General features: G+C 43.6%; 2 protein-coding genes across 2 annotated transcripts in view; both read right to left on the bottom strand.

Annotated features, from left to right (window-relative positions):
• LOC147333710 (CST complex subunit CTC1-like) overlaps positions 1–1,441 on the bottom strand; it is a 3,183-nt gene extending 1,742 nt beyond the window's left edge. The window contains exons 1-6 of the mRNA XM_086285835.1: positions 1,369–1,441; positions 1,189–1,297; positions 844–912; positions 608–770; positions 350–405; positions 87–243 (exon numbers count right to left, since the gene is read on the bottom strand). Coding sequence (XP_086141961.1) covers positions 87–243; positions 350–405; positions 608–770; positions 844–912; positions 1,189–1,297; positions 1,369–1,441 — 627 coding nt within the window. The remainder of the gene's footprint in view (positions 1–86; positions 244–349; positions 406–607; positions 771–843; positions 913–1,188; positions 1,298–1,368) is intronic.
• Positions 1,442–11,064: 9,623 nt separating this feature from the next.
• Positions 11,065–38,117, bottom strand: LOC147333711 (muscle M-line assembly protein unc-89-like). Its single transcript, XM_086285836.1, has 10 exons — positions 37,760–38,117; positions 34,973–35,080; positions 29,081–29,413; positions 28,604–28,951; positions 27,208–27,549; positions 23,103–23,435; positions 20,402–20,725; positions 19,554–19,895; positions 12,039–12,108; positions 11,065–11,679 (listed from the first exon to the last, which is right to left on the bottom strand). The coding sequence occupies exons 1-10, from the start codon at positions 38,115–38,117 to the stop codon at positions 11,631–11,633; spliced, it is 2,607 nt and encodes an 868-aa protein (XP_086141962.1). The 3' UTR covers positions 11,065–11,630.
• Between the last annotated feature and the right edge of the window lie 15,097 nt (positions 38,118–53,214).

Below are 53,214 nucleotides of genomic sequence, written 5' to 3' on the forward strand. Positions count from 1 at the left end.
AAAGACAAAATAAAGTTTAAAGACGACGATGAGCACGTGACTCACCTGTGACAGGTAAACATATACACCTGACAGGTGCTACTGACCTGGCTCTGCCCACGAGGGAAGACTCTGATGTGACCTCTGACCCTGAGAGCTCTCTGAAGCCCCTCCCACTGAGCATCAGCCAATCCCAGCAGAGCACGAACCAGAGCAGCTGAGAACCAGACGTGAGCCTCACCTGTCCCGTCATCGATCACCAGCCTGATCGAAGAGCAGAGCGACATGGTTTGATCATGTGACTGTCACCTGACTCATCCAGGTGATTAACACGTATCAGCAGGTGAGCTCAACAGGAAGCTGCTCTTACTTTGCTTTGGACTGAAACACTGACGAGGTCGAGTGACACTGAGAGCTGCTGCAGCCCTGAGAGAGAGAGAGCAACAGGTAAACACACACACCTGAAATCGTGAGCAGTTTCCTCCAAAACGACACTTTACTTACTGCACCAACACTAACACGCCACCAACACGCTAACAACACATGAAGCACTCTGAGTACTTTCACTGCACCTGAGAAACTGCAACTAAACACATCCTGTACACACTGTGTGTATTTTATGCAGTACCTGTGTGTACACGCTGCCACACAGCGAGCAGCTCCACTGCAGTTGCAGGAACAGGAAACACACCACGTGACCTTTGACCTGTCCCACAGCGCACCTCTGCTTGCTGCTCAGAGCCCACTCACCCAGGTGCATGATGGGAGCAGGAGGAGGAGGCTGGGCCGAGCTGATAGAAACCAAACAAACAAATAAACAACAGCACGACAAACACGTGAACCAGACTTTACCTGTAAACTTACCTGGTGTCTCCCAGGGAGACCACAGTTATTGAGCTGACAGGTAAGTACGTGCAGTACACACTTCCTGTCCTGAAACACACACACAGGTAAACCGCACAGGTACGTAACCATGGGCGTGACTTTGTATTGAACATTGGGGGGTCAAGATCTCTGTCTAAATAAATAAATCTGGGTACATTTCCAGATGATTAAACAACTATTTTGCTGGTAACACCTGAAACCAGTAAAGAAAACCAGCAGCCTATTGATGCAAGATGATCCATAACTTTATTGGGGCTGACATTGTTGGAAATGAGTCCAAATAAAGAGTCCAAACTTTTATAAGCCTGTCTATGTGTGTCTCACCTGGACAGCCTCCTCTGGAAACCAGACAACAGCAGAGTGTTACCCGGCAACAGGCCAGGTGGGTAGGGGGTGTGGCTTAAGTCCAGGTACACCTGCAGACTCCTCCCAGCTTAGTCACAAAGAGTGAGACGCACACCTGCACACACACATTCAGCTAACAGTCAGACCTGAGACTCAGACCTGAAGCACTGATGCCTGCAGTTCCTCTAGTGTCCAGCAGAGGCAGCAGTGAGTCGCCCCCATAGACCCCCATGTTAAAACTTCACAGCAGAAAAAGCCTGATACACAAACCACCTGTGTGTTTGTACTAGAGATGGCACGATACCACTTTTTTAAGTCCGATACCGATATCATAAATTTCGATATCTCCCTATACCGATATGAATCCGATATAGTGTGTGTGTGTTTTTTTTTTATCAATAAAACTGTTTTTTTAGGAGCACCGAATGGAGTAGACGTGTTTCTGTGGAGCTCCTCATACTCTCTTCACATTTTGGACTTTATTGTCTTATCCCTCACAATTCCTGGTTTCACTGAAGAATACTTGTTTCCTAACTCCAATAGGATGCCCAAATCAAAACCTGAAAAAGCTAAAAAGCAGGAGAAGCCTCCGAACGGGACCGACACCGCTCTCCTTGAACCAGTCGACGAAGCTGAGCTAACCTCGGAGCCTGCTAAAGACGCGGAGAATGGTGATAACATTTTTTCAAGGTTCTTTCTGAAATTCAGAAAATAAATATCACGATGACTGAAAGGTTTTGAAGCGTCTCTGGCTACAGCACAGGCATCTTTGACGAGTATCTGCGGTCGGCTACAGGAGCTTGAAAACGCTAGCTCTGATCACGACCATCATCTTTCTCTGGTTGAGAAAACATGTTTAAAATTGCAAGCGGATAACGAGGTGCTTCGCCTAGATCTGGAGGGTTGGTCCAGACAGCAGAATATTAAAATTGTTGGTCTGCCCGAAAAAATTGAGAATGGACGCATGGTGGAATTTTTGTCTAAGTTTCTCCCGAAACTTTTAGGCGCGGACAAGTTTGACAAGCCTTTGGACATTGACCGAGCACACCGCTTGGGCGGTCATACCCCCGGGGAAAGAGATCATCCCCGGGTAACTACACTCAACAAAAATATAAACGCAACACCTTTGTTACTGCTCCCATTCCCCATGGGATGGACGTAGAGACCTAAAATTCATTCCAGATACACAATATAACCATCCCTCCCAAACAGTGGTCACAAATCGGTCCAAATGTGTGGTAGTGGGCACATCTGCTATATTGAGATAATCCATCCCACCTCACAGGTGTGCCACATCAGGATGCTGATCTGACATCATGAGTAGTGCACAGGTGTACCTCAGACTGCCCACAACAAAAGGCCACCCTGGAATGTGCAGTTTTTGGCCTTTACAGCTTTATTTGAAAGGGTACTGTAATAGAATCACAGCAGACTCGACAATGTTTCCATTCTTTTCAGCATACTCTTTATTACCACACAGGTGCTGTACAAACACTGTTGGGTTGGCTGCAGCTTTCCAGCTAAGGCGCACATATCACTACAACCAACAACAACCCAGGCACAGTCCAGACTTTTTATGCGGACGAGGTGTGATTGCAGATGCCGTGCAGGTGCCTCCATCATCTCCCCTGCAGCAGCACCGCCTATCACACCCCGCCACAGATACACTAATGAGTTATTGGAAAGCAGAGGAAGAGGAGGCCGGGGGGGCATGTGGCAAAGGGCCGCAGGTCAGATTCGAATCCAGGCCGACCGTTCTTAGCTATGCGCCATGTAGTCTGCTCATCCAACTCAGCTACAGGGGCACCCCGAGTGCAGGATAAGATTTAATCAAATTACACATTTTTATGTTAAAGCTTACATGGTTTGTATTTTAAAGCAGTTTTTTTGACTTTTACAAATTTTGTAAAGAATTTTTTTATTCCGTGTAATCCTCTATTACATTTAGGTTGTTGCGGCTCATCGGTACAGTACAAATCTTTAATGAACAATTATTAAAACATGACATGGTGGCCGAATGTTATTGAATTGGCTCTTTTCTCATCCTGATCTTTAAGATAAACATCACTGTCCACACTGACTCAAATTAAGATTTTTTGCTCAACTGGATTCAAATGTAGGGTCATCTCTTTTTTTCTGTTACCATGGTGAATTGTGATGTCAGCGCTCAAATTATAATGGTCTTCTTTTTCTACTGACATGCATGTGTAACTCAGGTGAACATACTCCAACCTGATTGCTCTCCCCCCGCTTCAGGACACCTACACCAGGAGATGCCGGACTAGAGCAGCGCAGATACTGAAGGACCCGTCCCATCCTGGCAACAAACTGTTCCAACTTCTGCAATCTGGTAGAAGGTTCCGCATCTTCCGGGCAAGGACAGAGAGACTCAAGAGGAGCTTCTATCCCCAAGCCATCCGTGCCCTAAACACACACACCCGCCCTCTCACATCATCTATAATTGACTGAGACAGGACTCTCTTCCAGACACTAAACCAAGGCACAATGTACATTCCAAACTCCTTTAATTTTAAATATGTTTATATTGTCTATCCTGTAAAATAGTCAGATGTCTATTCATATTAATGTACAGAATTCACCTGCTTGCTGCTACTACTGCACATTCACCCAGTATATATATATATATATATATATATATATATATATATATATATATATATATATATATATATATATATATATATAATGTTCTTCCTCTACACCCCCCCCCCCCCCCCCCCCCAAATTTTTGCACATGTCGAGGAGCGTGTCAGGCTACATTTCACTGTGTGTTATACTTGTATAACTATGCATGTGACAAATAAAGAACCTTGAACCTTGAACCTTGATTGACAAAAATTTGATCAGCCTTTCTGAAGCTGCAAACTCAGTGTCAGTCTCAGAGTTGAGCACGAAGGGATGAGTACAAATGTACTCATCGTGTTTTGTTTTAACGACTGGCAGCAGCCTCAGAAGAGACTTCTCTGATGCAGAGTATTTCTTCAGGTCAAGCACATCCAGATCTTTTTCTGATGACAGAGCTGACCACTGAGCAGGAGGTCCAGGTGTCCATTTGGACTCTGTAAGGCCTTGTCCACAGCACTCTGGTGGAAGTTTTTCTCTGTAGATTCTTTTGTTTCAGACTTCTAGGAGGTTGTTTGTTGTTCTAGTAGATTGACTCCGGAGTTGATGAAGGTCAGATGGACATGAAGAGCAGCCAGAAACTCCTGAACACTCAGATGGATGAAGCAGAACATCTTGTCCTGGTACAGTCCTCTCTCCTCTTTAAAGATCTGTGTGAACACTCCTGAGTACACTGAGGCTGCTCTGATATCGATGCCACACTCTGTCAGGTCTGATTCATAGAAGATCAGGTTTCCTTTCTGCAGCTGTTCAAAAGCCAGTTTTCCCAGAGACTCCATCATCTTCCTGCTCTCTGGACTCCAGTGTGGATCTGTCTCAGCTCCTCCGTCATACTTGACCTTCTTCACTTTGGCCTGAACCACCAGGAAGTGGATGTACATCTCAGTCAGGGTCTTGGGCAGCTGCCCTCCCCCTCTGGTGTCCAGCACATCCTCCAGAACTGTAGCAGTGATCCAGCAGAAGACTGGGATGTGGCACATGATGTGGAGGCTTCGTGATGTCTTGATGTGGGAGATGATCCTGCTGGCCTCCTCCTCATCTCTGAATCTCTTCCTGAAGTACTCCTCCTTCTGTGGGTCAGTGAACCCTCTGACCTCTGTCACCATGTCAACACAATCAGGAGGGATCTGATTGGTTCATCTCTTCCAGGTGAGGTTTTAAAGATGTCTTCTTGTCTGATTGTTGTTTCTGGTCTGTCTGGTTTCCTGGATGCTGTTTCAATCTGTCTGACCTCATGTTCATCATTGACTTCTGCGGTCCCTCCGCTCTGAATGTAGCGTGACCTGCTAGCACAACTTCAGTGTCTGGGGTAAAAGACTCCACCCAAGTCTCTGTTATGATCATTGCACAGTAATCCAAACAGCGTGAGGTGATCCACAGTTGTAGCCCATCCATCTTGTTGTTTAGTGACCGTGAGTTGGTAAGAAAGAGCACTTAGTTTAGTCCCCAGCCCAACTCTCTTTGCCCTGTTTCTGTTTCCTGTGCCTCTGTCGCCTACACCACTTCAGTGATTGTATGGTGAGGTATGAGTCCATGTTCCTTTGGATCTCAGAGAGGATTGAGTCTCAGTCATTGTTGGCGAAAGTGTGCAGGCCCCTCTTCTGCGGAACCAGCTTCCAGTTTGGATTCAGGAGACAGACACTATCTCTACTTTTAAGATTAGGCTTCAAACTTTCCTTTTTGCTAAAGCATATAGTTAGGGCTGGACCAGGTGACCCTGAATCCTCCCTTACTTATGCTGCAATAAGTGTAGGCTGCCGGGGGATTCCCATGATGCACTGGATGTTTCTTCTTCACTCACTATGTATTAATAGACCTCTCTGCATTGAATCATATCTGTTATTAATCTCTGGCTCTCTTCCACAGCATGTCTTCATCCTGTCTTCTTTCTCTCACCCCAACTATACACAGCAGATGGCCCCGCCCTTTAGGTTTTTCTCTGTATGTATTATTGTAGGGTCTACCTTACAATATAAAATGTCTTCAGACGACTGTTGTTGTGATTTGGAACTGTATAAATAAAATTGAATTCAACTGAATTCAATTTTATTCAAACACCAATCAAGTTCCACTGTGATGGGTCTGACATGTTTGGTTAACAATATTCACACCAGTGTCTTGCTGGAGGTCATATTTATAGTGGTCTGGCAGTGCTCATCCTGTTCCTCCTTGCACAAAGGAGCAGACACCAGTGCTGCTGATGGGTTAAAGGCCTTCTAAGGCCCTGTCCAGCTCTCCTCGAGTAACTGTCCGTCTCCTGGAATCTCCTCCCCTAACCCTAACACCTCCTGCCAATGGTACATATTGTCTCTGTCCCAATCCAGCAACCGCACGCTTCGGAGTACGTGCAGTCCACATACTAGCTACGGCACGTACTGGGAAGTACGAGAAGTGCGGAAGTGAGAGGCTTGTGAAATGGGACGGTCTAGCCTTCGTCGCACTGCTCAGTTTGCCTAGCAACCATGGATCTAACCGTGAGAAACATGTCATACAACTTTGTTTGACAGAAATGAAGGAGAAAAATGTCTTTTTGTTCATTCATTTTTTTTATGACATCACTTTGATTAGTTGAGTATCTGAGGCTGAGACCACGGGACTGTAAAACATGATAGTTGGGCTCCCCCAGCATGCAACAGCATAGAGGATCGCACTGGCCACAACAGACTCATAGAAAATCCTCAGCATTTTCTGGCAGATGTTGAAGGACCTCAGTCGCCTCAAAAAACAGAGACGACTCTGGCCCTTCCTGTAAAGTGCTGTGGTGTTTTTAGCCCAGTCCAGTTTATTGTCAATGTGAACTCCAAGGTATTTATAGTCCTCCACAATGTCAACACTGACCCCCTCGTCCCTCACTGAGTTGCCCCCTGTGGCCATCTGGGGGGTTAAATGCAGCAATATATTAAAAAAACAGGGTTTTTTTTTGTTTTTTTGTTGTTTTTTTTAAGTATGTTTATTGAGATTTTTTGATATAAGGAAAAAAAGAGACAAAAAAAAGAAAACAGACAACACAACAGCAAGGGCTAAAACACACAAATAACACAAAAGATTACACTGCAACGACAAAAATACTATTTCAACACTGGCAATAAACAGAAATAAAACACTAAGGTGCGACCGTGGCTCAGGGGGTTGGAAATCGCATCTGTAACCGGAAGGTCGCCGGTTCGATCCCCGGGCTCTCTGTCCTGGTCGTTGTGTCCTTGGGCAAGACACTTTACCCTACTTGCCTACTGGTGTTGGCCAGAGGGGCCGATGGCGCGATATGGCAGCCTCGCTTCTGTCAGTCTGCCCCAGGGCAGCTGTGGCTACAACTGTAGCTGCCTCCACCAGTGTGTGAATGTGAGAGTGAATGAATAGTGGTATTGTAAAGCGCTATATAAATCCAATCCATTATTATTAAGGTGGTAGGCTGAGTTATTGGTGATCGATCAAACACGACTTTGTTTTAATACATGGTCTAAAAATGGCTGCCACACATCAAAGAAATTACTAAGTTTGTCCGCTAATGTGTACCTAATTCTCTCCATATGCAGTAGAGCAGTCAGTTCTGTTAGCCACATTTTGAATTGAGGTACAATATCCGACTTCCAGAGAGTCAAGATAATTTTGTTAGCAATTACCATTCCGAACAAAACTGTAGTTTGTGCAGCAGGGCTGAGGAGTAAAAGGGAAGAGGAAGATCCAAACAATGCAGTTATTGGGTCCGGCTCTAATGTGCAATTATAGATACCAGAAAAACATTTAAAAATGTCCAAGTAATAGTTGTGCAATTTGGGACAAGTCCAAAATAAATGAGTGAGACAGCCTTCTCCAAGTTTACAACAATCACATATCGGACTAATAGAAGGAAAAATCCTGTGCAGTTTAGTTTTTGAATAATGAAGTCTGTGAAGCACTTTGAATTGAAGTAACTGATGCCTTGCATTTAAAGACCAAGAATGGATCCTATACAGACTCCTCTCCCACACCTCATCTCCTATTTCAGGGCTCTACAGTGCGACCAATTTGGTCGCAAATGCGACCAAATCTTTCAGTGGTGCGACTAAAAAAAAATATTTGGTTGCACCTGTGCGACCAACTGTTCGGGTAGCAAAAAAAAAAAAAAATCTGCAACCTTCCCTGCAGACACACATTTTGCCCCTATCGTGGACTAAACCAATCAGAGATAGTAAGGGGCGGGACCTCTCTGATTGGCCGTGGTCCAGTTGAAAGTGCAGGTGGAAGTGGGAGGTGAGTAGCTTGAATAAAGCGATATCAATTCATTAAATCCTGAATCGACTTTTAAATATAACTGTGTTTTGCCAGAAACGCCAGATTCTCAGATTAAAGCTCACAAAACCATTTCAACAACAACCAAACAGCAGATGAGAGCAGGTACACGGACTCCACACAAAGACGTAAACACAGACCCGACGCATCAGAATCAGCTTTTTCTTTCTCGGCTTTCTCACCCGACGGCCCGCAGACGGACACGCTGTCGGAGCTTAGCAAATCCGATGCGTCCGGTCCGCTGTGATTACGTCTTTTTGCGGTGATTCTGAGCTGCAGGTTTTGTCTCTCCAGCCAAAATTCACCGAGCTGAATTTTGCTGTTTTGCTTCCACGACTATTAAAATCACACTTCATGCACAGCTAGCTCTCTCTCTCTCTCTCTGTACTTCAAGAACAGTTTCCCGTCTCCAATCTCTGTTTTCTGTATTATTCATTCGCTTATTACCCACCAGTCTACCGTTGTTTACAGCGCTGTGGCTGCTGTCTTTTTCTTTTCTTTTTTTCACTTAAATGACCTCGGACAAGAAAGCCTATTTTTTCTGTTGTTCAATACTGAAGAAATTTAAACTTTATATGCAGAACATTGTAGAATATTTTTAAGGTTATCTGCTATAAAAAGCCAGACCAGGAAAATCTCCTTCATGTTTTTCTGTGTTTTATTCTCAGTTACTTTCACACAAAGGCATCTGCTGTGATGTTCACAATGCTGATGAAGTCAGTACTGATAAATGATCAGAATTATAATATTTCTGACTGTCTGAGGCTAAGTTGATTCGAATCGGGACTTTGAAAACCGGAGTCGAATGGATTATAGAAATCAGTGATGATACCCAGCCCTAGTGAGCAGCCTAGGCCCGACAGAAGTGGATGTAGCTGTAATAGGAAAAGAACTATTGCTAACTTTTCTGTTAAGTTAAGGCCTGATCCTTCTGAAATTCATAGCCAGTGCTCTGACACGGTGTCATCAGTCTTTGAATGCTGAAAAAGCACAGTGTATCCAGAAAAACACATTATATTATATCAATTATTATAAAATTTGTGTGCGCCTAACTTTTTGCCGGTACGCCCATGGCAAAAAGTTAGTCTAGAGCCCTGTATTTGCAAACCAAGCTCCTCCTCCCATGCCATCTTCAAAAAGTCAGATTCAAAATGTAAATACTCAGAAAAAGCTTTCACAAAACCAGAAACCAACTCTTTAGAATCCGGGGAACTCAGAAGGAGTGTAAAAATTGACCCCTCTTCCGGAAGAGATGGAAAATTTAGGATACTCTGACGAACACAGTTTCTTATCTGTAAATAATGAAAGAAATGTGATGCGGGGAGAGAGAACTTGTTCTGCAACTGAGTAAATGATGCAAACTGCCTGTCAATATATAAATCTTTGAGAGTAATAATACCTTTCTGTGTCCAGACCTCAAAAGAGGCGTCTAAACATGAGGGTGGAAATGCATGATTACAATATATTGGAGTATGGATCGAAGTGTCTGGTAGAGCACAACCTTTTTTGTTCTGACTAAAGATTTTAACGCAGTTCGAAACTATAAAATTATTGACCTTGGTTCATGGATTAGAGGACGAAAAAGAAGAGCAGGGAGGGAACTATTCTCAACCCCACCACTCTCTATGACCACCCAAGGTGGGGTATCGGGTAAAGGCCAAAAAAATGAAAATCTTACCCTGCACTCGTTATGGCTCTCTGCATCCATAGTAAAAATAGTTTACTGACTTACTGTAAATAGTCAGAGTGCAGTAATAGTATCGGGTTCACTGTTTGCTCAAAAAATGTGGGGAAGCTTTCCAAATCTTTAACTAATGTCAAGATTTATCCATAAAAAAAAAAAAGCTGCCAAAATGAATTAAATAAATAAATCATTAAATAATTAATTAAATGTGTCATTAATTAATTAAATGTGTCGTAAATATTTATTTAATTAATTATTTCCCATTTTAATTAATTATTTCCAATTTTAATTAATTATTGCCATATTTAATTAAATATTTAATGGTGTATTTAATTAATTCATTATGGCAGTCCTGGCGTTCCATATTACTGAACCCTGTGGAACTCTAATTAACCTTTGCGAGTCTGTTAGATAGATACTGCAGCGCAGTACCTGTAATACCTACAGCATGCTCTAATCGCTGTAATAGAAAATTATGGTCAACAGTATAGAACGCTGCACTGAGGTCTAGAAAATCTGTGTGTCATATACTGATTAAACACAGTGGTACATCTAGACAACTTGCAGGGAAATCAACCACTAAATCCTCTGAAATATCATTTCCTTCCTCTCTATGACTAATTCTTTCAGCCACACATACAGTTTAATTCAATTCCATTTTATTTATTATTTATATAGCACCAAATTACAAACCCCCCAGCTGCCTCAAGACAAAGACTGTACAGTATTACAAAGAAAACAGAAAAAAACAGCAATTATATGACTCCCCCCCCCCCTGAGCAAGCACTTTGGCAACAATGAGAAGGAAAAACTCCTTTAGAAGCAGAAACAGACATGCTGTGGAAGAGAGCCAGAGAGAAGACCCTGAAAACCTGTTTGACCACCTGCTGAAAAAAAGCTGAAGGAAAATGAAAACAACACAACAGGGAAACCACGCAACCAACATAAGCATTAGTAGCAGGAAATAATAAATATTATATGTCAGCATATAGAAGTATGTTTAGAGGCAGCAGCCAACTAAGATAGTGTGTTTCTTTGAGTACCTCTTTGCACACCTGTGTGTTTGACTGCGCTTGTATTCAAAAGGTTTCTCCATCTAAGTGTCTAATCGTATTTGTGGGGAGCCATAGCCCCATCCCCCCAGAACATGAAGCAGGCAAGGAGATCCATGCCCCAGACATCTAGAGGGCCCCAGAGCACGTGAGCCCAAGGAGAGCCAACGGAGGGGCAGCTGCTCCACCCTTCTAGAAAAGAGTGCTGCCTCTTTGGTCTTTGCAGTGTATAAACAGACTACGCCTCCACGTTAACTGTGCACTGTCACCAACACTGCTGCTGTTGTGTTATCAGTGTGTGTATTTAAAACTGGAGGCTGTGATCTTAATATGGTCACACTTTTTATAAATAAGGCTTATCTTGCAGGTCTTTTTTAAGTCACAAATTTGGGTGACGCGTTTTGCGTTTCCATGGTGACAATGGAGTGCTACAGATCTGTGCTTTAAATGAAGAATTGAACCAAAGAATCTGTGTCGAGGATTTTTGAAATTAATCAAATGGCTCGATGAATCTGTGCAGCCCTAATTATAACAAAAGGAAGCAGCACAGAGGCAGTGAGGATAAGCACACCCTCGATCATCGTTATTTTGAGCTAATAATGTTAGAGAAACAGCTGCAGAACATCTGGCAGAAGTTAGCTGTTAACTGTTAGCAAAAAAGGCCAAAGCAAAGCTGCATCTTCATCTTCGCCAGGGGTGAATACACAAGAAATAGCTAGCATATACACAACATGCTGACACAGAGACTGCTCTTCATCACCAGCTCCTCCTCCTCAGACTCTTGATTCAGCAATCAGAGGTTGCTGTTCTTGGTTCCTGTTCCTGAGGAGACAGCGGACAGTCACTCACTTGGGTTCATGGGTTTGATGCATGACAGTTTCCCAGCTGTTGGAGAGTGATTAGTATCCTCCAAACAGGTTCATTAGTTGTCTGATTGGTGATTGGTCAGTTGGAATTCCATCGCTTTAATTCATACCTGCACAGGCTGAGTGCAGGTTAGGTTCTGTGACCATGTGACCCTACATGTCCTCATTCACTGAGCTCTGAGCTCCTCGTTCCACTTGTCAGTGGTAAAGTCTTGCTCAGTACACTCACATTTAAACTGGACCAGCTGAACTTACCGTGGTGATCTAACAGGTAAACACAGATACCTCTGTGACCCTGAAAACTCGTGAACTTACCCCAGTTCCTCTGGTGCCCTCCTCCTCCTGGGACGTGGAAGCATGTCTACCATGGCTCCCGCCAAGGTTGCTGCAGAGGAGAAAACATTAGTGATCCAAACAAGATGCAGAAACACCTCCACCTTCTCAGAGCCCCAGCTAATTTCAGATTCAGATTCCAAACACACAACGTTAGCATCATTCGAGCTTCTTGTCTCTTTGAAGATTCAAACTTTATAAAATTATCTGTTTCATTTGTCCATGATCCTGCGTGTTTGTATTTCCTTCACTGTCTAAATTCTCAGGACTTCCTGTGTTTGCAGATTTCAGCACCATGGACAGGTCTGCCAATGCAGACTGTGAGATGGTATATATATATATATATATATATATATATATATATATATAGCCAACTGGTAATAAAATACATCTGGTTTTTAGGAATATGCTTATTCAATCCGTGAATGAGATAAGGGTGCTAATGAACCGATTAATGTTCCGATTCACTGGTTTCAGTTGTTTGGTGTTGACTTCATCATGTGATAGCAGAGCTGATGCAACATGGAGGAAGCAGTTTGATGCATCATTGATTCCATTTGTGTGTTTGCTGAAGGTTTTTACTAAAGTGCAGAAATTAAACATGATTTCACTCCAGCTGTTTCCAGTCAGTAACTGGCTGAAAGAGATGGGACAGTAAATAAGGGATTGTGAGTCCAATGGGTTTGTTATTTTTTTGCACTCAAATGTTAAATGACCACAGTGTTTTAGCCTAACATACAAAATACTGTTGGCTGAAGTTACTCAGAGTTTAAAGGTGAAGCTGCTCAAATAACCTTTCATGTTTCTGCCTTCTTTTTTTAAGAAGAAAAACTCAATGTTATGTTGAAATTTTTATAATTATTACTTGAAGACAATAGCATTTTAAAAGTGTACTTAAAGTACTTAAATTAACACTTTATTTCTAAGCGGGGATGTTTTTTTCTCTGTTTTGCATTGATATGCAGTTTAAATGTTTGTTTTTTCCCCCCAGAAATTAAAAGAGCTTGAGTTTACAATATTCATATCCATGTCTATGATTTGCCTCTGTTGCCCACTAAAACTGTTTAAAAAAACAAAAAACAAAAAAACATTTGCATTTTGGGGCAAATTTTCAGAAAAGCCTCTAGTTAATTAGATTAAGTTTTTTAATCGCGTCCCACCCCAATACAAATATAATAAATATGACCTGCAAGCGTATAAAAAGGACTGTAGAGAATGTACTTTTTTTTTTACCAAAAAAAAAAAAAAATCTTTGTAATGTTTGTTTGATTTTATCCCATCACTGAAACCAGCCAGCTGATGTACACCATTTACAACAGCGCCATGAAGTGCAAAATGAAAAGTGTGTGAAACTGTGTGCTGTATCCCAGACCACACAGTCTCCCAGCCTCCTGCCCCGAAACAAACCACCTTACAAAACTCATATGCCATATTTTTCGAACTTACACTGAAATCCTTTAATTTTCTGCAAAATCGACAGTGCGTCACGGTACTGGGTCATGTGACCCAGTATGTGGGTTGTTATTGTGTCATTTTGTATTCGTGTTCTGGTTCAGTTTAGCTCATCCAGTCCATTTCAAGGTTGGGGTTTCTTCATTTCTTTGTGTCATCTTCCCCCGTGTTAGAGTTCCCCTTGTTGTTTATTGTGTGTTATTGGTCATGTGTCTTGCCGGCCTGGTTAATGTTGTCAAGTTCGTGTCATGCCTTCGTCTTATCATGTTTTCCTGTTTATTTAGAAAGTTCAGTTTCCATGTCTTTGTGCTTTGGTTTACATTTCCTGTGCATCATTATGTTCATCTTAGTCAGCTGTTTCCTCGTGTGTCTTCACTTCCCCTGATCACCATATGTGTATATTTAAGTCCTTTGTCTCTTACCGTCTTTGTCAGGTCGTCTGTTATCCTCACCACTGGTTTCATAGGTTTGTCTCATGGTTTCACTGTGTTTCCTAGTTTACTCAGTGTTCATAGTTTTTCATAGTTTTTTCACCCGAGTGCCATAGCCTTTTGTTAACACAGTGTTCATAGTCTCCTTATTTTCCTTGGTTTCATGTTTTTCTCGTGCCATCAGCCACAATAAAGGCTCACTTTGTTTTTGAAACTTCGTTTTGTCTCCACCGTGTCTGCATCTGGGTCTACCTCGTTTCCGCACCGGCACACCCCGCCGTGACAAGTGTGCCTGAATTCTATACGAATTATAAGAGTTCTGGTTGTGCTTGCTGACCTGAAACGGATTTCATGTGGTACACAATACTCAAAAACAAGTCAAAAATGTTTGAGTACGACTTTGGTGAGCAATGAAGCCGCACGGCTTGAAACATTTTCAGAAAATTACAGCTAGGAGCCTCACGGAGTAATACGTACTGTGCTTCAACATAATATTACCATATTGTGTGTGTATAAGGTCCATAAATGACTCCTGTTAAGAGACATGCTCACGATTTCAAACTCCAGGCTGTCAGTCACACAGCAGAACTTGGGAACAGAGCAGCTGTGAAATCTGTCTTTGTTATTATGCTCAGCATCTGTTAGTTTACATTTTGACTGCACAATTGTGAGCTCGTATGCACAAAAACAACATAGTTTTCTTTTATTTATGGACCATGATTATTTAATAAATGCTGATAATTTATTTCTGAGTAATTTTTTCTTGTACGCTGTATGTTAATAAAAGTGCCTGTGTGACATCTGGGACACAGCTTTGACTAAGAACTCTGTTTGTTCTTACTTTATGGCTTTAAAAAAAAAAATAGCGAGATATATATCTTATATCACCATCCAGCTAAAGAATATCGAGATATGAATTTTGTGCCATATCGCCCAGCTCTAGTTGGTTACAAGATGAACAGCCACAAGGAGCAGTGCCCTCCATGGAGAAGGAGACTAGAGGCCAAGATCAAGGTAGCACAGAGGGAAGTTAGCCAACTATAGGATCTGCAGAAAGGTGTGATGAAGAAAGGGGTGGCTAAGAAGTACAGCAAGCTATCCATACTGGAGGCCTTGGAAACTGGCATGCAAAGATTTATAGCCTTGGCTAATCAGTTACCAAGCAGGGCATACATAAAACGCCATAACCAAGTGGCCGGCTTAATTTACAGAAACATCTGTGCTGACTATGGCCTGGAAGTCCCGAGGTCAAAATAGGAGACGCCCCCAAGGGTGGAGGAGAATGAGCGAGCTAAGATCCTGTGGGCTTTCCAGATACAGATGGACATGATGGCAAACCAACCAGATAGAGACCTCTACAGGTGGTACATCCATGTTCAGATAAGGTTTTGATGACCCAAGTAAGTTATTGAACTGAAAGGAAATGTGGTTTGATGATGGTTGATATGTTTTCCAAATGGTTTTTCCTTCTAGTAGAGGAGGTGTCCCAGATTATAGTACAATTATATGAATAACTCCCTCTCCAGCTCCGGTAACCAACCTTCCCTAATACTCACTCAACGTCTTTCATGCAGCACAACCAAAACAGTAACATTGTAACAGAGATCCTGAACACATCACAATAAAATATCATACGATATAATCACACACACACACACACACACACACACACACACACACACACACACACACACACACACACTTTAAACCTGCACTGAAGCATGTAACCTATGTAGTTATAAGATTATATATTATGAGATTGTGCCACTTGCTGTGTGAGATTTAGTAATTAGGATTAATGTGTGATGTTTGACTATGTCATGACCTATTGTGATAAGCCAGAGCAAGGGGTAGTCAGAGTCCTGACTGGCCTTTGGCCAAGACCCTGGCCTGTACCTGACCCCTGCAGCTGTATTTGGACTGGAGGGAAAGTTACCCAGGAGCAGGGGGTGGGTATACTGGTCCCGATATATAAGGGGACCAGAGGACACCCCCAGCTCTTTTCCTCCTGCTGCTGCCTCCTGTCCGTCTCTGTGTTGCTCTGCTGTCTGTGCTTAAGGCTGTACACCCCGGGGTTTTGCTTTGCTTGTTTTCTGCTTTGTAATTTTCTTGCTAAATGTCTGTACGTATTTTTCCTGCTGTTCATATGATTCAGTGCATTAAACTCTGTTCCAAGAATTTTACTCTTTTCCACAGCATCTTTTTGAGTGTCTTGATTTTAATTGGATCTAAAGAGGTTGGATCTCCACATCGTTGGTGGGAGAAGGTTATCAGGATGGCTTCAACATTTGCGACCACAGTTCACTTGGGGTGTTTGTAGGTTATTTAAAATTTCCACAACAAGAACAAAAACTTCTTCTCCTTCATAATGGGACTGTGTTTTGACTCTCTGCCCCTATCCTTTAAGGACACACATGTCAGCTGAGGACTGCTGACTTTTGCCAAACCGGGTCAAAGGACACTCTTTCTCAAGTTGAACTGGTCTCCCAGTTAGGAGCCCAGTTCGAGTAGAGTTCTTTTTTTATTCCTGTTGTCCCTGATGTGTGTCTGCCATAGAGGGGTGGGGAGTCAAATGTGGAAGGAATTTGACTGGAAGTGTCATGAATCGCTGTGTGGCAGGCAAGCAGGAGTGGTGGACCCAAAATGCAGAACTCAGACACGGAAGTGAAACTTAAAGCGCAGCTTTATTGCTGGGAAAAACCTCGTACAAACTAAACTCACCAAAAGAAAACCAAAAGTCAGAACAGAGGAACCAAGGACTGAAACGCTGGAAAGAAACACTAAACTGGAGCAGGAGACTAAACACTAGGAACATAGAAGCAGAACACACAGCTAGTTGAGGGTACGACGCGACACAGAGAAACACAGGGCTTAAATACACAGATGGCAGTAATCAAGGGATGAGAAACAGGAGGGGAACACACCTGGGAGAAATCACAGCTGACGAGACAGGGGAAGCGTAAACTGAGCACACTCACATACGACACAAACCTTCACAATAAAACAGGAAACTCAGACACATGGAACCAGACAAGACGTTGAACTAAACAGACAGATTCACAAACAGATGGGGTGACACCATAGACAGACAGATACACAGACTCAAAGGCAGACCAAATATAACACACAGAACTCAAACAATAATAATAATCATCATAATAAACTAGAAAATGATAACTAAAAGTGCTGGGTCACCGACCCAGGACCATGACAGGAAGGTTAAATTAAGATTTTTTTAGAACACCACTGAAAACCTTTCTATCCAAAAGTAGTGTCAGTGATTAATGTTGGAGAGGGTGTGGGTCTGTGGGGGACCAGACGCATATTTTTTGGGACTGTGTTTACATACAACAGTACTGGATGGATGTCCAGAACATTATACAAAACATATTGTCAGTCAACCTCCCAATGGATCCTCTGATCTTTTTGTTGGATATCTTTCCTGATGGTTTCTCCTATGAGCAGCACTTTCTCCTGCATCTCCTCCTCATGACTGCAAGAAAAATGATAGCAATTCACTGGCTCAAACCAGAAACACCCACAGTTGCCCAGTGGCTTCTGAAAACTAGACATGTCTATACGATGGAACGGATAACAGCTCAACTACAACTAAAAGTGCCAACCTTTGAGAAAAAATGGAGACCAATTATAAAATATCTTGAAAGGACACTCAAGTCTTATCATTGTTACATTTGTGCTTAGGTATGTAAGTATTGGTATGTATGTATGTTTTTCCTTTTAAATTAAGTTTTTGAATAACCCTCACCATTATATACTGCAGATTTGGTCTCAGGTCATGTTGTTGTTGTGAACTGCCTTGTTATTTTTGGCAATAAAAGTTAAAAAGTTATTTGGGTGGATGACTGGATGTGTAAAGTGCTTTGGCGTCCTTAGGGACTAGTAAAGCGCTATACAAATACAGGCCATTTACCTTTTTTTTTTTTTTTTTTTTTTTAAATAGTGTTATTTTAAGTACGTTAAATACATTTTCAAAATTGTCTTTAAATAATAATAATGAAAATTTCAACATAAGCTTTTCTTCTTAAAATAAATAAGACAGAAAGATAAAAGGTTAATTGACCAGCTTCACCTTTTAACTCTGAGTAACCAAAGGCTGTAACAACAAGGAAGTGTCCAACTACCTGTCTGATCAGGGCTGTGTATGGCTGTTCAACCCTCCCCACTCTTCACCCATGGGGGGAAGCTGGGAGAGGATGTCACACGTCGGATCCTTGACGCAATGTTCCTCAAGCTCAAACAATTCACTGAAGAGTAGGGATGGGTACCGGTGTCCGGTGCGTTCTGACATAAACGGTAGTAACCAGACTGAAAAGCAGCGCACATTTCGGTGCTTTATTTCGGTGCTTTTTTTTCTTGAGCTGTGATACACTTCTAGCCAATCATTTTACGTTTCCGAGGATAGTAGGCGGGTCCAGGTACATACGTTCTTTTAGAGCAGAGCTACAGATTAAAAATGCCCAAGGCGAAGCGGTCAAAAGTCTGGCTGTACTTCACAGCAAAAGATGCAAACTCAGCAGCCTGCAACAAGTGCTTTAAGCTGATACTGTGATACTGTCAAAGGAGGTAACACCTCAAATCCGATGAAACACCTGGCGACGCATAGTGGGTTTTTTTTAAAAGCCGAGAAATGCGCCGTATTTGATGGCAGCAGCAGCCGTTCTTCTCTGCGTGAGTAGCTTAATGTTGTTCACGTGTAATTTACGTTGAGTAGGCTAACCACGTTATTACATTAATGCATGTAAGGTGAACTAGCAAACACCATCATAGCTACATGCGGCTGTCTTCTTGTTTGATGGCAGATACTCCCTTCACCCTGGCCAAAAAGGCTAAAATGACCAAAGAAAAAGTGGAAAACAGTTAAACATGAGAGGTTTTTGGACAAAGTTTGTGTTTTTTCCATTGTTTAATCACTGCTTCCAGCCAAGAGTGATACCATATATGCCCCATAGCTGCAGAAAAGGCTAACATTGTTATCTTTTTACAAAAAAAGCAGCTGAACATGAGAGGTTTTTGGACCAATTTTGTGTTCTCCATTCTTTAAGCACCGGTTTGAGCACCGGCACCGTTTCAAAAGTATCGATTTGGCACCGGTATCGGATCAAACCTAAACGATACCCATCCCTACTGAAGAGACATGACTGGCCCACAGGACTGATCACAGGGACTTTTCCAAGTGATGATGGAAAGCTCAGAAAGGTCAAGGTGAAAGTTGTCAGAGACAGTGTTCCAAAACTTTACGCAAAGCCAGTGTCGGAAGTTATACTCCTGTTGCAAAGAAACTCTGTCAAGTGATGTGCAGTTTGCAATCCTAGGGATGCCAGGTGGGGATTATGCTGGCATTAGGTACTTTCTGTTCCGCTGCTAAACCCAAGAACCCAGATGCAGCACCGCGCTCACTGGTGGTCAGATTCTGGGACTCCTCTGTGAAAGAGACCGTTCTATGACAAGCCTGGGATCAGAAATGTGTCTTATATAAAGGGCACGCAGATATATTTTGACCATGATTTTTCCCCGGAACTGCAAGAGAGGAGGGCAATGGTACGAGATGCAGTAAAGCAATTAAAGCTGACAAACATCAGAGCCTTACACTCACCTCTGACTCTGAGAGTCACTGATTTCTGTGTCAGCATGTGTCCATCCTTGTTGTAGACGGTGCAGGTGTAGAATCCACTGTCAGTCAGGCGGAGGTCTTTCAGGGTCAGACTTAGGTCTCCATTTTCTAGTGGCTCTTTATTCATCTCTGTGCGACCTCTGTAAATCTGGTTGTGTTTGTCTGGCTGATCGTTTCCACACGTATACATGTGGACCACCATATACTTGGGTTCAGTGAGCCTCCACTCCACTGTGACATCCTGAGAAAGGACAGATGTGGTTTCAAAGGGCAGCTGGACAGACCTCAACCCCTGTTTCACCTCCACTACCTCTGGCTGACTCTCTGAAAAGAGATCGGACAAACATCAGTGAGGTTGATCCTCCATCATGTCCTCTGCTTTGTAACCAGCAGCTCCTGTTTTCAGCATTTGTCTGACTTGGAGCTGAACTGATGTGTGTTGATGTGTGAGGCTGCACAAACAGCTGTGCAACTTTCTGCTGCTTTTTTTAGTCTCACACAGCTGACCAAGAACACAATGTTTTTTCTTTAGACAGTGATGTGGACAAAGAGCGTGTTGTTAATGGTTTAATGTATGAACAGTTCAGAGACCAGTGTCAGTGAACGCAATGAGCTCTTTATTAACAGTGGTCCACCATGTCAGAGTGATGAAGGAGCTCAGCGAAAAGCGCACTCATCGCTTCATTTTTTCTGACTTGATCCAACAGTTTTGAAAGCTCTAAATCTGTTGTATGTCCCCCATTTAGATTCTTTTCAGTCAGTTTGTTTGTCATATCAGGTTATCACAGATCCACATTCAGTCACTGTGGACAAACAGCTGTTACACTCACCTCTGACTCTGAGAGTCACTGATTTCTGTAGCAGCATGAGTCCGTCCTTGTTGTAGACGGTGCAGGTGTAGACTCCACTGTCAGTGAGGTGGAGGTCTTTCAGGGTCAGACTGAGGTCTCCAGTTCTCAGTGCGTCTTCCTTCATCTCTGTGCGACCTCTGTCATCCACATGCTGTGAGTCAACATTTACATCCGTGTACTTGTAGACTTCCACATTGTTGTGTCTCCACTCCACTGTGGTACCCTGAGGAAGGTCACGTGGTATTTTGAAGGGAAGCATTACAAACTTTAGCCCTTGTGTAGACACCATCTCCATCCCAACATCTGAAAGCAGAATATCAGTGTACAGACAGACAGACATCAGTGAATTTGATCCCCCATCACTCTTCACTCTTGTTTTTAGTCACTGTGGACAAACAGCTGTTACACTCATAGGGGTGGAGCCAAACCCAAATACGGTATTCGGAAAGGCACAAATATCGTGTTTTATACAAATACTTATTTCGCACAAATACTTTTAAAAATATTTGTATTCAGGAACAAGAAAAACTTCATATCAAAAAGCTGAGGTTCCTTATGAGACCGCAGTGCATAACCGGATGAGTGAGGGACGTGTGAAAGAGGTGACTGACACGGGCTGCTCCACACAGCAACAGAGAGGCTCTGCTGCAAAAAAAGACTGAACTGGATCACTATTTTTGGTGAATAGCTTGTTTTGTATCTTTTGTATCTTAACTGGGTTCTGGAGGCTGTTTATATGTTTATAACTTTCGCAAAGATCGGGAGATTATTCCACTGACGTCTGCAGTCGGGTCTGTCGTGTTCGCTCTGTTAGCTCGCTCATTTAGACAACAGGCTGTTGACAGAGTAACTTTAACCTTTGGTTTAAAAGGTTAAAACAATGCTTGTGTAGTTGTGTCGAATTGTATGCACTTGTTGGAGTTATGTGGTACATTTAAGTTACTCTGTCTTTTGCAGACAGCAAGATATAGGCTAGTTAACCTTAGCATAGCTTCCCATTACTCATTAACTGAAACTCCCCACATGGATTTGGGCAACCAAATAAAAAAAAGAGTGTGGCTGCTGCTGAGCCACCTCTTGGTCCTCCAGCAGCCAAAAAAAACTTGATCAAATTCTGTGTGGAAGCATTTTACACTCAGTGCTGCACATGAAACCAAAGTGTTATGTAATGTGTGCAAAAGTCAAGTCAACAGAGGCAGCGATATCAAACATGTCAACATTTGCTATGCATAATCACTTAAAGCATCCTCTCCTGGTACTGTCTGCCAACCCCCTCCCCCAGCACCAATTCATCATCACAGCCATGTTCTGCCCCTGCAAGTCAGTTGATGAGATGAGTTTGTCAATTACAAACAAGATGACAGACCTTGCCGACCGTACATACAAAACACAAACATCACATTGGGGAGACAGGTCAGGCTAGGTAGCAAGAAAAAAAACATCGAAATGTGCAACACAGAAGGATAATCCAGGAATGCACAGATATCAACACACCATAGCACAATAAACACAGACAAGCAACATGGGAGAGTATTCCAGTGTGTACAGCTGATCTGGGACCACTGCAATCTTCGATTGTGCCTCCAACTGATCCGGTGTCCACATTGGATGGGAGGAGGCGTTGTTGTCAGGACAAAGAGTTCTGACAACAATCCTGTTATCATGGGAAGAATTTGTTGTCCCAGTCAGCTTCGACCTTGGCAGGCCTTCAGCTTGTGCAAGTGGGATAGCTGCATGAGTGAAGATGGTGACTGTTTGGGTTTAGTGCGAACAACTGCATCCAATTTTGTTTCCTGTTCTCATGCTGTCCTCCCATAGGTGCCCAGCATGAGTAGAGGTCTCTTTTTTCCTCTTGTACTTTCCCCATTGTTGTGTACTTTTTCAGTGTTTTTTTCTGTAACGCTGCCGATCTGTCAGCCAGCCTTATGGAATTTTGAACAGCTGTAGCCACTTCTTGTTCTTCGATAAGCCAGCTCCAAGCCAGCTCCAAGCCAGCTCCAAGCCAGCTCCAAACAACCAGAACTTTTTCACGGTTTCGCAGTTTCAAATTGGTAGATGTTATTCAATGTCGTCCATCGAGAGTGTTGCCAGACACACAATGCAACCGACCATCGAGTATCCGGCAGCAAAAGTCTCCGCAGGACAATCGCGCTCTCCCAAGCCTAGCAGGGTGTAAATTCCGACCAGCTGATCAAATCCATAATTCTTTAGGTTTTAGAGAACAAGAGTGAGAAACCCTTTGAGGGTTAGAGTTAGAGGAGACTAGACAAACACACAGAAGCAGCAGCAGGGAAGATGAGGGAGGGAGAGAGGGAAAGATGCGTCCGCCTGCTCCGAGAGCTGTCTGTTCAGTGTCCTCCAACAAGGTCGGGTGGTAGTGAGGTTCATAATGTTCACAATGGTATTTTATAAGTTGTTGGTTTAACCATGGATGAGGCAATGGCTGATATGTTATTTTCTTTTCAATTACATTCCTTGTTACATGTTCATTGCAGGATTTATGGAAAAAGATCAACTAATAATGCATATCCATAATTATTATAATATATATATAATTAAAAAAACAGTTACACTGTAACGTTAATTAGAAGTGGAATGCAAAAAAAATTGATTTTTACGCCTATTTTGAATTTTACTCGAATACAAATACCGACTGCTTTACACATCTCTATACACTCACCTCTCACACTGAGAGTCACTGTTTTCTGTAGCAGCATGTCTCCATCCTCGTTGTAGACGGTGCAGGTGTAGACTCCACTGTCAGTGAGGCGGAGATCTTTCAGGGTCAGACTGAAGTCTTTAGTGTTCAGTGGTTCTTCTGTCATCTCTGTGCGACCTTTGAAATCTTGGTGCTGTTTGTCTGGCTGACTGTTACCATTCTCATACACATGGACATTCTTGGAATTGGGCCCAGTGAGTGTCCACTCCACTTTAATGTCCCGAGGAAGGTCGGATGTGGTTTGAAAGGGCAGCTGGCCAGACTTTGCAACCTCCACAATCTCTGGCTGAGGAACTGAGAAAAAAACAAAACAAAAGGACAACATGAGGCAGACATAAGACATACACGTGTATATATATATATATGCACACACATCTATACACATGTGTATATATGTGTATATATACACACACACACACACACACACATATATATATATATATATATATATATATATATATATATATATATATATATATATATATATATATATATACACACATATATATATATATATATATATATACACATATACATATATATACATATACAGTTGTGGTCAAAAGTTTACATACACTTGTAAACAATATAACATAATGGCTCTACTGAGTGTCCCGTTACTTCTAAAACTCTGATTTTCCTCTGATAGAGTGATTAGAACAGATACTTCTTTGTCACAAAAAACATTCATGAAGTTTGGTTCTTTAATGACTTTATTATGGGTTAACAGAAAAAAGTGATCACATCTGCTGGGTCAAAAATATACATACAGCAACATGAATTAGCAATTTTGGTGACTTAGAAAGTTGTCAGTGAACTGAGCTTCATAGCATGGCCTCTTAACTTCTTGTGAGTGATTATGAGTGACGACAGCTGGTGACTTCTCTTAGACCAGTTAAATAGGGCTCATTGGATACAAACGCCCACAAATGCTACAATGGGAAAGTCAAAGGACCTCAGCATGGATCTGAAAAAGTGAATTATTCACTTGAACAAGTCAGGAAAGTCACTTGGGGCCATTTCAAAGCAGCTGCATGTCCCAAGAGCAACAGTGCAAACAATTGTTTGTAAGTATAAAGTGCATGGCACTGTTTCGTCACTGCCAAGATCAGGTAGAGAACGCAAGCTATCACCTGCTGCTGAGAGAAAATTGGTCAGGAGGGTAAAGAGTCAACCAAGAATCACCAAAAGGCAGATCTGCCAAGAATTAGAAGGTGCTGGAACACAGGTGTCATTGTCCACAGTTAAACGTGTTTTGCGTCTCCATGGACTGAGAGGCTGCCGTGCAAGAAGGAAGCCCTTGCTCCAAAAGCGGCACCTTAAGGCTCGACTGAAGTTTGCTGCTGATCACATGGACAAAGATAAGACCTTCTGGAGGAAAGTTCTGTGGTCAGACTAAACAAAAATCGAGCTTTTTGGCCACAATGCCCAGCGATATGTTTGGAGGAGAAAAGGTGAGGCCTTTGACCCCAAGAACACCATGCCTACAATAAAGCATGTTGGTGGGAGTATTATGCTGTGGGGCTGTTTTGCTGCCAATGGAACTGGTGCTTTACAGAGAGTAAATGGGACAATGAAGAAGGAGGATTACCTTCACATTCTTTAACATAGCCTAAAATCATCAGCATGAAGGTTGGGTCTTGGGCGCAGTTGGGTGTTCCAACAGGACAATGACCCCAAACACACGTCAAAAATGGTAAAGGAATGGCTAAATCAGGCTAGAATAAAGGTTTTAGAATGGCCTTCCCAAAGTCCTGACTTAAACCCCATTGAAAACACGTGGACAATGCTGAAGAAACAAGTCCATGTCAGAAAGCCATCAAATTTAACTGAACTGCACCAATTCTGTCAAGAGGAGTGGTCAAAGATTCAACCAGAAGCTTGTGGATGGCTACCAAAAGCGCCTAATTGAAGTGAAAATGGCTAAGGGACATGTAACCAAATATTAGCACTGCTGTATGTATATTTTTGACCCAGCAGATGTGATCACTTTTTTCTGTTAACCCATAATAAAGTCATTAAAGAACCAAACTTCATGAATGTTTTTTGTGACAAAGAAGTATCTGTTCCAATCACTCTATCAGAGAAAAATCAGAGTTTTAGAAATAACGGGACACTCGGTAGAGCCATTATATTATATTCTTTACAAGTGTATGTAAACTTTTGACCACAACTGTACATACATACATATATACACATATACATATATATACACACATATACATATACATACATATACACATATACATATATATACATATACACATATATATACATATACACATATACATACATATACACATATACACATATATATATATATATATATACACACACACATACACACACACATATATATACATATATATATGGTGGTCTGAGCTTTGTGATTTTTGTGTGACAGGTTTACGTGTTAAATACAGGGACTTCCACAGCCTTTTCAACAGCGCTGTGGACCTCGGGGGGGGCAGTGTTTTGAAAATGACAGTCTTCATTACAAAGCTTTCTTCGTTATGAATTAGCATACATGTTTTTATTGAACATTTGAAGAACTAGCAAAAAAAACCCCACAAACTCTTGTAGAGGACATAAAGTCAGAGATAGAAACGACAAGGAGCTGGTGCATCTAGTACAGGTAGAGCTGCTGCAAAAACAGAGCCCAGCAGCCAGCGCAACAAATTCTGGATCCTTGGCTTTTAGTTAGCAGTTAGCATTAGCAGCACATCCTGCGTCCGATGTGAAAGGACCTTTATGCTGCGCACTGTGACTCACAGCAATGGTCCTGGGTCAGCCCTGACGTTGTGTTAAACTAATCCTAAAGTAATAATGGTATTTCTAACCACTGACATACCACAACTTTATCCTTTCAGCTGCTGAAAATTAGGGGACCTAGCTGCTATCGGATATTTATATAGAGATCATCCAGCTTCAAACTGTATGACCCTTCAAGGACCTGCAGTTCAAAGAAAGCGCCCCTCCGACAGCCAAACCCATCTGTTCTCTGATTGGATTGTTACATTTGTGATTGACATGACATTGACCAATCAGATGAAAGGAAGAAAAATGGGGTCAAAATTTGTAGTTGTAACTTGAAACTTGAGGGCAGAGTTTCACACGTATTTTTTGGCTAAGTACACACAAATCTTGTTTTATGCACACACAAATTCGTTTAACATACACATATCCTGATTTACTAGTACAAAATAATTATGACCACAATTTGAGCCCATATTAGCAGGTGTGAGTACAAGAAAATAATTATTAGAATGTAATGTGTTAAATTTGTTTAGATCACAGGAATAGGAAAGGATTTGTCTCTGTGTTTCAGTTTGGCTTAGCTGTAGCCTGAGAGCGTGTGTAATTGTGTAGAGAGAAAGGAATTTATGGTCTGGTGTCATAAAAAGAGTCAGGAAGCTACAGTTGGGGGGTTGCTGATGCTTGTACCTTTAATAAAAACTCATAATTGCCATAACTTAGAAGCAGGTTTGCAGGAGACTCTCCACCTGATCTGTAAATGTAAGATAACAAGAGGCCAATGGCCCAGTGGATGCAGAGTGGGAGTCTCAGTGTTTGCAGTTTGTTAACTCTGTTTTGTATGTTGTCTAGAAGAATTTGGTGTAGCTTGGGTGAGGAGATTACTTTTATGACCGGCAGGAAGTCACGTGCACAGAGACACACACACATAGTGCTTTGACTGTTATGATGCACCTACATGCACACTCACTCACGTGCACACACATACGCACAGGTACGCGCATACACTCACTCACGTGCTTGTGCATACACAGACACAGAGTTTGCAGCACACCGTGGGGGTTTTATGATGCGGTCACTTCTATAAAGCTGTCTTTCACAGACAAAGCAGTGAAGATCTGCAGAGGGACACCGGCCTGGCACCTCTTCCCTTCTAGAAGAATGCAGGCCTAAATAAAGATGAATAAAGGTTTTGTGAAATAACTACTGAGTCCGGTGCCGTCTCTGGATGCCCGAGGAATAAAAAAAGAACCGGGGTAAAGCTCTTCACTCCTGTTTTCATTTAACTTGGACAAACAGCTGTTACACTCACCTCTCACACTGAGAGTCACTGATTTCTGTGTCACCTTGTGTCCATCCTTGTCGTAGATGGTGCAGGTGTAGACTCCACTGTCAGTGAGGCGGAGGTCTTTCAGGGTCAGACTGAGGTCTCCAGTTCTCAGTGGATCTTCATTCGTCTCTGTGCGACCTCTGTATTCCTCGTCCTGTTTGTTTGGCTGATTGCTTCCACTCTCATACGCATGGACCATCATGTGTTTGGGTTCAGTGAGTCTCCACTTCACGGTGATGTCCTGAGGAAGGGCAGCTGTAGTTTTAAAGGGCAGCAGGACAGACTCCTTCCCCTGTGTCACCTCCACCATCTCCACCTGGTACTCTGAAGAGAAAACAGAGAAGAACATAGATAGACAGACAATATCATTTACATCTAGAGGACTCGTTGTAGAGGATAAGGTCTGAACTTCCTGGAGCCAGGAGATTTTCTGACGGAGGGCCAGACATATAAAACTGTCAGTAAGGTGAAAGACTTTCTCTGTAATCCTGGTCTTGTTTGTCTGGCTGATATTTTCCACTCTTATACACATGGACCATCTTCCCTTCAGGTTCAGTGAGTCTCCACTCCACTGAGGAAGAGATCTTCACACAGTAGAAAAAAGTTATTATTCATGTTTTTTAATTGAGTCTGAATTGCAAACCAAATACTGATTCGGTCTTTGATGTTGGTGTGCTGTATCATTCCAGACATTGTTTTACACACAAAGTTTGAGATGTTTTCAGAGATCATTCTACCAATGATGGAACAAACCAACTCTTTGTATTAAAACAGGGCTGGGCAACTCCAGGCCTGGATCAACACACCTCAATCGAATGATTAGTTCATTACCAGGCTTCTGGAGAACTTCAAGACATGTTGAGAAGGTAATTTATCCATTTAAATTAGCTGTGTTGAATCAAGGACACATCTAAGACCTGCAGCACACCGGCCCTTGAGGCCTGGAGTTGGACACCCCTGTATTAGAATATCTCGGAATTGCTCGAAATATTTTCTGTAATGGACTGTAGATTGTTCGTAGAGCACATCAGTGCACAGTGTGTGGAAGACTCACTGTGTTGTGTTATATATGATGTTGTGTGCTCTTTAACACTTGCTGTAAGAACGTGTGTTTGCAGTGAAAACCCCTCCCTGTGGTTATCCAGATAAAAGACATTGATCTTACCTCCATGAAGAGTTTGTGGTTTTTATTAGAGCAAAGATAGGCAGCAGGAGCCACCGTCTCTCTGCTGCACTACATGGATCAAACTCGCAAACACCAAACCTTTGTATGGACTCTGGAGTGCACTACGCAACATCTCCGTGATGCATCACAGGCTGTTTGATTGGATCTTATTCATGGACGATTTGTAATTGGACAAACAGCTGTTACACTCACCTCTGACTCTGAGAGTCACTGATTTCTGTAGCAGCATGAGTCCGTCCTTGTTGTAGATGGTGCAGGTGTAGACTCCACTGTCAGTGAGTTGGAGGTCTTTCAGGGTCAGACTGAAGTCTCCAGTTCTCAGTGAGTCTTCCTTCATCTCTGTGCGACCTCTGTAAACCTGGTCCTGGTCCAGATTGTCTGGTTGATCTCTTCCACTCTCATACGCGTGGACCTTCATGTGTTTGTATGCAGTGAGTCTCCATTCCACTGTGATGTACTCAGGAAGGTTGGGTGTGGTTTTAAAGGGCAGCAGGACAGACTCCTTCCCCTGTGTCACGCCCACCACCTCTGGCTGGAGAGCTGAGAGCAGAACATGTACAGACAGACGTCAGTGAGTGAGTGTGAGCCCCCACCATCTCCTCTGCTGTGTAACCAGCAGCTCTTCACTCCAGTTTTCATTTATTCTGAACAAACAGCTGTTACACTCACCTCTGACACTGAGAATTATTACTTTCTGTAGCAGGATGTCTCCACCCTTGTTGTAGACGGTGCAGGTGTAAACTCCACTGTTAGTGAGGTGGAGGTCTTTCAGGGTCAGACTGAAGTCTTTAGTTTTCAGCGGGTCATTGTTCATCTCTGTGCGACCTTTGTAAACCTGGTCTTGTTTATCTGGCTGATTGTTTCCACTCTCATACACGTGGACCTTCATGTAGTTGTGTGTCCACTCCACCCTCACCTCCTGAGGAAGGTCAGCTGTGATTTTAAAGGGCAGCAGGACAGACTCCTTCCCCTGTGACACCTCCACCACCCCTGGCTGGAGAACTGAGAGCAGAACATATACAGACAGACGTCAGTGAGTGTGAGCCTCCATCATCTCCTCTGCTGTGTAACCAGCACCTCTTCACTGTTTTGTTTTGGTGCCTGAGGTGCTCTGAATAGACTACATTTGAGTTGGTGAAATTTATTCAGCTCATCTGAGAGCTTTGCTGAAAAAGTGATGATGTCATCAGCACCTGTTCAGGTAAAGTGTGTGGAACTGTTCTACAGTAATCTTCCAGCTTTTCAATCCGGTTGTTCAGTGATGACGTGACGAACCCTACTTCCGGGTCTAAAGTAGTCTGCGTTTAATATGGCTTTTGTGTTGTTAACATGTTTAATGTTATGTATTTTCTTCTATTTGATCTCAAAAAGCTCCTAAAACAGTCAGTGATCACTGTTGACCTCCCTCGGCTTTTATTATCGCTAATCATTTATTTAAGCTCAGTTTTTAAAACCTTAGGATGTAACTACAGCCCAGCCCATGCAGCAGTATATGAATGACTAACCTCGTATTGTGGATGGATTATCTCAGTTGTTCTCTGGCTGAAGTTTGGTCCTTTTACAGCATCCTGCCATGCGATTACATTTGTTCCTGACCACTGAGAACACTCACGTTAACTTTTATCGAGTGGAAAAAAAGTTAGCTTGTTTATATTATGCTAACATAGCTGTGTCGCTAGCGGTCATGTAGCACATCATTATATACCAGCTAGCCCAACTTCAGTAACTCTAAAAACGTCACTGCTGTTTAGTTTTCTGTCTTCATTTATGCTGCAAGTGATAGCAGAGCTGTACGTTTTAATTTGTTTCCAAAACCCCGCAGTCAGGACATGCTATATTGTATTTAGATAGAAGCTAGCGAGCTAACTCCCTGCTAACTTCTAACTCCGTTAAATGTCATAAATTCCGTTTTCATGGATGCCTGGATGTTAAACTCAGTTGTTACACCTGGTAGAGCAGAACGCTGATCATTTTATTAAAGATGAAAGACTTTAGACAGTTTTTCAACTCTCAGTAATGCCATAGTGATCGTTTGATATATGGACCTGCAGCGGAGTTTAGGCCCAGACACGGCTAGTGACGTCAGACTGAACAACCGGATAGCATCAGAGCCTGGCTCACAGTAAGAGGCTCCTCACATTCTCACACTTTTCTCTAAACACTGCATCTCTGTGGTTTTTAAACCCCAAAACACATTGCACCAAAAACTGCTCCACTCCAAGGACCAGGTCCCCCGACACAAACAGAGTAACATAGTGTACACTGTTAAGTGCCAGGAGGATTGCCAGGACTTATACATCAGGGAAACCAAACAACCTCTGGTGAAGCTCTCGTCAGGCCAGGACTCTGCAGTCTATTTACAGCTATAAGCCATTATACACTCTTTCAATGATGAGGATGTTGTTTTGTTGTTTGATTATCCGAATCAGAATGTTTTTATTTTCATTGTCACAGTTACAACGAAATTAAAAGTGATCCCCGATCAGTGCATCATCCCTAACAATATGAAAATATAAATAAAACAATAATATTTAAAATCAACAAAATCACTAAATAAAATAATTAAAGTGCTAATAAGAATAGTATTAGCAAACATTCACATACATTCCCACACACATGCTTAAGTCAGTGCATAGATCAATTCAGGAGTGGCGTGAGTGACACTTTTTTAGTAGCAGCAATCAGATGTGTTATTGCAGTTGGATAAAAGCTGTGTTTGAGTCTGTTTGTCCTTACACTGATTGCTCTGTACTGGCTGCCCGAGGGCAACAGTTCAAACAGGGAGTGGCAAGGGTGTGAGGTATCTGTTATGATTTTCTGAGCTTTTTTAAGACAGCTGGCAGCCAGTGACCCTTTGGGTCATGTTAATGACCCCTTGGAGCACTTTCCTCTGCGCCACTGTGCAGCTAGTGTACCAGATGCATATGCAATAGGTTAGTACACTCTCAATGTTGGCTCTGTAGAAGGACACCAGCAGTCTCTGTCTGATGTTATTCCCCCTGGGAAATTCTCAGGAAGTCTCTGTTTGGCTTTTTTCAGCAGCTCAGAGGTGTTCACACTCCAGGAAAGGTTCTCCTCTATGCTGATTCCCAGGAAGCAAAAGTTTCCCACCCTTTCTACACAGTCCCCATAATAATTAGTGATGGGATCTCTGCCCTTTTACTTCTGAAGTCTATTATGAGTTCTTTGGTCTTTGAAGTATTAAGGAGGAAGTTGTTGGCCTTACACCAGCTGCTCCACCTTGTCTCTGTAAGCAGACTCGTCACCCCTGGAGATGAGCCCCACCACAGCGGTGTCATCTGCAAACTTCACAAAGATGTTGTTCTGGTGGACAGAAGTTCAATCGTGTCTGTAGAGAATAGAGCAGCGGACTGAGCACACAGGCCTCGGGTGAACCAGTGCTCATCCTCAGGGCTGAGGATGTGCGATGGCCAACGCTCACTCTCTGTCTACAGCCTCAGAGAAAGCTGTTGATCCACAAGCAGGTGCTGTATAGAAGCCCCAGGTCCTGTAGCTTGACCACCAGTTTGTGTGGAAGGATGGTGTTAAAAGCTGAGCAGTAATCCACGAAAAGCATTCGCACATAGCTCCTGTGCCCCTCCAGGTATGTTACGGCAGCATGGGGTGCTGTGGCTACGGGATCTTCCGTGGACCGGTTTGCTCTAATAGCAAACTGGTGTGAATCAGCACCTCCAAATCTGAGGCCATGGAAAAAGATTTTTGGACTGTCTTAAAGAGATTCTGGTAAACCGTCAGGCCACTTATTGCTTACCTGCAATTTATAGTGTGGGTAGAGTGCTGCTGACTTTGACTGAGAACATTGTTGGGCGGCGGATTTCCTCAGCCGAGAAAGGGTGGAGTGCCCACTGCGGGTCAGAGATAAGTTCCTGTCCCAAGTAGAGGAGTTTAAGTATCTCAGTGGTTTGTATCATATCTATCTAATAGACTCCAATTTGTGCATGTAAATGGAGAGTCCTCTTCACACACTGAGGTTAATTATGGAGTTCCACAGGGTTCAGTGCTAGGACCAATTCTGTTTACATTATACATGCTTCCCTTAGGCAGCATCATTAGAAGTGTCAGGTTTATATTAATGGATTGTCATTTAGACGTAGAAATATTTGCTCATATATGCTAAGAGTTTTATAATCAATTGCATATTGATAGAGGTTTGATCCTTAGCAGTCTGTAAAGACTGTGTGCCTTCCAGAGTGTTCTGGCATGCACACACACACACACACACACACACACACACACACACACACACACACACACACACACATTAAGGTCATGAGAGAGGTTATATCTTCTCTTACTGATTTATGGTATAGGAGGACACCTACTCTGTATCTGTTTAAGTATAAGAGCCCTTTGTCTAGATGGACCGCTAGACTCCTGGCACCAGCTTTGGGGAGTCTTCACAGGTTCACATCTTGAACACACACACACATACACACACACACACGCGCACTTACACAACACACAGACAAGGTATTCTTTGTCCAGATGTGTACCTGTGTAAGACGTCATATGTTAATGAACTTATGCATATTCAGGTAACCTCAATAAAGAGCAGTGTTACGAGGGGGCAGACGAGAGCAACTGAGGTCAAGCGAAGGAACGGCGCTCGTCCGGTTCTCTTCCTCATGCATGAGTAACACAAAGAACTTTGCCTACTTGGTCTTACTTTTCAGTGTAGTAGAATTGTCTCGTTCCAGCGGTGGGCTGTGCTAGACAGACCCATCAAGAAGACATAGCATACACTTTCACTGCTATGCAGATGACACCCAACTCTATTTATCCATGAAGCCAGATAAACTGGCTAACCTGCAGGAATGTCTTAAAGACATAAAGACCTGGATGGCCGCTAACTTTCTGCTTCTTAATTCAGATCAAACTGAGGTTATTGTACTCGGCCCTGAAAATCTTAGAAATATGGTATCTAACCAGATTCTTACTCTGGATGGCATTAACTTGGCCTCCAGTAACGCTGTGAGGAACCTTGGAGTCATTTTTGACCAGGACATGTCCTTCAACGCTCATATTAAACAAATATGTGAGACTGCTTTCTTCCATTTGAGCAACATCTCTAAAGTTAGAAATATCCTGTCTCAGAGTGATGCTGAAAAACTAGTTCATGCATTTTTTGCATTGTTGAAAACGCTACGTCTAGATGAACAGAATCAACTATTGGAAATAGTTCATGCATTCATTACTTCTAGGCTGGAATACTGTAATTCATAATTATCAAAAAACTCCCTGAAAAGCCTTCAGTTAATCCAAAAAGCTGCAGCAAAAGTATTGACAGGGACTAGAAAGAGAGAGCAGATTTCTCCCATATTGGCTTCCCTTCATTGGTTCCTGTTAAATCCAGCTCCAAGGTCTTAAATAATCAGGCCCCATCTTATCTTAATAACCTTATAGTACCATATCACCATATTAGAGCACTTTCAAGATTAGCCTTCAAACTTTCCTTTTTGCTAAAGCATATAGTTAGGGCTGGATCAAGTGACGCTGAATCCTCCCTTAGTTATGCTGCCAGGGGATTCCCATGATGCATTGACTGTTTCTTCTTCAGTCACGTTCCTCACTCAACATGTATTAATAGACCTCTCTGCATTGAATCATATCTGTTATTAACCTCTGTCTCTCTTCCACAGCATGTCTTTATCCTGTCTTCCTTCTCTCACCCCAACCGGTCGCAGAAGATGGCCCCGCCCCTCCCTGAGCCTGGTTCTGCCGGAGGTTTCTTCCTGTTAAAAGGGAGTTTTTCCTTCCCACTGTCGCCAAAGTGCTTGCTTAAACAGGTTCACATGATTGTCGGGTTTTACTGTGTATGTATTATTGTATGGTCTACCTTACAATAAAAAGCGTCCTGAGGTGACTGTTTTTGTGATTTGGCGCTGTATGAATAAAATTGAATTGAATTTAAATTGTTCACGAGTTAGGGGTGAAGGAGCGGGAGATTGACAGACGGATTGGTGATAATATGGGGTGATAGGGTGAGATGTTCAGCCATCCAGGAGGGGCTCAGGGTGGAGCCACTCCTCCACATCGAAATGAGCCAGTTGAGGTGGTTTGGGGATCTGACAAGGATGCCTTCTGCAAGCCTCCTGGTTTAGGTGTTCCCGGCATGTCCCATCGGGAGGAGGCACCAGGGGAGAAACAGGACATGCTGGAGAAACTATTCCTCTTAGCTTGCCTGGGATGGTCTTAGTGTCCCTCCAAACAAGCTGGAGGATGTGTCCAGATGGAGAGAGGGCTGGGCATCTCTGCTTATGCTGCTGCCCCCACGACCCAGCCTTGGTTAAGCGGAAGAAGACGAATGGAACACCTCCTCAGCATGTCACTGTGAGACATTGTAACATATTACAAAGTAAAGGTGAAGGTGAGAGCACCGCCTGTCCTCAAAAAGCGGAAAGTGGAAACAGCAGCTCCAGAAACAGGAGCTTTATCAGAGATCAGATCGTCAGTGAGTCATGATTCAGATCTACTCTTCAGAATCACACACACACACACACACACACACACACACACACACACACACACATACATACATACCTTTACTCTTTTTTTCTCTTTTATGTGCACAATACACAAAGAGACCACAGACAAGAGCCAGAGTACCTAGGACAGCTGAGAGGATTGTGGGCCAGACTCTAGGAGGTTCTGTAACACAAACACAGGAGAGGTTGTTTCAGTTTCCTTTGTACATAGTGCTCACCATATTCTGTCTGGGCTATCTTTTTTCTGTTTACTTAGTCATTTATTTTGGATAACAGCTAGTGGATTATTTTCACACTGCTTCTGTTTAATCCCTTTGATGGAAAAATTTTTTAACCATTGCTCAACTTATGTCTGAATGACAGCAGATAATTCTGATGAAAAGGAAACTGACCCCGTAAGCAGCCAAGTTGAGGGCTCGTGGAAATAAGGTCAAGAAGGTGTCTCACAGATGCTAATTCAGTGACTGCAGGGGTGTGTAAGGAATGTTTTGGGACTGTAACCCTGTCTGATCTTAAAAAACTAACTTTGTTATTACATTACAGCAATATTGAGGAAAGATTTAACGGTTGATCATGGAGCAGGATGAACGTCAAAGGGAAAGTCCCTGCCACGCTTCCGGTTATGCTTCCATCTGGCGTAGTCAACTGACCGATCCGTGCTATATCGCCCCTCCTGACCCGGAGTGGTATAACGGGTTGTAGAAAAGTTTGATCGACTCGCTCTCTCTCTCTCACTCTTACAAAAATAATAAAATTCTCTGGGGTTTTTTCCTCATACGTTTATGGTACCCAACGGAGGAAGTTGAAGCATCCCGAGCTCTCGGAGGTAATTGACCGGGATGAACCAACGGTCGTCTGACTCCCTCTTGATGGGCGTAAAACATGGCCGTTTCCTTTTAGGGTTTCTGTTTTTCTGTCTATTGAGAGAACCTGTTGTAAAGGTAGCTCAAAAAGTGAAGAAAAACTCTTTACTTTGGTCTGAGAAGGAGTGGCTGGGGTGTTTTAATAAAATTATTTAGGACAGTTCTGAATATGTGCACAGTGATTTTTTTTTTTTTTTACTCTGGGTTATTTTACACGTACAAGGAGTTGAGTGAGCGGCCTGTATGAAATTCTTTGCTAGATTACAAGCATTAAGAAACACTAATATTGATTAGAGGGGTTGTTGACTCCTCCTAGGTGTGTGTAAAATAGGCCGTTTTCTTTGAGGGTTTCTGTTTTTCTGTCTATCCAGAGTTTTCTGCTAAAGAGAAAACCTGTTGTAAAAGGAGCTCAAAAAATGAAGAAAAAACTCTTTACTTTGGTTTGAGAAGGAGTGGCTGCACAAAACCAAAATACCTCATCAGGGTGTTTTAATTGGTTAAGTAAGACCGATTTCTGAATATGTGCGCGGTGCTCTTTTCACTGAGGGATATAATTTTTTTTAACACATACAAGGATGTAGCTTGCCTCCACCAAGCACTATATAAATGCAATCCGTTACTAGTCTGATAATCTTAATCTTACTGACATATCTATATTATTGCTAATATATATTGTGTTGGGAAATCAGTTTCACCCCGGTTCTTTTATTCGTTGAAACTTCCAGAGATGGCACCGGAACTCAGTAGTTATTTCACAAAACCTTTATTCATCTTCATTTAAGCATGCACTTCTAGAAGGGAAGATGAGGCCGGTGTCCCTCTGAAAAATCTTCACCCCTTTGTTAGTTACAGCCAGCTTTATAGAGGCGACCCCATCATAAAACCCCCCACGGTGTGCTGCAAACTCTGTCTGTGTCTATGTGCACGAGCACATGAATGCCTACATGTGCGCGTTCCCACGTGTCTATGTGAGTGCTCGTGTGTGACTGTGTACGCATACCTGTGTGTATGTGTGAGTGCACATGAGTGAGTGTGCGTGTGGATGTGTGTGCGTGACAGTTAAAACACTGTGGGTGTAGGTGACTCCCTAGGTCATAAAACCCATCTCCCTTCCAGACCACAGTTATCCAGTTACAAATGTTGAGACCCCCACCCAAACATCCTCTGGGGAATTTCCACTCAGCATAACTCCTCTCTGTTTTACTTTCACAGTTCAAGTGGGGGAGGGGTCTCCTACAATCTACTCCTAAGTTCACGACACAGTGAGGCCTTTATTACATTGAGGGCAGTATCTCTACAATAATCCTACATTCTATGTTAACACATTTCTAAACTCTAAAATAAGCTAAACACTCCTACAATTGTAATATATCTATATCACTAAGCACTTCTGGATGGATGCAAACTGCATTTCGTTGCCCTGTACCTGTGCATGTGCAATGACAATAAAGTTGAATTCTATTCTATTCTAATTCTATTAAAGGTTTTTATTTTATTGCTTATGTAATAAGGTTAATATAAGAAAGGGAAAAAAAAAAGCCGCTATTGAAAAAAGAAATAGCTCTTTACCGAGAAAATGGTTATCAAGATCATTGTCATAATACTGAAACATTTAAACAGAATTCAAACGATGAGTTTGTCTGTGGAAAACTAACTGCCGCGATCCTTCTCTCTGTCTCTATACAGCACTGACTCATCAGAAATCTGCTGCGTTATCCCCTTGAACTCTCCATGCCCCTCCCTCTCTGATCAGAATTATCCCCCCAGGAACCACCCCTCCTTTTTTCCCACCGGATGCAATTAGTCACACATCTGGATTCGATTAGACACTTCCGGAGTACTTCCGGTAAGGTCAAAAGGTCAAGGCTGGGGTCATCAATCAAATTGATGACACAAGCTGGGGTGTTATGTTTTTTTTCATGTTTGATGAATTCACAGCAGAGTTTACTTCTACTCTGACCTCTATCCAAAGCACTGACCTGTGACCTTCAGCTGCACTTCAGTCTTGCTCAGGTCTTTTCCTCCTCTGCGGATGGTGCAGGTGTAGGTTCCATTGTCAGAGACTGTGGGCTTCTTCAGAGTGAGGCTGACATCTCCAGTCTGCAGAGCGTCGGCTCTCATTGATGTTCGGTTGGTGTAACGTTTGTTCTGATATTCAAATTTGTCATCGCGCTGCACGCGCACGTGGACTGTTGGGTCCTTGAGATCTTCACGGTCCCACACTGCTGTGGACTTACTGGTAACATTAACCGGTAACCGACAGGGCAGTAGGACAGACTCCGCCCCCTCATACACCTCCACCCCCGAGGCATGCTGGGAAACTGAGGAGAGAAACATGAAGCAGGTGAGACCTCTGATTTCAGATATCTGTTATAACTGCCATGTTTTCATATTTTACCCTACCAGTCAAAAGTTTGGACACATATCCTCATTTAATGGTTTTTCTTTATCTTCATGTAACCCCTGGGGTTGAAAATTGAAACTTTGACTCATGTTTGAACAGAAGGCTTGTCAACATTATACTCCTATTCAGCTGCTTGTCGACTTGAAGGTTTGACAGTCTCCAGTTAAGTTTCAACACAACATCAAAAAAAAGCAGCATTGTTTAATCTCATTCGAGTCATTGTTGACTTTAGCCATGTTTTTAATCTTGTGAGAGCACTGAAGCTTCTTTCAGCCTCAACTGAGGATACTGGGATGACTAAAAGCAGCCTGACAATTGTCATGATAATAAATACTAGTTAATCTATAGCACCAAATCATCAGTCAGTCACCTGTGACCTCGCCTCTTCACCTCTGTGCTACAACATGGCAGAGCTGCCTCTGTCACCTGATGAATAACAGTGAGACACTCCACATACATGCAGTCACACATGTGCTTCAAATACAGTCATGAACCAACAAGTCATCATCCAATTGCACCTGGGATCTTGTGTCACCATTGCTCTCTGAGCTTTGTGTTGGTTCTTCTGTCACCTGACAAATAGGACAAACATGACAATAAGAATAAAATGTGGAGCTGCTTCAGTGTTTCTGTCACTTTGTGCAGATCTTGACTCATCAGTAATGTTTGTAGGCTGAGTGCATTTTTAAAACAATTTGTGCAAACTGCACTACAAGGTGGAATATTTGCAAAATCATGACTACCTCATGATATTTTGTCTCAAAAATGAACCCTATGAATATGTCAGTGCCATTAGGATGAAATTATTGTGTCACCAACATGTTAACGTTAGACATATAATTCTAACAGCCTCTGTAAACTAATATCCGGGCTGCTCGAGGCTGTTTTCTCTGACAGTTTCAATCAAAATTAGAAATGCTGCTCTGAGACTGAGAGAACTGATAGTGCTGCCTGGGGCGTTTCCGCTTCATTTATGGGAGGAGCTGAAAATGATGACGTCCGAAGCCTCGCTGACCGGCTGTACCACGTGACTGGTTCAGGAAGCGGTTCGAACTTTGCCGCAAATAATAATTTTCCATACTGCCAGCATAAATATACACAGTATACTGCCATCACTACAATATAGATGTGTTACACACTCCTTTAGTTGTTGATATTTACAGGCTGTGTGCAAAAGGCCACACTCTTCAAATTCATGCCAACTAATATTTTTACGTCCAGTAGGTGTCCTGCTAGAGCAAATGAAGCTTCAAGAAGCTTCGCGTTGGGGTGAACCAATTGGATGAAAAGCTTCAGTGCTTCATGAGGCTTCATCTGCCCATCACTACTCACAGGTTTCTTTGAAAAATACTTTCTTATATCCAGGTTCTTCCTCTTTGCTGCCGTCCTCCTCTCCTCCTTACAGCGCAGGCTTGCCGCTGCTCAAACTAAACAGAGCTCCCTGAAAGGCTCAGCCAATCACATTGGCCATATTTGTCACATGACGTAGCACTCCAGTAGAGAACGTAATTTAACTCTTTCTGCACCGCTGGGAGATCGTTTTCTTTCTTTCTATCGGGTTGTTTTTCTTTACTCGGAGAGATCAAATTATTGGTGGGGACACGTCCCTTCCGTCCGTGCCAAATCTACGCCCTTGGACACAGCCAATTTCACCAGGAAAACTTTTTAAACATTTTCTTGTTAAACAGCAACAAGACTGACGGAGTGTGTTTGAGGTAACCTCATAAATGTCACAGATTTTTGGCGTTTATTCGCTCGGTAGCAGCTCCTGAAAAGAAAATCTGTTCGATCATCACCAGTCACACAGCTGTGCGTGGGCGTGTGTGTTTGTAGGTGCGCGCTCAGAGGATCAGACTGGCTTTCTTACCGAAAACGAGAAGCAGAAACATCAACAACATCCTTAAACAGTCCCGTTACAGCTGATCCTCACCGAACCACCGACAGCTCTCAGACACAGACCAGTTACTCTGCCGAAGAAGACGCACAAAGTAAACTGACTTTCGGTTTTACAGGAAGTCTGTTCCCTGTAGTGATGGGATTTCCGGCTCTTTTTAGAGATCCAGGCCCTATTTCAGGAAGCCGGTTTAGAAAACTCAGAGTGAAAAACGATACTCAGGGTTGAGTAACCCCGAACTGTCCAACTCGGAATATTCGGTTTCAGAAAGGCTGATAACAAGTAGTTCAATCAACGCGGAGTTGCTTTAACCCCAAGTTAAGCGCGCGCATGAGGATACATAAAGCCCTGATTAGTGGAGCACAGATTAAGCGAGTCACCATGGAGACGGAGGGAAAGAAGGCGCGGTCAATGTATTTTACAGCGCTTGAGGCCGAAATTCTGATGGCAGCATATGCTGATAACATGCAAATTTTGCAGAAAAAAAGTAACACAGCCTCAGCTGCAAAAGAAAGAGAGCATGCATGGCAAAACATAGAGTCAATGCGTGAGTGTTAATGTAAACATTGATCTAGGGATTTCCACCCATTTAACACGTTATTTATTATATTTTATTTTTTATTTTATACATTTTATTTTGTGACGTGATGTGAGCGCAGGTGCAACCCAACAGGCCCCAAACGTTCCTGGCAGCAAGTAAAAATGAAATATAAAAATATAGTCCAAACAGGTAAGGTGTAATTGTATTATGAGCCATAGTGCTTGGTCTGTTTGTCCCATGTAAATCAATTGCAGTTAGAGGCTACATTAATTTTCTTTCTGTAAGTGTAACAGAGTCATAAATCACATTGTTATAATTACACAAAATGTGTTCTAAACCCCCAAACTGCTCCTTTTATACCTGACTTTACATTCCATCCATCCATCCATCTTCATCCGCTTATCCGAGGTCGGGTCGCGGGGGTAGCAGCCTAAGCAAAGAGGTCCAGACCTCCCTCTCCCCAGCCACCTCCTCCAGCTTGTCCGGGGGAATACCAAGGCGTTCCCAGGCCAGCCGAGAGATATAATCTCTCCAGCGTGTCCTGGGTCTGCCCCGGGGCCTCCTCCCGGTGGGACATGCCTGGAACACCTCGCCCAGGAGGCGCCCAGGGGGCATCCTTGCCAGATGCCCGAACCACCTCAGCTGGCTCCTTTCGATGTGGAGCAGCAGCTGCTCTACTCTAAGCCCCTCCCGGATGGCCGAACTTCTCACCCTATCTCTAAGGGAGAGGCCAGCCACCCTTCGGAGGAAGCTCATTTCCGCCGCTTGTATCCGCGATCTCGTTCTTTCGGTCACTACCCACAGCTCGTGGCCATAGGTGAGGGTAGGGACGTAGATCGACCGGTAAATTGAGAGCTTCGCTTTTACACTCAGCTCCCTCTTCACCACGACTGACCGGTGCAGCGTCCGCATTACTGCAGCCGCAGCCCCAATCCGTCTGTCGATCTCCAGCTCCCTTCTCCCATCACTCGCGAACAAGACCCCGAGATACTTGAACTCCTCCACTTGGGGCAGGAACTCATCCCCGACCCGGAGTGGGCACTCCACCCTTTTCCGGCTGAGAACCATGGCCTCAGATTTGGAGGTGCTGATCCTCATTCCCGCTGCGTTACACTCGGCTGCGAACCGCTCCAGTGCGAGCTGGAGGCCCTCACCCGATGAAGCCAACAGAACCACATCATCCGCAAAAATCAGAGATGAGATTCTGAGGCCACCAAAGCGAAAGCCCTCCGCCACTTGGCTGCGCCTAGAAATCCTGTCCATAAAAATTATGAACAGAACCGGAGACAAAGGGCAGCCCTGGCGGAGCCCATCACCCACCGGGAACGAGTCCGACTTATTGCCGGCAATGCGAACCAAGCTCTTGCAACGGTTGTATAGGGATTGAATGGCCCGTAGCAATGGGCCAGACACCCCATACTCGCGCAACACCTCCCACAGGACGCCCCGAGGGACACGGTCGAATGCCTTCTCCAGGTCCACAAAACACATGTAGACTGGTTGGGCAAACTCCCATGCACCCTCAAGTATCCTCGAGAGGACAAAGAGCTGGTCCAGTGTTCCGCGACCAGGACGAAAACCGCATTGTTCCTCCTGTATCCGAGGTTCGACTAGCGGACGAACCCTCCTCTCCAGCACCCTGGCATAGACTTTCCCGGGGAGGCTGAGGAGTGTGATCCCCCTGTAGTTGGAACACACCCTCCGGTCCCCCTTCTTGAAGATGGGGACCACCACCCCGGTCTGCCAGTCCACAGGTACTGCCCCTGATCTCCACGCAACATTGCAGAGACTTTACATTCCAAATTCCTTTAATTTTAAATATGTTTATATTGTCTATCCTGTAAAATAGTCAGATGTCTATTCATATTAATGTACAGAATTCACCTGCTTGCTGCTACTACTGCACATTCACCCAGTGTATATACTATATATACTATATATATATATATAATGTTCTTCCTCTACACCCCCCCCCCCCCCCCCCCCAATTTTTGCACATGTCGAGGAGCGTGTCAGGCTACATTTCACTGTGTGTTATACTTGTATAACTAAGCATGTGACAAATAAAGAACCTTGAACCTTGAACCTTGACTTTTAGGACCTCCAAGCCTGTAGTTGTGTTCATTATCAGTTAGAGCCCCTCCTCATTCTTTTCTTCTTCTTCTTTGGTGCAATACTATAAATACAGTGTACCCCTTTTGCCTCTCCCCTTTTTCTACAATTCCCCTGTGGGAGAGACACAACGCAGAATCACACCGGTTACACTTGGTGCCGCTGACCCGTCACATCGCCAATCCGCGATCCACCCCTCCTCCTTCTGCTGCCGCTGTTTTCCCGCCTCCTCTCTGCAGCTGTGTGCCAGAATCCTGTGCCCTGCGCTTTGACTCACAGGTTTTTATATCGCGTGTGTGATCGATGCCCCGTAATTTGGCTTGCAGGCATCTCTGTCACGTGTGAACTTAAAGGGCAAATACGTAGGTGATCATTTCTGTCACTGTTTCATATTGTTGCCTCAAATTATACAGGCACGGATTGTAATTTTTTTTTTCTATTGATATTGGCTTTTACAGCCTGTTTTAATTGAGAGGAGAAAACAACATTTTATTTTCTATGGTGTTTTGATTCTTTGATGTTTTTTTTTCTTCTCCCCACATTTCATTGTTTTGTGAAGTTTTGCATAATCGTGTGTGGGGGTTAGGCTCGTTTTTTTTTTTGCTGTTAAACAGTGATATCTCACTTGGGCCAACATGTTAAGTGAGGAAACTGTGGATAGTGCTTTGCCTGATCTGTTCTCTGCGGGGAGTAATATGACCTTTGGTTTGGGGAGGGGTCATCAGATTGCTCCAAAGTGTTTTGGGAGGGGTAGGCCAGTAGTCCCGGGTATTGGTGCCCGCACTGTAGACCAGTCAGTGATGCACTCACCATTAACGCCAGCAGCTAGCTCCACACCAGCTGCTTGCGAACGCCAAACACACACCCAGGCTGTCACTAGTGACATGTTGAGCAGCTTGATCACTGACTTAGCAAAGCAAATTGGGGAAAATATCACATCCTCTCTTAACTCTATGCACCAGCCAGCCCCCACCCAGCCACAGTCTCCCCAGAATGTGCCCTCGAGCTGCAATGACCAGTCCCAGCTGAAGGTTGTTGTTCAGTCAGACACCAAAGCTCCACCATACTTCAAGGGTGACAACACAGATCTATTTCCCATCGGTGAATGGGAGGACATGATGAGATGTTATCTGCACAGAATCAGCTGTGACACAGATGAAGAAATGTTTGCCATATTAATGTCTAGACTAACTGGCAAAGCCAGAGATGTGGTCAAGGTGTCACTTCGCTGCCGCCCTGAGTTGAATCGGAATGATCCTATTACTGCTGTGTTTGACATACTGAGGTCTAACTTCAGCGACTTGACATATTCCAGCCTGCCCATGAAAGATTTCTACAGTACTGTGCCACATCCAGGTGAGAACGCCATGGATTACTGGATCCGGTTGAACAAGTCTATTGATGCTGCTGATGAGTGTCTCCGCAGGCGCGGCAAGCTGGTAGAGGACCCCAGTAGTGAGGTTGTTTCGATGTTCATTAATCACTGTCCTGACCACAGTCTTACGTTGTCTTTTCAACTGAAGGCCCCTGAGGAGTGGACTGCAGCTGAGGTTCAGAGCCGTCTGGACAACTATGTGAGGAAAATGAGACAGTCTAGTGTTTTGTCTCATAATACAGCAAGTCTGTCCATCCCACATCAGAGCCCTGTTGCTGTTAACAGCCAGCCCCACTCCAGCGGTGCTCAAGCAGTCCCAGTAACACATGAGCCAGCCTCGTATCCTATGCCCTCTGTTCCCTCTGCAGCCACATGTCAGCCTCTCTCTTCTGATGGCATGGTAAAGGTGCAGCAGCCCTCTGCTTGTCCTCCTTTGACTCCACATGTCATGCCCCCATCTTTGCCAGTTTCTGGCCCTCCTCCAGCTGAGCCAGGTGTTCAACAGATGGTAGCACTGTTTGACAAGGTTCTGTCCATATGCACTGCATCACTAGCCACTGGTCCTAGGTGCCCACAACCCACAGGTCATTCCCATGGGCACCGCAATGCTCATCGTGCTTCGTGCAGAGTGTGTGGCTCACATGAACACACAACCCATGTGCATTGTAGGCTGTACAAGCTATGCCACAGCTGCTTTGACCCTGGACACATGAGGCGTGAATGCCCACAGTTGCACCAGAAACCAAGCATTTCAGTCCCTCCTCCCACCGATGCTGCTTTAAACTAGCCAGCCATGTAACGAGAGGGGTAGCATGGGCAGTGTTGATGAAACCCTCAGAAATGCAACAGACCCAGAAGCCATATATGTTAACTGCTGTAGTAGCCTCTCTGATGAGAAGACTGTTATTATGGGTTCACAAAGAGTTGGCAGGGCTAGTGAGTTGTTTTACACTCCAGTGTCGGTCAGTGGCCGGTGTTCCCTGACAAGCATGCTTGATTCAGGAAGTATGTCATGCACACTAAGTGAAGAGGCTGATAGCAAGCTAAGAGCCGCTGGTGTTGCTCTGATTCCGCAGCATGCCCCTGAAAATGTGGTGCTGGTTGGTTGCGGTGGCCTTCTCACACAACCAAAATGCATCTATGATTTGGACATTGAAGTATATGGGACTAGGTTTCTTGTACCAACATTTGTGGTTCCTGGGCAAAAAGATGAGCTCATCGTGGGGAGCAATGTGATCCGGCCCATCATTCAGAAGATGAAGGCTGATACAAAGTACTGGGAGCTTATTAACTCCAATTACACTGGCACTGATTGCGAAGACTTCCTGCAGTTGCTGAGCTGTATCTCACGGTGGTCTGCTCCTGTGTTGCCAGATAAAGTAGGTACAGTCAGGTTGCGGAAGAGTGTCACTCTCCTGCCACAAAAAGAATATGTAGTTTGGGGAAAGCTGCCAACTTCTGCCCTTGTGTCTCCAGGAAGTACTGTCGTTGTGGAACCCACGTCAGCCCGTTCCACTCCAAAGAACATAATGGTGGGGCGCATTATAACACCCATGTGGGGAGATCGTTGGGTCCCTATGAAAGTCCTTAACCCAACAGAGAGCCCTGTGACACTTCGTCGCAATGCTAAGATTGTGGATGTCTTTCCTTGTATTGCTGTGGAGGACCTGCCCATCACTCAAGGTCTCTGCGAGACTCTGACTGACCAGCATACCAGTTTCCCCCCCTCATCAGACTCTGTGCCTGACTCTGCACAGCTACTCAAAGATGCTGGGTTGGCTGACATTGATATTGAGGGCTGTGAAGTGTCAGATGGGTGGAAGAGGAAATTGGTGGAGCTTGTGTTGACTTACCAAGATGTGTTCTCTAGAGACAAACTGGACTGTGGTGAGGTGAAAGACTTTGTCCATCGTATCCACCTCACTGACGACCGCCCTTTCAGGCTTCCCTATCGCAGAGTACCCCCGGCTCACTATCATAAGTTGCGAGAGGTGCTGTCAGACATGGAGATGAAAGGCATCATCAGTAAGTCCACCAGCGAATACGCCTCGCCACTGGTAATGGTTTGGAAGAAGTCAGGTGACTTGAGGATATGCACTGACTTCCGGTGGCTCAATGCCAAAACCGTTAAGGATGCTCACCCACTGCCCCATCAGGCTGACTGTCTTGCTGCCCTTGGTGGGAATGCTTTCTTCAGCACCATGGACCTCACATCCGGGTTCTACAACGTTCCCCTCCATGAGTCTGACAGACGGTACACGGCTTTCACTACACCTCTTGGCCTGTATGAGTACAACAGACTTCCCCAGGGTCTATGCAACAGCCCAGCATCTTTCATGCGGATGATGCTCAGCATCTTTGGTGACTTGAACTTTTCCAGCCTCCTGTGTTATCTTGATGACCTGCTGGTGTTTGCGCCTTCAGAAGAGGAGGCTCTAAGACATCTTGAGATTGTTTTCTCTCGCCTGAGGACCAGAAATGTGAAGCTGGCGCAGAAAAAATATCACTTTCTCAGACGCTCTGTGAGGTTTTTGGGTCATGTCGTGGATGCTGGTGGTGTCTCGGTTGATCAGGATAAAGTGAGGGTTATCGCCAATTTTCAGAAGACTGACCTTATGGATGGTGACGGTTGCACCCCTTCTCAGAGGAAAGTGAGATCCTTCCTTGGCATGGTGATGTTTTACCAGCATTTCATTCCAGGGTGCTCTCGTATTGCGAAGCCACTCTTTGCTCTAACTGCCGGTCAGAAGAGGACTAAAGGCTGCCATGGGAGTCGGAAACCTGGAACTTTTCGCAAGCTCAACCCTCAAGACTGGACTCCTGCTTGTGAGAAGGCATTTGAGGGACTCAAAGGTGCACTCCTCAGCTGTGCGGTGCTAGCACATCCTGATTTTGAGAGGCCATTCATCCTTTCAACTGATGCTTCCATGGATGGGCTGGGTGCTGTCTTATCCCAGGTGCCAGCTGGTGAGGAGAGAGCAAGACCTATAGCCTTTGCTAGTAAGTCTCTCAGCCGCAGTCAGGCCAAATACCCAGCACACCGGCTCGAATTTTTGGCTCTGAAGTGGGCTGTGTGCGATAAGTTCAGCCACTGGCTCAAGGGTCATCGGTTCACTGTCTGGACTGATAACAATCCTCTCACATACATTCTGACTAAGCCAAAGTTGGATGCCTGTGAACAGCGTTGGGTCTCTAAGCTTGCACCATACTGCTTTGAGATCAAATATGTTCCTGGAAAGCTGAACATCGTGGCAGACACCCTGAGCAGGGAACCGTTTGTGAGGCCGTTGGCCCAGCGGCTCCTGTCGGAGCCCTACTTTGAGCTGCTAGAGCAAGTCAGTGATGTGAAAGATGCCAGTGTCCAAGATGCCTTCCGTTTGACCTGTCAGCCTCAATCGATACGCAGTGCTCCACCCTCTGCTGTGCTTGATGTGTCTCTGTCAACTGATGACGTGTCTTCTCTCATGTCTTCCCTCTGTGAGTGGGAGTCTGCTTCTCGCCAGCGTGCAACATCCCTCGCTGGTCACCTGACCTCCATTAGTCCACCTGACTGTGATGTTACTCATGCGCTGTCCCATGCTGATCTCCTGTCTCATCAAACAGGGGATCCTGTGATCCCCAGAGTAGCCCTCTATGTTGAGCGTAAGTGCAGACCCTCCAGACGAGAGCGCTGTCATGAGAACCAACATACGTTGCGGCTCCTGAAACAATGGGATAAGCTCACATTCCTCAATGGTGTCCTCTACAGAGTCGTGAGGGACCCACTGACCAAACACAAGAGATTCCAATTTGTGGTACCCGACTCCCTAAAACAAGTGGTGCTGTCTGGCATACATGACAATGCTGGTCATCAAGGTCAACCTCGCACACTCTCCTTGGCTCGTCAGCGTTTCTTCTGGTATGATATGGAGAAGGATGTGCGCGATCATGTGAGAAATTGCTGCAGGTGTGTTCTCAGCAAGACCCCAGAGCCAGCAGCTAGGGCCCCGTTGGAAAGCATTAAGACCTGTGCTCCACTGGAACTTGTGTGCATTGACTTCTGGTCAGCTGAGGACAGCAACAACAAGTCTGTGGATGTCCTTGTGATTACTGACCACTTCACAAAATTAGCACATGCATTCCAATGCCAGGATCAGACAGCTAAGAGAGTTGCTAAAAAGCTCTGGGATGGATTCTTCTGTGTGTATGGCTTCCCTCAGCGCATTCACTCTGACCAGGGAGCTAGTTTTGAGAGTGAGCTGCTCGCTGAGCTTCTGGTTTTGGGTGGCGTTGCCAAATCTCACACTTCACCATACCACCCCATGGGTAATGGTACCACGGAGAGATTTAATCGCACCCTTGGAAACATGTTGCGGTCCCTCCCCCCCAGACGTAAGCAGAAATGGCCGCAGATGATACAGTCCATGACGTTTGTGTATAACTGTACGGCACATGAGACCACCGGCTTTGCGCCATTCTACCTGATGTTTGGGAGGGTGCCAAGGTTGCCAGTTGACCTCATGTTTCGGGATGTCCTTCATGATGACACCATTTGTGACTATGATACCTATGTCAAGTCACTGATGGATGACCTGCGCTCTGCCATGCTCCGAGCCCAGGAACACAGCACAATGGAGCAGAGACACCAGTCTGACCAGTACAACAGAAAGGTGAAGGGTCTGCCTCTTTCACTAGGAGACCAGGTGTTGTTGGCAAACAAGGGAGTCAGAGGAAAAAGGAAGCTCTCTGACAAATGGGAACCTGTTGTGTACACGGTAGTTGACTTGGATCCTGCTCTTCACATCTGCCGTATCAGAGACAAAGAAGGTCTTGAGTGTGTGGTGCATCGCAACCTGCTCCTTCAAGTTAACTTTTTGCCCTTGGACACAACACTGAATGACGATGCTGCACATCCTGCTGTGAGTGTCAGTGGCCCCGCTGAGTCTGACCTGGATGGGTCTGTGACATCTTTTGGGTGCACAGGAGCTGTACCTCCTGCCACCCGTACTGTGGATTCCGTCTCCAGCATTGGCGAGTGTGATGACCGCACACTATCATGGATCCATCAGCAATCCGCCGCTGACCTGGTCGAAGATGGCGTTCATGAGACCCCTACCATAATGGGTGTTCCTGATCTTGGTGGGCTGGCTGGTGATGGAGCCTCCCCAGGCTCCCCTGCTGCTTTCCCGTCCCACAGTTTTCATTCTCTTGAACCCGAAAATGTGGACGTGGATCAAGGACTTACCACACGTTTTGGTAGAATCATTAAACCAGTTCGTCGCTTGATTGAATGAATGGCTCAACTTGAAACACTCCTTGGTGTTGAACCTGTTCAAGCAGCGGTTATCGATGTGTGAATTTGTTTATTTCTGTATGTTTTCCATTGCTATTGTTTTTGGAAAAGAATAATACAGGCACAGAGTTCATTGTATTTTGTCAGTCTGTGCAGTCTGATAGTGACGCCCATAGATATTATGGCCTGTTTTGTGTGGTGTAAATGGCACCTCATTTTGTCTATAGTGTGTCCTGGGATCTTGCTAGGCGCCAAGCGGGTCTCAGGTCTCTTATCCTCCTTGGAGGAAGCTATGTTGCTGATCTAATTCATTGTATATGTGATGTGAATTTGTTTGAGGCCACTGTATCTGTTATTGTGGGTTTATACTTTTTTTTTTGGTATACTCTTTAAGATTTTGTGTAATTCTTGGGGGATGAATGTAACAGAGTCATAAATCACATTGTTATAATTACACAAAATGTGTTCTAAACCCCCAAGCTTCTCCTTTTATACCTGACTTTTAGGACCTCCAAGCCTGTAGTTGTGTTCATTATCAGTTAGAGCCCCTCCTCATTCTTTTCTTCTTCTTCTTTGGTGCAATACTATAAATACAGTGTACCCCTTTTGCCTCTCCCCTTTTTCTACAATTCCCCTGTGGGAGAGACACAACGCAGAATCACACCGGTTACATAAGCACTTATTGAAATTATCTGAGCACATTACAAGTAAATATTTGCTTACTCTGTATGCTCAAATGTGACCCGTTATGGCCACTAGAAAAAAAGCGGAGGCCCGAAAAACAGGTGGGGGTCCTCCACCACCACCACTCACAGAGGCTGAGCAGTTGGCTTCCACATTTGTGATAATGTTGGCAGCATCACATATGATCTTCACAGTGCAGAGAACACAAATTAGCATCCATTACTATAATGAAATAATTTGTTAGTTTGAAATGCTACAGGGAACTATGTACCTGTACATTAATGCTGTGGAAAGACTTCCTGTTCACATAGTCTCCTTCATTTACTGAAGGAGCAATGATTGGAATGTGAGTGCCATCTGTACAGCCAATCACGCCTGGGAACCGTGAAAATAAATGTAAAATGTAAGTAGTAGTTCAAGTATCACCACATCATGAATTAAGTTTTGTTCATCCTGCTACCTGCAATTTTGTGGAATCCCTCTTTGATAAATCTTGTGGGTCTATGACCGGGGAACACCACAGACGAGTACAGGAGACGTTTCAGTGCAACTGTAACATTCCTGACTGCCCGACAGACGGTAGCCTTGGAAACGTGCTCAGCGTCACCAATATTATACAGAAAGCTCCCGTTTGCAAAAAACCGAAGTGCAATACAAATAATATGTACAGAACTGAGAGAATGTCCACGATGTGTCTTATGAGCAATATTAGGCCTGAGAATGTTATTCAAATAAATTATAGATTGTGCTGTAAAACGGTAACGTTCACACAGGAAATCATCAGGAAATGATAAAATGTCCAAACGCGCTCTAATCACTCTCTCCCGGCAGAGAGCTCTGCGGAGAATTTGGGCTTCAACATCTACTGGCTCTTCAAGGAAGGGGCACGCCATGTCTGACACTTATACAGTCAGGTTTCCGACAAAGAGGTGGAGAAAGTCAGGGTTAGTTGAAGTAACCCTGCTAGGGGGCAGGTTAGCTTCACGGAGTGTGTCGTCATAGTAACTCACTCAGGATTAATCTAAACTCGCTTTGTGAAACTGAAAACCCAGAGTTTTCGTTAACTCAGGGTATACTTACTCAGAGTTTGCACTAAACCGGCTTCCTGAAATAGGGCCCCGGCTCTTTCGGTTCGGCTCACTAAAAAGAGCCGGCTCTTTCGGCTCCGAACCGGCTCTTCAGGTTGTTTTGTTGCTTTAATTAATTTATTATTAACAATAATATAAAATTATGCACAAAAGGAATTACTAACGTAAAAAGAAGTGGTTTTATTTGTATATGTTTATATATAAATATATGCGGTGGCCCCTAGAGACAAAACACGTACAAACTCCAAAACACATTTCTAGCATGAACTGAACTTCCAAAGCAGAGCTACTAGATCACTTAAATTACACAATTGAAAGCATGTGTGTATTGTTTGTGTATTTATACACAGGCACTCATATATATTCAAATAATTTAAAAAAAAGTTCATTTACCTGTTACTACCACACACCAAATCCGGTTGTTGGTACTTCCTGGCTTGTGGAGCCACAAGATAACAAAAGCTCAACACTGCGCCCAGCATCCTGGAGCACTTCTGTTGTCTTTTGTATGTGTTTTGAGTTTTTATGTGCTTCTGAGTTTTTACGTGCTTCGGAGTTTTTTGTACGTGTTTTTAGTTTTTATGTGCTTCTGAGTTTTTTGTACGTGTTTTGAGTTTTTACGTGTTTTGGAGTTTGTACATGCTTCAGAGTTCGTACGTGATTTGAAGTTTGTATGTGCTTTGTCTGTAGGGGCCACCGTAAATATACTTTTATTTTTTCACTCCACATAAAATGTAATAAATAAATCATATAATACAAAAACCAACTATTCACATTTCAACTTTTAACTATTTAAATTTTCAGCTTTTTCCTTTTACAAATTTAAAGTGAAAACAACACAAAACACTGCAAACCACAACACAATTAAATATAAATTAAAATATGAAAACAAAATGACAATAACAATAATACACAAAACACTGGGTCACCCAGGACCGTAACAAATAAACTCTGGCCACGAGAGCTAGTGAAAAAAATCCAAAATACAGTATATTTTTATCTCCTCTGTCATGTTAATTTGATAAAATGATATCTTTCTAGAGAAAATGAAGATGATCACATCACTGCATGCGAGGTTAAGCCTAGTTCCCCTGTAGCGTCTATATCTCTAAATCCTTGTTCTTATATCACAATAAGAACAGTGATGAGGATCTGGTCATATGCGAAGAAGTGTCACAGTTAGACATAAGTCTAACTTTCGTTGTGCTCTTTTGTAAAATGAGAAATAATCAAATTGTTGCTTAAATTTACTCAAAATGTCAGAAATTTGCACTTCCATGAATACATTTTTCAGCAAGAATTTAAACCTAATTTTTTATGATTTGTTGGGTTAACCCTCTGGGGTCCAAAACATGTCTGAATTTACTTACTATCCCACACTGAAAACTATGTTTTTTGACATACTCTATTAACACAATTGATCTAAAAAATCACACAAATGCAAATATGAATTGCACATTTTAAAAACATATAAACACATTTTGTAAATAATAAAGTTATATACAATTATTTACCTAAAAATGCAGCCCCTGCATCTGGCATGTTTTGTACAACTATTTAAAACTACTACTAAAACTAAAATTACAGAGCACAAAAGGGTAACTAAAGGAGGCACCTTTTATTCACTGAAGCAAAATCCAAATATGTAATATTTATGATGGGAGACAGAGGGGAACATGGCTGCAACTAATCAAACATATTGAAATGGGAAGAAGGAAAACTCAACACACTTAACAGAGGACATGTGACTGTCAAAATAAAACATAAAATACACAGTGTGATGCAGACTAAGACACACAGGCTTGACACTGGGATCAAGGGAAAAACAGAAAGGGGAACACAGCCGACTAGAGAGACAGAAGGAGACACAGGAGATAAAGTATCATGAAGACAAGGGTGACTAAATGTGAGACATGGCACACATGTGAGACACAGTAACAGAAACCTAAAGACTAGAAACCAAAAATATATCACAAGTAGAAAACAGCTCAGCTAAAACTTAAACCAGGTTCAAGCTGTCCAAATACATAAACACTGGTTCACGGACCCAGGACCATGACACCC

This window comes from Aulonocara sp. 'chitande type north' Nkhata Bay, linkage group LG3 (assembly GCF_057382095.1).
Source record: "Aulonocara sp. 'chitande type north' Nkhata Bay isolate Kocher_YH1m ecotype deep benthic linkage group LG3, A_spYH_male_GT1.1, whole genome shotgun sequence".
NCBI classification, from domain to species: domain Eukaryota; kingdom Metazoa; phylum Chordata; class Actinopteri; order Cichliformes; family Cichlidae; genus Aulonocara; species Aulonocara sp. 'chitande type north' Nkhata Bay.

What these genes read in the sequence shown, in the direction of transcription:
- LOC147333711 (XM_086285836.1), bottom strand. Translation starts at nt 38,117, where the DNA reads ATGTTTCTCTCCTCAGTTTCCCAGCATGCCTCGGGGGTGGAGGTGTAT. An exon ending in AGTGACTCTCAGTGTGAGAG is followed by an intron (nt 23,436 to 27,207) that starts GTGAGTGTAACA and finishes TTTTTTTCTCAG; the next exon opens with TTCCTCAGCCAGAGATTGTG. An exon ending in AGTGACTCTCAGAGTCAGAG is followed by an intron (nt 19,896 to 20,401) that starts GTGAGTGTAACA and finishes ATCTCTTTTCAG; the next exon opens with AGAGTCAGCCAGAGGTAGTG.